Raw genomic sequence first — 60,948 nt, 5'->3', positions numbered from 1 at the left:
GGTGACTGGGGAGGCCTGGGAAATGTGGGCACATTACACTGTTCTCTACTTTTATCCTTGCTTGAAACTTTCCACAAAAAAAAGTAAACAAAGATGAATAAAATAGATTATTTTTCATGATGTCTCTTTAGTTAAAAAATCCATGCTATTTTTTAACCCATACATGCTTTAACCTTTGTTTTCTAATTCTTTTTGGGGTTTTCTCTGTTTTTTCAGTTTCTTTCAGTTAACTGCACTTAAATAATTTCCATTTTGTCTTCTATTATTCATATTTAAGCTGCAAATTTCCCTGAAAATGTCAATTTAACTTTATCCTACATCTTGTATTATGTAGTGCTCTTTTCTAATTAAAAAAATTTCCCAATACGATTTCCTAAGCCACAAACTTGTTAAAAAAATGTATTTATATATCAATTATTTGGATTTATACAGACTTGCTTTGTGTCTATTTTTTTTTAAGATTTTTATTTATTATTTTTAGAGAGGGAAGGGAGGGAGATAGAGAGAGAGAGAGAAACATCAATGTGCGGTTGCTGGGGGTCATGGCCTGCAACCCAGGCATGTACCCTGACTGGGAATCGAACCTGCAACACTTTGGTTCGCAGCCCGCGCTCAATCCACTGAGCTATGCCAGCCAGGCACTTTGTGTCTATTATTAAGTCACATTTTGCTAACTTTTTTTTTCCAATAGTGTATATAATTTCTAATTGTTTTGTCTTTTTGATTAGTTTTTGAGAGACACATGTTAGTCTCATTAGTTGTGAATTAATTTTCTGTAATTCTTTCAGTTTTATTTTTGTATCTCCAATTTATGCTAATCCATGCCTACTCATTCATGATTATAATATCATCTTGCACTTTTTATCTTGCTACCTTTATAAATATGTAATAGCCCTACTGTTAGCCCTAAATTCTGTTTTTGATATCAATATTGCTATTCCAGCTTTATGTTTACTATCAATTCAAAGTATCTCTTTTCCTATTGTTTTATTTTAAAACTTTTTATGTTGTTTCATGTCAGCTGTGCCTTTTAGGCAATCTCTCGGTCTTCAGTAATAAGTGAAATAATTTTTTTCTTTAATTGATTATATTTTTAGTATATTTGTCCCATCTGGTTTGGTGTTTCCAGTTACCATGTTCTTTTCTCTGTAGCCTCCTCTTCCCTTGTCTTCAATTGAATTGATGGTAACTTTTATCCTGTTTTCTTTCTTTCTACTAATCCAGAATAATGATGGACTTTTTATGATTTTTTAGAAAATACCCAGATTCATTTAACTTTATCTTTCTCGTGACAATGTCAAGTTAATACCTCTAACCTCCTTCCTAATGAGATTAGGGCTTGAGCACACTTTGCTGCCTCTGAATGCTCTCTCTCGCTGTGTCACTGTTTCATATGGGAGAAGTTGTCAGCAGCTCAAAGTTGCTGCATAGCCTTTCAGAATCTCCATCTTACCCCCTCAAATAAAAAGCAAAAGCAAACCTCCTCCATAAAACAGCAAACAATAGATTAGTTATATCTAGAGAAAACATTAAGCTTTCCTAAAGCAGGATTATGGAAGATTCAGAACCTGGCACAGTGCCTAGTGTTGTATATGCACCCATGAGTATTTGTTGACTAAAATATGGCATTTGAGACTTCTGGCCAAGATGGAGGCATAGGTAGATAACACTGTGCCTCCTTGTGTAATTAAAAGAAGGACAACAACAAATTTAAAAACAACCAGAACTGACAGAAATCAACCATATGGAAGTTCTGACACTAAGGAGTTAAGAAGAAACATTCATTCAGACCAGTAGGAGGGGCAGAGATAGGCAGCCAGGGCAGAGAGGGACTCCTGGCAAGGTGGCAGTTGGAGGACTGGGACAGGTGGATGTGGTTTCTGGAAGACTGGGCAAGGCAGTGGCTGGCAGAGTGGGCAGTCCAACATTTGCGTGTGGATAAAGTGGGAGGAACAACTGGGGAGCAAAACAGATGATACAATCCAGGTTTCCAGTGCGGGGGAGATAGCCTCATAACCTCTGACTATAAAACCTGAGGGGGTTTGAAGTGTTGGGAGAAAGTCCCAACCTCACAGGAGAGTTTACTGGAGAAACCCACAGGGTCCTTGAACACATACAAGCCCACCCAACTCAGGAATCAGCACCAGAGGGCCCAATTTGATTGTGGGTAGCAGGGGAAGTTGACTGAAAGCTGCCAAGAGCTGAGCAAGCACATTGTTTACCCTCTCAGACCCCTCCCCCAACATACAGCACCACAATGCAGGCAATGTGGGTTGCCCTGTCCTGGTGATACCCAAGGCCTCTGCTCCATACATATGTAACAGGTGCTAGAGATTAAAAAAACATATGGCCCAATGAAAAGAACAGATCAAAACTCCAGAAAAAATACAACTAAGTGACGAACTAGCAACTTATCAGATGCAGAATTCAAAACACTGGTAATCAGGATGCTCACAGAAATGGTTTGAGTATGGTCGCAAAATAGAAGAAACAGTAAAGGCTATGCAAAGTGAAATAAAGGAACCAACACTGGAGGGAAGGAAACAGGACTCAAATCAATGGTCTGAGGCAGAAAGAGAATTAACCAAGCAGAACAGAAATGAAGAGAAACAAGAATTCAAACAAATAAGGAGAGGCTTAGGAACCTTTGGGACATCTTTAAATGTTCTAATATCTAAATCATAGGGGTGCCAGAAGGAGAAGAGGAAGAGCAAGGAAATTGAAAACTTATTTGAAAAAATAATGAAGGAGGTCTTCCCTAATTTGGCAAGGACTTCCAGGAAGTCCAGGAAGCTGACAGAGTCCCAAAGAAGTTGGACCCAAGGAAGCATATACCAAGATACATCATAATTACATTACCCAAGGTGAAAGATAAAGAGAGAATCTTAAAAGCAGAAAGAGAAAAGGAGACAGTTACCTTCAAAGGAGTCCCCATAAGACTATCAGCTAATTTCTCAAAAGAAACCTTGCAGGCAAGAAGGGGCTAGAATGAAGTATTTGAAGTAATGAAAGGCAGACACCTACATCCAAGATTACTCTATCCAGCAAAGCTTATCATTTAGAATGGAAGGGCAGATAGAGTGCTTCCCAGATAAGGTCAAGGTAAAGTTCATCATCATGTAGCCCTTATTATATGAAATGTTAAAGGGACTTATGTAAGAAAAAGAAGATTAAAAATATGAACAGTAAAACTGACAACAAACTCACAACAATCAACAAATGAACCTAAGAAAACCAAACCAAAACCAGAAATGAAGTAAATGAACAACTAGAACAGGAACAGATTCACAGAAATGGAGATCACCTGAAGGGTTATCAGCATGGAGGGGGAGTCAGGAGAATGGGGAAAAAGGTACAGGGAATGAGAAGCATAATTAGTAGGTACAAAATAGACAGGATGAGGTTAACAATAGCATAGGAAATGGAGAAGCCAAAGAACTTATATGTATCACCCACAGACACGAACTAAGGTGGGGGAATGCTGGTGGGAGGGGTGTGGTTACAGGGCAGAGCATAATAAAGAGGAGAAAAAAAACTGGGACAACTGTAATAGCATAATCAATAAAACATATTAAAAATAAAATAAATTATGGCATTTGATTCTTTTCCTTTTGTGAGGTGTAATAATATATCACTATTAAAGCCAGATAGTTTAGATTTGGTATTTCTAATCCTACAATAACCCTACTACGTGGACATAGTTAAGTGTCTTTACAGGTAAACTGGCTCAGAGAAGTTCAGTAACTGCCCAAGGTCATATACAGCTAGCTAGTAGGTGGTTTTTCTGAGATTCAAATCCAGTCCTGCCCTAGACCAGTAGTCCTCAACTCTGGCTAACCTTCAGAATCACCTAGCTTCATTTTAGAATTAGGTCATTATTCCTGGAGGTGGACATAGCATCTGGTGTATTTTTTTTAAGCTTTTAAATGTCCATTACAACCCCTTCTCATACAACAGATTGGGTAACTGAGTTCCAAAGACAGAATCCCACAGCTGAACCGGAGCTGAATGAAGAATTTCCTAATCCCACGTTGCCCTTGGGAGCTTAATTGACAGGGACTCTTCTGCCACTAGCTGCTGCAACACACCTGTGGAGGGGAAGGGCTCTGCTGGCAGACAGTCCTCGTCTGCCCCCTGGTGGACTAAAATGGCAAGGGAGTACTATCTTGGGCAAAACTTAATGAGGGGTAAAAGCTCTCTAGACTACTGTATTGATCAATCCAAACGCTGGGTGTAGATTTATTTAAGCCAGCTCTTAAGTGGTGGCGCTTTTACAGCATCCTCGTACTTGGAAGGAGAAAACCACCTCGTCACACAGGAACACAACCACTATGGACTGGTGCAGCGCCTTGCCTCCACTTGCCAGCTTTAAACTGTATGAGGCACTCCCTTGCCTAAGAACCCAGGGAGAAAAATTTTAAATCTTACCATACCTTTTATGAAGGCAGTAGAGTCTTGTGGTTCATCTCACAGGTTTTAGAGTCAAACACACCCAAGGAAAAATTTCTAACTCCACAATGTACTAATTTTATAAACTTTGGTGAGCTACATAGCATCTTTAATCCTCAGTTTTATCTGTAAAATGGTCATTCTAGCCCTAATTCATACACTTGTTCTGAAGATTAAATGTGAATGGAAAGGGCTCGGCACTCTGCCTGGAACGTTTTAACCCCCCCCCCGCGCCCCCCCCCCCACCCACACCCCCCGGCCCCCCCCCCCCCCCCCCCCCCCCCCCCCCCCCCCCCCCCCCCCCCCAACGAATGGTTATCACTATTATTACTGAAGTGGACCATGTTACCAGGCCTGGAAAAAACTCTCATATGAGACAAGAATATTTTCAGTGTCACCTTATATTATTTCTGTATTGGGGTCTGCTTCTCCTCACCCCTCAGAGAGAACCTTCGGCTTCCCACACTCCCCTTCACTGTAGCCTTCCATGTAATCTCTCCCTGTGAAGAGAATCTAGAACTCTGATTTCCTTCATCAAAATAGATTTTGCATGTAGCCATATTCTCATTCCTGAGGAATCTCATGTGAAAAGGATGAGGGGGTGAGGTGGAACCAGCAAAGGAGACTGAGAATGTACGATGAATGCAGCGGGAGAGAACCGGAGGAACCGGGAGTGCGTTACCCTCAGTGCAGAGTGTCTCCAGATGAAGGCAACGGTCAGTTGGGCCAAATGCTGTGAGAGGCTGAGCAAGATCAAATTCCACAAAGCTGGGGTCATTGGTGACCTAGTGGTCACCAGTGTGGTGGCTGGGCTCGATGTGGTGGTTGTGAAACTCTGACTGGAGTAAGGCATTTCATACATCAGGCATAGACTACTCTTTTGAGAAGTTCTATAAAGAGAAGCGAAGAACTGGAGGGAGAAATAGTTTATTCATTAAATGGAAAAAAGAGCAGCACACTATCATGCTAGTGGGAATGATCAAGCATGAGGGGGAGGCTGATGATGCAGAGAGGGAGGGAAGAAGTGCTAGCTAGACTGGGATCCCTGGGGGCGGTGGTTGCGGGGGTGGGGACGGGGAGTGGGGGCACAAGTGGAGAGCTCACGGAGCAGAGGCAGGGCTTACTAGGAGAACAAAGGGCAGGGCAGCGTCTGCGCACACAGACGACCTCTGGTGGGTGGATGGAAGGGAGCCCACCGGTGCAAGTCCTGCCCAGACAGGGTGTTTTCTCAGGGCAGCAGGCAGCAAGGTCATCAATCAACAAGAATAGCTGTATGAAGTGAAGTAACGTACCATCAAGTGAGCAAGTGATGTATTCAGTTTCAGAAATATAGAAAAAGGATGGTGATGAGGTCTAGTGGGTAAGAATCTTTTCTGAAAACACTTATAAATAATGAGGTTCACATGTAACTTCAGCTAAAATTCAAATAAAAATAAACACAATATGTGATGCTCTAAATTTTCTTTATTTTCTAATAACTAAACTCTGCAAAATGCTCTATAACACTATTAAAAAAAAAAACTTAAACATTTAGGATGGAAATTAGACCTCATGTATCTATCCATCAAAACACTTCTGCACACACCATGCAAACACTTTTTAGAAGGTATTTAGCTTTGTGGAATTACTAACAGGTGATGGTACATTTTAATTCCATATAGCACAGTGAGAATTTACTCCAAGCATATAACTTTAAAATAAAACAACACACATTTCTTTTGAACCGTTTTCAGATTAAATTGTTTTGTTTTTCCTAGAAGTTTAAAACTAAGTGCAATCTCCTTTCCCCAGTCACAGCTGCGAGCTCACAGAAGATCTGTATACCCACTGCTCCTGGGATTCCTCATCTGGCAAGGCTGAGTGAGAGTGAGGGTTTGCGTCATCAAAGGTAGAAGAGAGAATTGGCTAATTCCAAACTTGGTTCTTTGTGAATGCTTTGTGCCACGAGGAAGGTCAGTTTGTGTGCATATTGACACGGTGCGGGGACACTGATTAAGCCCTGAGAAGAAAACATATGGGTGGTAATTAAGAGGATAACTTGTTCTCCGAAGTGATTTTTTCCCCTCCGATTCTTTCCTCTGCTAGTTATATATGAGATAGAATATGTTTGTGAAGAAACAATAACTAGACTCCAACAACAGAGGGCACCCTGCTCACCGGGAACTTGTGCTCACTGGGCAGAATGGGGTGGACGCCCAGCTGGCTTCATAGTGCTGGGAGCTGGGGGCTACCACACTTAGGGCTAATCTATGATTCCTTCTGTTTTATGTTCCAAGGGGCTCTGAATGAATCTTGGCCTTGGATTCTGAGAGCAGCCCTTGGCCTCATGCACAGGCACACAGAAGAGGGCCAGGTCCACTACTTTCCCACCAGACCTCTGAGCTTGCTTCAACTTCCTCATCTGAAACATGGAAATAACAACACCCTCATTTCCTCAGAGGTTTGCATAAGATAATGAAAGTATATAATAAAGTCCTCTGGAAATTATAAATACTAATATATTAATAGTTATTTCTATTTCATTTCTATGGCAGACTGGGTTTCCTCCACTATGGACTCAGGAGTCATTCATTCATTCATTCATTCCTCATTTGTGAAAGTCTGGCATTGTGCCAGGTGTAGGGATACAAAGATAAACTGGGTAATAATTCCTGAGTGGGAAGCTTGAGTATTGGTACTCAAGTATTAGTAACAGCTGTCACTCACCGGCCAGTTGAAGTACAAGTGGCATAGCTTGAATGTAAGTCTCTGCATGTGGTCAGGCTTCAAGCCATTGTCATCGTAGATGACATTATAGTAAGTAGGATTCACAGTTCCCCAACGGGCAGCCTGGCTGACCAAGTAAAAGTCATACCTGAGGGGAAAATGAAATGAAAGTGAGAAAGAAGGCAAACAAAATAAGGCCAAACTTGAGCAAAACACAGCAAATGTTTTGTTAAAAATGGGTTTTCTAAGAGCACTTGCCATTCAGGACGCGTGGCTTCAGAATCCACCACGGTGCCAAGTGGCGGGTTCTGTAAGGTGTGGTTCCTTTCCACAAAGAATCGTGGCATGCACTTCTTCCTGACCACGATTACCGACAGTTTGGAGCTTAGAACCAGAAAGACAGAACAATAAGACAAAGAGAACTAAAACCAAGCCACACAGCCCTCTGTTTCTCTTATTTGGTAATTTTGAAGAGATACATGAATTAATAAATTCATTAGAAGAGCACTGCAAAAAGAAACAAACAAAAAAAGCCCCACCCCAATCTCTCCTCTCCCAGAGACACATATTATACAATTTTTAAGTTAGGGATTGTCCTTATTTGCTGCAAAAATGTGGTCACTGGCTAGTTTATATCATTTAAAGGGGACAGGGAGGAATGGCTGATAGGGCAATCAACTTCAATTAGCACTTCTAAAAAGGATTTTCCAGAATTACCTTTAGAGACAAGATTTTTTTTTCCATTAGCAATTGTCCCCCTAATTTTCACCTCCAGTCTTCCCCTCAGTGTCTGAATAGCAAAGGGACAGCCACAAGTCCCTCTGGCTCCCCGAACCCTCACTCCCGAACGCACTCCTGAAAAGATGGATGGGCGGGCCAAGGACACACTTGGGCCAAATGCTGAATGACGAGTGTTACAGTCAGCGTCTGGTAAAGTCAAGGCCAAATCCAAATATTGGTCATCACAGAAGGCACTTCTGGGATGCAGGGACCACTGTGAAATTTCATGGTGATCTCTGGATTAAATTTCAATGAAATTGGTCATGTTTCCGATACTGAGACTCACAAGTTGATGTCACAGTGCAAGAAAACGAACTCTTTGGCACTGTCAGCTATCCCCAAATGGCATCTTGTGATTCTGAATTCACCTGAGGTCAGTGAGGAACGAGAGATTTTGGCTCTGACAGTTTGGATGCAGCTGAAGGTCATGCTGTCCCCGAGCTACTATGTTCTCCCTCCTAAGAGTCACTGATGAGGTCCGGACTTTGATCCTTTGTGGCTCTTGGCTGCGACACTTGGCCAATGGGGGTGACGGTGGTGTGACCCTACAGGTGGAGCGCTATGCATGGCTTGGAAGAAGATGCTTTCTGAATATTTTAAGATTACCATCCTCCTCCATTTTCCAGTTCTAATAATTTTCTCGCACTTGCCACTTGACATAAGCAATATTGTTCTGAAAATGCTGTATGAAACAGGGAGTCTAGAAATGTGACAGCGGAGCCGGGTGTCCGGTGTTTAGGACGGGCTGATTTCCAGATGCACCTCAGCGCTCACAGCACTCACAGGCCTCTCAGCACCGGCTATAAGCCTTAGCTGCGCAGCAGTGCCTGCACTGCAGAAGCTCAGCCCTATGTGTGGATTTGGGCCTTGAATTTGAAACCATAGCTTATCTTTTCCCCATGGCATTTTTGTGCGTAGGAAGTGTCTTCACCAGCCAGTGGCCCTGCAGGCTTTCGGCTGAATCTCAGTGACAGCTGCTCTGTCTGGAGGAGGTCACCTGCCTTCTTCCAGGTGCCACCACCCCAGGGCCCCGAAGCTCACACCACCCAGGCCATTCACATCAAACCATACTGAATACCCTCCAGCCTAGGGGAAATCAATTCATCCAGATGCAGAGACAGATAAATTTAACTGCATAAAAAAAGACATGCTGCCATATAGTAATTCTAATAGAGAATGATGAATGTGCTATAACTGTGAGTGTGGAGGAAAAACAGCAATTTAATACCTTGTACTTGACCTTGCTTCTGTCACACTGCTCAGCAGCTGTGGTACTTCATATTCGATAAGTGTTTTTAGCTGACCATTCCCCACACCATCACGGTACACAACAATCCGGGCTGGCAAATCCTGATTGTATTTGTACCATTTGTTGAGTGCTCCTGCAGAATTTGGTGAGAAGAAAATGACTTGTCTGATGCCAGCAAAGCATAAAATCCCCATTAAATATTAATGTTTAAATAAGCTTGCTATTTCAGACACTGTGAAATAGGGTGATACCTAATTTGGGTTGTATTTGCAATAACATAAAAACAGGTAAATTTAGGGAACATTCCTGCATCTTTGCTATTTGAGGAATCATAATGGTTTCTATGCCATAACAGATTTTTAAATGTAGCACATCACTTCAGTATAATTCTAATAGTTAAGCAATAAATTAAATTTTAATTCATACAATAGACATACAGATTCCCAAAAGCAAAGTGATACTAATGCAGTTTCTTCAAGTCTTTAAATCCTCTCAATAAAAAGAGACTGAGTAATCTTAGGTTATTTCCTTCTCTAATGAGCACAAACATGAACACATAGGAAAGAACGTGGAGGTCCCTCTGAAGGCATCTCTTCACACGGACTCACCCAAGTAGATTCCACATCTCACTGACAACATGGCTTTAAAAACCTTTCCACCCACTCTACTAGAAATCACCAAAAGAGCAGGGACTGGACAGTGACTCCTACCCAACAAAAACTTTACATGACCACTAAAAAAAAAAATTACCAGGTTTTGAAGTGAGGAGAAAGTAATAAAATAATGTAACAAAGATATAATGATTTTGTGTATATATACTATATATATAATTGCATTAGTTTATTGTCCAGGAAATTCATTTTAGTTTGATAGAAGATCATGTATGTAACCAAAACATATCACCAAATCTGCTTTTTAAGGAAAAAAAAGTCTTTACAACCCCTTACCCACCCACCCTGCCCCCCAAAATTTAAAGACCGGAAAACACAGCTCAGGGGAGGGGTTGGGAATCTTGAGCAGGCTGCGAAGGAGTCACAAAGCCAGATGTGGGCCAGGTGCCTCTTTCGGCTGCATCACGCCCTTCCTCGCTACTGCCTTCCCCATTTTCTCGGGCTGTGCCATACTTTACCCGCAGACATCCCCAAAGGCTTCTCTGCTATTTCTAGACCTAACACTGCTCTGTTGCAATCCTTGTTCCTCTAGGGTAGGTTTCTTCTGGCCTTGCAACTATTTGGCAGAGCCACTGGTATTTACAAACTCTCCCTCCTCCTGGCTTTCTGTTTATACAGGCAGGTGACAATGTAAATTCTGCAGTCTGACTGTTAGCCTAAGACAGGACACAGCCCTGGGGATCTCCAACAGGCTGCCAGCTGACTCAGGCAGGTTTGGGGAGGCTGCTTCCTCCTATCTGGTCTCCTATAGACATGTGGACCTCGGATCTGAAGGAATCGTCCTTGCAGCCCACCACTTCTGCTATGGTTTTATTACCAGTCATGAAAACTTTTAAGCAATCTGCAATGTCAGTGCTTGTTCTCTGAAGGATACAGCGGGAAAACCACCTAAGGGAAGCAAAGAACGTAAGTAAAGTTCAACTTCAAAATATCTACTATACACATGCATCAGGGTTAAACTAAGAAACATATTATGAGTAAAAATCAATGTTGCTCATAATTTTGTATATGCTATAGGATCACAATTATATTAAAAACTCACCCTCCTCCAAAATGAAATTTATCAAAAAGAGAAACTAAAGTGATGTGCTGACATCAGACACATGTGGGTTCAAATCCTGGCTGGTACACTCATCAACCACCTGACTTTACTATGTAAACCTAAACTTGTTTCCTACTGGTAACAAGGAAATTCACAAGATGGTATGACAGTTTCCACCTCATGCTATTGTTGTAAAAATTAAATTGTATTTATATTGCTTAGCATAGTACTTGACACATAATAAGAAATAGAGGCCTCTATGCTATGATTATAAAGGAATTTATTAGTTTAGCAGGTCTTCTACTTTCAAAATAGTCAAAGATTTCTCAAGCACAAACTCCCACTTCTATTAGAAAGCCCATCAGGCTTTCAATCTTAACATGATTACCTTATTTAGATTTCAGACATAAGCCTTCTTGCTAAAGTCATTAATTAATTTAAAGCACTCAGAAAATGAAGATCATGACAGAAATAAGCATGCTATTGACACTGCTGTGGTTCTCCGCATACATGCAACAATAACGATGCAGTCAGCATGCTGCTAACTAGCTGGATGGTCTTCATCTGCCTGGTTAGGGAAGCGACACACACAACAGGGAACTCTTTCAGCCTGGAATGAAGTCAGAGGCACTCCGCTGTTTTTCCTGTTTCCCACATTCCCAAATACATACCCAACCACAAATTTAATGAAGCAAATCCAACAGCTTAAGTCTAAGAAGAAGAAATTTTGCCAACAGCTCCTTCAGCCTCAAAACATGGAATAGTGACAAATATTGAAACAATTCTAAGAACTATAATTTAATAAGAACTATGAGTTCATATTTAACATTGGCCCTAATCTTGCCTATGTTTCTAATAGCTGTGTGAACAACCACCGTATCAAATGTCTGTGAGCATTAAGAATGATAAAATAGTCACTAGCATGTACTGAACATTTAAATGGAATAAGGGGCAGATTAGGATACAAGTCCAGGCAATCTGATTCTTAACTGCTGGACATAATCCATGTAAAGTTTCTAGTACAATGCCTAAGAGAGTGCAGAAGTTAGAAAATAAATGTGCAAGAATTTCTACGAAGCCATCATTTTAGGAATATGACTGGTATATGAGCAATAGCTTGTTCTAATGTATGTATAAAATTTTTTTAATGAGGCTATGTATCGCCCCAATATTATCAATTACATTTATATATGTAAGTATAATTTATGACTATAACTGTTCCTATTTCTTAAATGAGTAAAGAATACAAACTATTCCTTGCTGTATAGTCTTTAATTAAACCACAATTAACAGTCTAGATAGTAGAAGAATATGTTAGGCTAATTTTAAAACTACCTGGTGATTCTGAGGTTAACACTGGCCACGAATCCAACCACCATGGTCCCCTTGTTGAATGCATCTTTACAGACATCAATGCCAACTACCATCAGGGACTTTAACTGTAAAATTAAATTTTTCATGATTTAATGGGGTGAGGTATTATTTCCCCCAAACAATGAGTTAATATGAAATTGAAAAAATAATTATTGCCCCGGCCATTATAGCTCAGTAAGTTTAGTGTTGGCCTGTGAACCAAAGGGTCACTGGTTCAGATCCCCATTGGGGCACATGCCTGGACTGCAGGCTATGTTCCCGGTATAAGGCACACCAGAGGCAACCGCACACTGATGTTTCTCTCCCTCTCTTTCTCTTTGCCTTCCCCTCTCACTAAACATAAACAAATAAAATCTTTAAAAAATATATTTCTACTTATTTAATCATTCGTGTAAAGCAGGTGCCAGGGAGGTGAAGGTCCAGGTAAGGCAGATTATTAAACCGGAAGCCAAAGAGATTGAAAGGTGAGGGGAAGAATATGGTGTACACTTTGCTTAAAAGACTCACTAGAGTCCAAAATAGCAACCATCCTGTGTGGAGAAGGCCAGGGGCCATCGGTGGTTCAAAAGATTCTAGGGAAGTGGTCAGTCCATTTACCCCCTGCCTCCAGGATGAAGGAATCTGAAGAGGAATTCCATTCCTCTTTCTTCAGAGCTCTAAGGAACCCTCATCCTCACCTGGCTCTGCACCTCCAGGGGAGCTGCTGGGGGTCCCCCCATACACTCTGCTCATGGAAACATAAAGCGATAGACAATAGTCCCTTATTTCTCACCCCCTCACTTCCTCCCACATTGGCAATGGTTCAAGAAAGAGAGAGAATTTTCTCAGTTTCTGACAGAACTTGGAGGCTGAGCTCACAGACTCTGCCAGTTCTCTGAGGTCTGGGAGGCCCATCCAGGGTGCAAGGCTATTCCGACAGTTAGTGCCTTGTGAAATCAGGTAAAGGCAGAACCCATGGGAGAGATTTTAAATGGCTGCCAGAAGGCTCCAAATCAAGTTTCTCCAAGTCTATGCCAAACTAGACTCTCTTTCATGAAATACCTGTTACCAGCTTAACCGAAGCTCCCTGAGAGGGGGCCATGCCTCGCCTTTGCACACCTTCGCGGTAGCTTGTGCCCTGCCGAAACTCAGAGGAGAGGCTCAACAAGCAAAACAAATGTTTCTGGGGTCACGCAAAAATATCTCTTACTTTGGTTTAACTTTTAAAATGAATTAATCAGTTGGTGGATTACTAAAAGGAAAAGAGTGACAGGCTCCTCACAGGAATCTCGACAGCCCACAGCTCGCCTCCGAGCTTACAGGTCATCTGCATGGCGATCTTGGAGGCGATGCTCATCATCATTCCCTGTTTACTCAAGGTGTGAACCCGCACACACTGGCTTGGGACGGGGCAGTCGCAGCTCAAGTATTTTTTAATGGGCTCGTAATAGCTCTGCTGATTGGAAGGCAGAATACACATTACCTAAAAACAAAACAAACAAAAAGTCAATTTACTTATGCTTAGAAATAGCTTCATAAAGAAAAATTGAATACATCCATTCTCCAAACATCTTTTGCCCTTAAGTCCTCAAAAGCAAAAAGGAACATGCCTACAGGTCTTTAAACTTTGACAATTAAGGCCATTTGAAAGGCCTTCTCATCAGCCATCCACTCCACCAAGCCCCATTCCAGTCTCACCTTACCCACCACCCTTGGCTTTCCCTTCCCCTCTCTGATTTGATTCTGTTAGTGCCCTAAAGTTCCCTTCTAACCTAGCTCGCCCTCCAGCTCCCTCCCCTTTTGGCCATGCCCTTCTCCTGTGGCTCTCCAGCTCTCATCCCCTCTGCCCCCCAGCTTCACCCGCAGAGAGGAACTGGCTTACAATGTAGTATGTTTCCCATTAGGAACTGAATGACCATAATTAAGGAAAACATTTTTTTTTGTTCACTGGTACTTGAAGATGGGGATATGGGAAATGGGAAAATAAAGAGAAAGAAACTTAAGATCCGCTGGTATTTTTTTAGTTTCACCCATTTCTGTCACTGCCCCTGTTTCTTATCAGGTTTCCCTCACAGAAGGATCTCCCCTGGACTACCTTCATCTCCTTTCTATCTCCTGTCCTCTACCTTCAAAAACCCCTAAATTATAGAAAAGATAGGCACTCTCGTGATTAGCAAAAGAAAACAAATGAAGTGATTTTTTTTCACCTACATTTCTGTTCAAAATCATAATCCCAAGGGCTAAAATTATCTACAATTAATTATATAAAGTGGGGAAAAGTGTTTTTAAGTTGTCAGCAAAATTCTCTTAGGAGCCTTCCTTCCTTTCATCCTGTGAGTTTGGGGCCAAGCAAGCTAGGTGGCAGAACAAGGCAGGAGCCCGATGGGACCAGGGCTGAAAGAAGAGGGAGCCAAGTGAGACTGGTCACACATCAAGGTCGGAGAAGCAAGGAAACGTTTGGTGAATAACGGCAGCCGAGTTTCTATCAGAGGAGGGGGGTACACGTTTAGAAAGGGAGAATGCCTGCCTGTGATATTGAGTTGGAACTGGAGGTGTGAACATGTGTTTAATATACACATAGATGCACAGAGTAATAAAATAGGTGTAGTTGTGCATGACGTGTATGTGTGTATGTACACATACACACATACATACAAGTATTTGCCCTCATCTGCCCACTGGGACAGCCTGCAACAGTGACACTCCAGGAGCAAATGAGTGCATCTAATGCCCAGACCTTGGTTTCCAAATACTCTTCTCCACCTGGAGGAATCAGGGCTCATGAGAGAAACTTCTGATTCCAGAGCTGGGCAGCAAAACTTCAGGGTTAACCTAAATATCTTATTGTGCCAGACCATAAGGGCATGTTCTGAGAAAATTGGGGAAATATCAAAAGGCTTGAATGGGGCTCTCACAGGAAAACTCAGGGACAATCTTGGCATCAAAATAAATAATAGCAGTTATGGACTTTAAGTTAGTAAATAGGAATGCATAATGATATAAATAGATGAACAAAGAAACGAAGAGTAAAGGAAGCTTTTCTTTATAATCTAATGCCACCTGATAAGTGTAGAAGGAAGTATGGAATTACAATGCCAACACTGGCAACCATCAGAGTATTAACGGATTCGGACAAGAACGACCAACAGAGTGCTCGCTTCAGCAGCACGTGTACTGAAACTGGGACGATTCAGAGATCAGCATGGCCTCTGTGCAAGGACGACACACAAATCAGTGAAGTGTTTCATATGTTTAAACACATGTACTTATAACAGCAACAAAACAGAACTACCAATGGATTCTAAAATGAGTATATGAAAATTTGATGAGGAACAGATATGCACATAGTCCCAAAGTACCTCCCTATGAAAACAAACCAACCCTAATTAATTACAAAGAGAAAAAGAATAACTTGACAGTGGAAACTTGACCAATACCACCTTAATCAGTGGGGTACCTGGTAGGATGCAGTAAAAACAAAGAATCATACTCCTGCCAAAAGTGCATAACCTGAATTTAATCAAAAGGAAACATCAGACAAACCCAAATTGAGGGACATTATATACATAACTGGTCCACAGTCTTCAAAATTAGGTGGTCATGAAAGGCGAGGAAAAAAGATGGAACTGTTCCAGATTGCACATGAGACTGAAGAGACGGGACCACTAAGTACAACACGTTAGATCCTCTCACTAGAGAGGACATGTTTGAGATAAAGGGAGGAATGTTCAGAGTCTGTGGATCAGCTGGTCATACTGTTTCTTGGTGTTCATGGTTGTCTTATGGTTCTCAGAAGAGCAACCTCATTTGCAGGGAATATGTGCTAAAGTATTCAAGGGTAATAGAACATCACGTCTGTAACTTAATCTCAAATAGTTTTGGAAAAAAATAGCTATAAATATATAGAACAATAAATGATTGATAGAAAGAAACATAGAAAATGATAAAGCGAATATGATAAAATGTCAACAATTTGGGATTCTGAGTGAAGAGTATATGGGAGTTTTTGTACCAGCAACTTTTCTATAAGTTTGATTTTATTTTTTAATGCTTTTTTTAAAAAGATTTTATTTATTTATTTTTTAGGGAGGGAAGGGAGGGAGAGGGAGAGGGAGAGAGAGAGAGAGAGAGAGAGAGAGAGAGGGAGGGAGAGAGGGAAATATCAATGTGCTGGGGGTTATGGCCTGCAACCCAGGAATGTACCCTGGCTGGGAATCGAACCTGGGACACTTTGGTTCCCAGCCCGCGCTCAATCCACTGAGCTATGATTTTATTTTTTAAATAAAAAAAATAAATGCTCAGAGTGTGAGAATTTCCTTTGTCCAATATCACATCCTCATGGGCCATATTTTTGTGTATTTGACTAAAAGAGCAACAGTGCTTTGCATGAGATATGAGTGGGAATGCTGGGAGCTGGGATGAATGAGCTAGGGAGGTAAGATGAGGAGACAGGACAGGAAAAGCGCTGCAATACAGTGAGAGGCTGAGACCATGGAGAAGAGCACACCCTCCCAAGAAACAGGAACGGGTGAGATATTTTTAAGAACAAGGAAGTCCATTTTAACTTGTCTGCAATGTTGAAATGTGATGTCATTATTCCTTGGCCCCAAACCCTATGCAAAGTCAGCTTTACACCACACACACACACACACACACACACACTCCTACCTACTCTGGCAAATGAGGTAATTGTGGAAATCCCACAGGGTGATACAACACAGGAGGAAATGGCACTCACAAAAGATGAAACATACCCAGGAGGGCAAGAATTCAGAGGAAGCAGAACTATGGGGTCATAGGTGACATGGAAAAACCAAGGTGACATGGAACACAGGTGACACAACATTTAAGGGATACAATAGGAGTTAATTTATCTTAAATCTTAAGTGAAAGGTGACTCCCCCAATAAGTGAAAAAATACATAGACATCCCAGAGGCTAATATGGGGGTAACCACAAGAATTTTAAAATACATATTAGAAATATGAAAGAGAAATAAAATATTGATTAAAATACAAAGATTAATACTTTCTTGGGTACTTGGGGAAATACACAGCAATTTATAAACACATCATGGGAGACTGTGTTTAGATTCTTTCAATACTGTCATATATATTGAAAAATAAAAATTATATATCAAAACACAAAATGACCCTGTACTCACCAACTGAACATCAGGATCAACATGTTTCTGTATGGCACCAAGAAATGCAGCTGGATTTTCTTGTACTTTCATGCTACATAAAAAGAGTAATTTTGAACATATAAAATTCTTCTCTAAGTAGCACATAATCATATGGAGTTAAAATAATACAAATGGATCTTTATAACAGATTAGCAATTTGAGAAAAAATTATTAGAGAAAAGTGACTAACTTTTGAGTCTAAAATTGTATCTCCCACTACAAGACATGCCAGAAATATTTAATAATCATTTATATTATCTTTAAAATAGTTTGGTGGCAAGTAAAAATTTTGGAATTGTACAGAATCCCTACAATTAATAATTCTGCTGCTCAAAATGAGGTTAAAAATGAACTTTTAAAATCACAAGTCACAATATCAAGTGTCTGAAATGAGATTTAAATTAAACTAAGATTAAGATTTCTCTAATACCAAATCTCCACAAGAACTTTAAAATGAATGTTTCAAATATCATCAGGTTAATGAGACCAAGATGTTCAGCTATTCTTGAATCTGTATGATTCAGACTAAAAGATTTTCTTTTCTTCCATGATAGCTTGTTTGGAGCCTGGAATATTTAGCCTTCGTCAATCAAACAGTGAGCAAGTTCTCATCAATTATCTGTTCTGTGCTTACACCAATTTATGGGGCAGAGGCTACAGAAATGATTCCCACACAGAGGAATTTATAAATCCACTTTCTTCATGTAGAATCTACCTCTCTCAAGTGTGTATGATTGCCTGGCCCGATTCCCAGTGGCCTTTTAAAACTTGCCCACCAGGGGGCAGGACCACTGTCTCCTACTTGCTGATTCCAACCAGCTGTAGGAATGGCTTAACAGCTCTTAAAACAACTCAATGTTTCTGACTTTTCCAATTCAATCTCTTGAATCAGATGTAACCACTATCTTGCTGTCCATTCCTTCTAAAGTCATCACTATGCATATAAATACAACAGGTAAATGGATACTTCATGGGGGGTGGAGGGTGGGAGGGAAGAATGGGATCAAATACAGACTTTCAAATAAAACAGCAGGAACAGAAGATGGACACAAGATTGCTCATGGAACTGGTGTGCGAAAGATGCCAGCCCAGAATCTGCTGACCGTGGCTTCTTACATTAATCTTTTCCTGCTTTATTAACTAGTTTATAGTTTAAGAGAAATTAGAGCAAGTGAAACTTGAACCAGGCAATCTGTTAACATATTTGCTAAGATGAGAATTCTAAACTATGGTATAAAATGAGACTGGGGCTATCTGTGGTTTTCAACAATGCATGCACTGCTGATATATAATTAGCAGCCCTGTGTTCAAAGAATAATTTCCCACCCTGCCAATGAGGACATCTGCATCTCCACCATAACAAAGGAAAAAAGTGTCTATTGATCCTTACTAAGTATATCAAGCTCAGTAAATGAGGCATGACCAACTTCATGACTTTCCTAAAGCAAAGCAATATTCAGTTTGGAGCGTGCTTGTGTGTGTGTGGACCCTTGACTGGACTGAAAGCAACTTCTGTGTCTTTCTCATCCCTCCAAACTGGCACAGTGTCTAACCCACAGCAGATACTCAATAAGTGTTCAAAAACTAAATGAAGGGCCTTGGTTTAATCAGGAAACTGTCTAAATGACTAATTTTATTAACAATAAAAAAAGCTTATTTCAGATCTATGTTTACATTTAATTTTAAAGCCTAAAATGTATGAAATGAGCAAGGAAATGCAACTTTATTTTTTTAAATACCCTGTTTGCTGTTAAGTCTTATAGGTAACTAACATGAGAGAATTAAAGAAAAAAAAAGTTGAGTAGGTAATATATGGATTTATACCTGAACTAGCACTGAAAAAACTTCAAGGTAATGAGACTATTGCCTAAAAACTGGAAAAAAAAAACATTTTACAAAGACCAACATAAAATATATTTTAACTGTATAAAATTTAATCATAGCAAAAATGTATTTACTTACAACTGTTTTCTTGGCACTTCAAATTAGGAAACTTTACTGAGATAAAGAAGCTTTTATAGGTACCTCAGCCCTTATTTCCTAGCTTCTAACCAAACCGAATTAATATATTAAAGGGGTTGGGATGATTTTCAGTGTATTCTCACATTTTGGGGTAGTTCACATTAAATCCCATAGAAATTCCAACTCTTCTTAAGCAGCTCAGAAAGGTCTCAGTCACATTTTCAGCTCTGTTGCTACATATAATCAACCATTTATTCAGAGATTTTGCACTTAAAATCTTGCAAGTTCGAATATCCTTGGACCAATCAGCAGCAGACATGGGTTGACACTGAGAAAAATAATGATCATGACAGAGTTGAACACATTTATTCAGAAAGCAATTCAATAAAGACAGTGAAGATGGCCCACATTTATCCTAAGAGAAGTATTTGTTATTCAGACTCAAAACATCTATACAAGCACTGCATTATCTAAACAGAATGCATGTGCTGCCCGGGAGTGGAGGCACCTGAGCACCATCCCAGGTCAGCCACTGCATGGCTGCAGAGTCTTAGACAAGTCCCTTTACTTCACAGGCCTCCACTGTGTGAAAAAAAATTGCCTGGTTCAAAGACCTCTAGGTTCCTTTCCAGCTCTAAGAATCTCTGACCTTTATTATGAATGGCAGCTCAGGCAAGTAGGCTGTCCAGTTCGATCTCTTTAGGCATCTAGATCGCTCAAATAGAAAGTGCTGATTACTGATACTCCAGGTCCTCATACTAAAACTAACAACCCTACAGGGCAGTTCAGAATATATTTATGCAAGGAGCAGCTACACCTAGGAGCAAAGATGAGGCCAGGACACAAGCTCTTTGCCCACTCTTGGAAGGTTCCTCAGGTGACTAGAAAGACAAGCTCAAGCTCCCTGCACTGAAGAGGGGACTTTAGACTGGGCACACTGGTCCCTAGCCTTCTATGTACATCCATGGACTAGAAGTGAATGGAAATGTCCTTGGTATCGTGAGCTGGAAGAGCCACTGTTAGAATTTAAAAGAAACACACTATAATCTAATTCCTTGTTGCCCAAAGTGTTGTCTTGGAGCAGCATGGCTCTCTCCTGAGAGCTCCTTAGAAATACGGAGTCCTGGGCCCCATCCCAGACCCTCTGAGTCAGAATCTGCATTTTGATAAGTTCCCAGGTGATTCATCTGCAAATGAATGTTTAAGAAGCCTTGTAATCCCCTTGTTTTACAGACCCCAAAGCTGTGGTAGAGAAAGGTTATGGAGTCAGCTGGTGGCAGTGACAGGTTTAGAATGCTGGTCTTTGTGACATTGCAACCAGAGTACTTTTCACCAAGCATTCTGACTTCCAACCACCCGCCATCCTTGCTAGGCAGGGACTCCACTCCAGGAAGAGACCTTAGGCTGAGTATGGAGGGGAAGGGTTAGCCCCTCCATTGAGGGTTCTATCTAGAGCCAAGGTTTATTCCCTCCCTTTATAGCCCGCATGAGGAGAGTCACGCCCTCTCACCTACACTCCTACCTGTTATGGGCTGACGAAAGACCCAGGACAAATGCCCACTGCCCACCCTGAGGTCTGTGAACCTTTAGTTTACTCATTTCCTAGAACCCAATCTCAGAAAAGCAGAATTGGCCAAGAAGTCGATGACCCAGTCACATCTAGCCATCTACCACCACCTTGAGGAAGTTTCTTATTGGGTTCTCCCATGTTATGTTCCTTCTATAGAGCCCTGTTTCCATGTGAAAAAAATGCAAAAAAAATAAATAAATAAATAAAGAAGATGACAAATAGAAGACTTTACTTATAGAGATAATGAGACAGGTCATTTTAATGTTTAAATTTAAATCCTGCTTCATATGTAGAGCTAAAATTGAGCTTCTTTTTACTGATTCCTGACCAAGATCCTAATGGGGGACTACATTTTCGTACTTTAGATAATTATGTGTGGTTTTGTTTTGTACTGTTTTTATAAGTTTTTTTTTCAGCTTCTCCAGTAAGTTTCTGGTAATTTAGAATAGATTATCAAAAAGAAATGATGAAAAACTCTCCATGCTGCCAACACAAACCAACTGCTGCTTAGTTTAAACTAATGTTTAAACATGTCAGTTCATTATATCAAATAGGGCAAGAAGAGAGCCTTTAAAATGAATAAAATATAATTGAACTTTAAAATGGGAAAAGTAGAAATGCGATGCCCAATTCTGTATGAAATAGATGCACTTCTTCCACTGAAGCCCTAAAGAACCAATGATTGGCCTCTTCAAGTTTCAGAACATTGTTCCCCCTAAATGCTATGGCTGGGGATGAGATCTGTGTGAATTTCTTCATGTTTATGCCAACTGAGCAGCATTTTATTTTGGGATAAAAACAACTCTGGTATCAAGAAACATAATTTACTGAAATAACCTTCACCAGCCAGCAGAATTTTCCCAGGTACTATGATTTTTCTTTCTTTTGTTTTTTTAGTGACATAAGAATACTACAATACTCAATAGTAAGTGGGCATGTTTTAATTACAATGGCTTGAAATGCCATTTTTAATGTGTCTTTAAATGTGACATGTTGCACTGACTGATGTAAATCATGTGCTCTGGGGGCCGCTAAGCCCACACAAGTACACTGAAATTGAAGAGGAAAAGAGAGGGGACTTCGAGGTTTAGGACAAAGGAAGCACAAGAACATACTCACGGAGAAACCAAATGAACATTACAAGCCCACTCAGTCACTCTGGCATGTGATCGAACTTACACATAGTCAAGCAGTTACTGTTAAATAAAAATAAAATTACAGCACTTACTATGTGGCCTTGCACTAATATTTTTTCTGAAGGCACAACCCGGCCAGTCAGTGACATCTGGCATCCAAAATGCAGCCCCCAGGTCTCCAGCTCAAAACGAGCATCCTTGTTTCTGTTGAGAGAGTTGAGTGTTAAGTTACTAAAGTGCTTCTTTTCTAAAGAATTCTAATCATTAGAGACAATTGTAACTTACTGAATTATTCAGAGGCTGATTTTTTTTTAGGATTCTTGACTTCTATTTCTACTAATTCTTTTTCCTGCTGCTCTAAAGAATTATGGGCATGAGATCTGGGACTTGCAGGAATGGAAAAGGCTCCCAGGGTGCACACTGGCTGGAGAAATGGGCCTTGGAGCCAGACAGACCAGGGCTTACCTTCTACTGCTGACATTTAAGAATACATGACCCTGATCAGACTTTTAATTTTACATTATTGATCTGTGGTTTTCTTATTGGCAAAATGTATGGATTATAAAGCTAGCTACTTCATAAGGCTGATGTGAAGACTAAATATGATGATACACGGCAAATACCACAGTGCCTGGCAGATGCTGTGTGCTCAACAACATACTATTCCAGATAATAAACTTAGTAAAGAGATATTGTGGAGTCTCTGGATGTGGAAATGTCTTCTGGGAATAACTGAATTTGTGGCTTGAGAGTAGACAGAGGATGATACAGAAAAGGAACACTAGAACCTTATGCTTCAGAAGAGTCACAGGATAGACTGGACAGTGGGAAGACTAAGAGGAAAATATTAGTATTAGCAATAATAACTACTTTATTTATTTTCATAGTACGTTGAGGTTATAACTTAATGGGCTTTAATCATAGTTCATGTATCATCTCACTGGATTATCATATATATCATAGATTATGATATATATGGTCACCGCTACCAGCTGTGACCTCCTTAAGGAGAGCAGTCATGCTGACTTTGGGCTCTGGCATGTGTTGTGCCATAGCCAGTACATGGTGAACCAGATGCTCACAGAAGAGACTGATGTAATTCATGCTTTTATTCACCTATCAAAGCTTCCCCTCTCTTTAGGGAAGCCCAAACCTCTCTACCACTGCCTCTCCACAACTCAAGCTCATTATTTCCATCAGCTCATGTTACGTTTAGTCTAATCCTAATGACTACTTTGAGTTAATTATTTTGCTTCTGGTACTATCTGTCAGAGATATGGTACTATCTGTCAGAGATAAGATGGGTGAGGTGACTCCTGGTCAGGACACTGGGCTGAAATAAACGGGATTACTGGAAGGTGGCAGGGACATGTGAGGAAGACTAACCCATAAAGGGAGAGAACAAGGAATAAACAGGAATAAGTTATTCTCAAGTAGGAATGAGTCTGGGGGACATCCAGGATAAGTGACATAAAGAGTAATCATAAAATATAAAATTATGAAACCACAAGCATTATAACAGAAATGCACATTTATCATATAGAAACATTAAAAAAAAAGGGCAAGTTACAAAACATGATGCATAGGACCTGGCCAGATACCTCAGTTGCTTAGAGCATCACCCTGATACACTAAGGTTGTGGGTTTGATCCCAGGTCAGGGCACATATAAATAGCAACCAATGAATGTGTAAGTAAGTGGAACAACAAATTGATGTTCCTCTCTCCCTCCCTTCCTCTCTCTCTCTCAAATCAATAAAAGTTATTTTAAAAAAACATGATGTACAATGTTATGACATTTCCCTAAAAATAACATGACTATACATTTGAAAATATCTGAAAAAATACACATCATTCATTCAATTATAATTTATTCATTTAATACATTTTAGAGCACACACACGCACACCTTTGTTTTGTATATAAATTTCTAAATTCTTCCTTCAAATTTTTTCATCTTTAAAGAAAAAAAGATCATTCTACAACAATGTTGCCCAGTAGAAATACACAGCAAGCCACTATTTAATTTTAAATTTTCTAGTAGCTGCATTAAAAAGTAAAAATTAACAAGTACAATTATTTTTTAGATATATATTATCTAACCCAATGTATCTAAAATGCAACCATTTCAAGATGTGGCATTAACCACATTTTAAGTGTCCAATAGTTACACAAGGCTACCATGCTAGACAGTGAAGTTTTAGGAGGTCAGAAGGGAAACAGGAGGAGAGGTTTTCTGTCACGGAGTACAGATAACTGTCATAAATGAGGGCAGGAATGCCACTGAGAATCAGGTGGGCTGAACCAAAGGGCACAAAGGAATCCTTAAGTTTAAACAATATATGGTGGGGTTTTCCCAATGACCAGTGTGCTGAGTCCCTGAACATTCCTGACCCTGACTGTTGGGGGCCTGGAGTGGTTTTAGAGCATTTTGTTTTTAAAGTTACAGGCCTCTTTCCTCTTCTTCTTTCAAACTTCTATCCAGAAGCTAAACGCATTAAGTGGATGAAAGCAGAGCCATCTAGCTGATGCAGGGTGGTAGTTCTGCCGGAGCAGCTTCTACCTGCCTCCCTGCAACCTGCAAACCTGCGGTATCCTGGGTGACCCTCAGGCCCTGGACAACACATTTCAAAAGTGTCTTGATTTGAATCAATAGGAATGAGACATTTTTATCAGGGAATGCAACATTTTATAGATCATCCAATTCTACAAACTAGGCCAGAGGCAGGGTGTACCCTGGTCCCAGTGAGATATCTGGTACCTCTGGATGTCGTCGGCAAGCCTGGCCAAGTGCTGCTGCCTTCCTACAGGACTGAGACGTGTTTCTTCAGCCACAGCTTTCATCACCTGGAAATCAGAGGCTGCCTGGCTAGTCAGTCCTATTAAGCATAAGCAAAGATAAAGCAAGAAAAATGAACACTATAGAACATAACCCCAGCCCATCTCAGGCAGAATAAGCTTTTCACTGAAGCTGAATCAGGTAACACTCTCCAATAAAAATGCAAGCTGTGTATGTCACTTTACTTTTCTAGTAGCCACGTTTTTAAAAAAAAAAAAAAAAAAAAAAAAAAAAAACCACACACCCAAAAAAGAAACAGCCCTGGCCAGTGTGGCTTAGTTGGTTGAGCGTTGTCCTGCAAACCAAAAAGTTTCCAGTTCGATTTTGGGTCAGGGCACATGCCTGAGTTGCACGTTCAGTCCCCAGTTAGGGCACGTATGAGAAACAACCAATTAATGTTTCTCTCTCACATCGATGTTTCTCTCCCTCTCCTTCTCCCCTACTTTCCCTCTCTCTAAACCAAAAAAAAAAAAATAAAATTATAAAAAAAGAAACAGGTAAAATTATGTTAAATAGTATATATCATTTAATTCAATATATCCAAAATATTATCATTTCAACATGTAATCGATATAAAAAACTCATTCAGTTATTTTCCTTTTTTTATACTGTCTTTGAAACCTAGTCTGAACTTTACACTCACAGCGCCTCCCCATTTCCTCAGTCACCCTAGTCACATCTCGGGTGCTCCGCAAACACACGTGGCTACTGACTACCACAGGGGACTGTGCAGATCTAGAATATCAGAATACCACTAACAATGAGCATCCCTCCCTTCAAGGAATATATCCTTATGAGTGTTTCTAATCACAAAACAAACATACACATGCCATACTGATATAGGCAATACAAATATGTAAAAAGTAGAAAGTCCCCCCTTCTTTAGTCCCACCCTGCTAATCAAAGAAACATGACGAAAAGGACTCAAGACTGTTAGTCAGTATACAGTGCAGATTACCTTCTGGAAGCACATACAAAAAGAAAATAAGGATGATTTTGTCACAAACAGTAAACTAGAAGAAAAAAACTCGCATCACTTCCTAAACTAGTGAAGTTCAAAAAATGGTGAAGCACAACAGCTTGGTTTCAGGAAAATATCTGGCACCTATTTTACATCGAAATAACAAATGGAATACATGAGGTAACAGCAATTTCCAAAGGACACTTTATCCTCCCACTTCTCTACTATCAAATAAATTACTTAAGGCTCCATCCTCCAGGGGTTCAATCAATGCTCTGGCACGCAGCTAACTGAAGGAGGTTCTGCCCACTGCTAAGTATCAGAAGCCTGTGGTCAAGAACCTGCTAGAGTGTAAAACATAAACATTACCTGTTAGAAAGCAGAGCTCGGGTATCAGGTGGACCATCCGAGCCTCAGCGTTATTTCTCTGGTTTTTCAACAGACTAACAAGCATTGGCTGATGTAGGTCAGAAAGAGTAATACCATACTGCTATAGAATGCAAGATTAATGAGGGAAAAGTTAATATGGAAACACCGTAAAATGAGCATCTTTGCTTATAAGCAACAAGGTAATTGCAAAATGAATACATAAGCAAATGTTTTCAATGAAGAAAAAAAAATCCCATGGTTACCTACTCATTTCTGCTTCCTTCCTCTCAAGTTCTATCTTTTGTATCTGAGGACCAGTTTTTAATTATCTTTCACAGGGTAACATTGTTTTATTTTGTTTGTAATCATGTCCCTGCTCTCTTCTGGGTTCCGTCCAGAGTCAGAACAGCCTCCAGCTGGCTCCATACTCAGGTCAGCGACCTGCTGGAGCTGGGTGCAAGCCAGCATTCCCACCACTGACGACGGAGGCAGGCTGCCCCGTGCGTAACTGACTGACTCTACGCAACTATATTCATCTTGAAAATGTCTATACACAAGCTGGAGGCCAGGGTTCCATTAAGTCAACCTCAGACGTCCCCAAAGAGCATGACTGTCCTTAACTTCCAGGATTGCAAGATGTTGTAGGGAAGCGGCTTTGAAGTCTGACAAATGTGAATCTGATCCCCAAACCAACTTAATTGTCCTGGGACATGGGGGAAGCACCTCCCTTTCCTCTTGTATCAGATGAAGAGAACAGTAGCTCAGTAGTACCCATGTAAACCACTAGCATCATGTCTGGTTTTTAATGAACTCCTCCTGCCTTACCCCCTTTTCCTCTCCTAGGCCTAAATTTCAACATTTCACTTTGCCTGAAGTTCATTTCTCTTCCAAAGGCAAGAGTTCCAGTTAACATTCATATCCAGTATAATTTACTCAGCACTAATGACAGAACAACTGGAGTTATAAATTATAAAATGCCTGGGTGCCATGTGATGCTGATATCAATAATTATAATTAAGCAAGAAGTGAGAGTTTCTCCATTTCAATAAGAACTTGTAGTCATTAAAATAAAAAACAATTCAGAAAAATTGCAACTTACAGTGGTGACTGCAACTCAAGTTACAGCTAAAAAGCTTAGAAAAGCCTCTGTAGAAGGAAGAGTTTTTATACATGACTTCATTAATTCAGTACACATCTTGTGCCTACGATGTTCCAGGAGCTGCAGCAGGTAATTGTCCATAAAGCAAGGTAGATGGGAAGCACAAACAACAATATGCTAAGTGCTTATATTTTTCCTTCTCTAACCTTAACAAACCTATGAGGCAGATATTATCATCATCCCCTTCATAGATGAGGAAACACCATCAGCAGCTAAGCAACTTCCCCAAGGCCCCACAACTGGACATTAGCACAGCCAGGACTTATCCCCAAAGACTTGGGAACCTCTGCCTGTTCCAACACTCAATACTGCATCCCGGGGGCAGGAAGGGGCTGGGGAGGGAGAAATGCTGGTGGTAGTAAAACAGTTTATGGCTCTTAAATCAGGGAAGGGCTTTATGAAGGAGGCAGAGTCCAAAGAGATTGGACTTGAAGAAACTGTGGGGGCATAAGGACTCCAGGGTAACAACTTGAGCGAAACACGTTCCGGGAAGAGAGTATTCTGTTTACCTGGGGCATGGCCAGGAATTCTCCCTGCTACGCTATATTAATTTTACCCTCTCCCTTGCCCCAGTTTTCTTAGCATTTGAAAATATGGTTCATGATAAGATTAAAAAGAGAAACACAAAGGTCAATATCAACATGTCTTCCACATTGAAAGTGGGCTACGTAGTAATTTAGTGATCCTTTTCTGGACAGAGAGAAAGACATTTAAGAAAAAGGCACTTTTGTTTCTTTTTCTCTTCAGTTACAACATAAATGTAGTGAATATGACTCACTTCAAAGAAAGTGAGTGGGATTTTACAATCATTCCTTTTCAGGATGTCACAGGCCCTAAAATCCATCTGCTCAAAGGAGAACGAATTTAACCACACAGAAGAGAAACCCAAACATTGAACAGATTTTGTGTTTACAAATAAATGCTATGGAGCACATTTCATGCACAAGATTCATTGCGAGGCACTGGGCATCAAGGGTTAGCCAAATGCCACCTCTGTCCTAGAAGGAAGACGTGCTCTGGAAGCAGTGTGACAAGTGCTGAGAGCACAGCTAGGCTCTTCTGTGACTGTGATGGGAAGTAGAGTCAAGAAAGAACTTTGCTAATGAGGTGACCTTTGACCACAAGGCTAGGATTTTCCTGCTGGTGAAGAACAAAGGTACAGTGTGGCTTTATGCAGATGTCTAGTGAACCTGAGCAAGCTGGGGAGCATTTAGTGACAGGCGTCAAGTGGACTGGGTGACGGCAGCATGGGGTGCCTGGTGAGAATGCTGTGGGAGATGATGCTCAAGTGGAGAGGGGGCCAAACTGCGATGCTAGAGATGAAGAGGGGAGGCTGGGAAAAGGGGGGCAGGGTCTCTGCCATTCACAATGTGCAGGTGCTGGGCTAGGTGCCCTGTGTGCACTATTATCTCGCGCACTGTTTTCTCTGCACCGTGAAGACAGGCAAATGACTCCCTGTCACAGACAACACTTCATGCTTAGCGATTTGCTCAAGGTTACACAGCTAGTACCAGCACCATCTCATCCAGAGCTTATGCTCTTAACCACATCTCTGGGCAGTGTTTGAGAGAGCTCTTCCTGGTGGCAGTGAGATGACAGGTCACAGTGAGGAGAGGGCTGGAGTTGGGAGACCATACAGGGGTGACCAAAATGCCCTAGGTGGAAATCCATGAGAGGTTCTGTATTTAGGCAGTGAGTAGGGTGAGGAAGGGCATGGGCTCCAGGGATAATTCAAGGATAAAAAAGGCAGCACCCATCTTGGTGACAACCAAGGGATGAGGTGAGGGCGAAGCAGGGCAAGGAAGCAAATCCCAAGGAGAAACATGTGAGAAAGACAATGAATTCAGTATGAATTACGTTAGTCTGAGATGTCTGTGGGATAGTCACGCCAAGATAGTCTGAAAATAGAGATGAGTATGCCATTTAGAAATGAGGGAAAGACAAAAATACTATATTTCAGAGGTCGCAAAACACAAAGAAAAGATCCTACACACAGGAACCATGGTGAATAATAGCATTTAAGGTTTGGGGGAAATTAGCAGGGAAAAACATTTAAAAAATAAAGGCTGAGAAAAAACAATCTGAAACCTAGCAAAGAACCATCAGGGATATGCCCCTGGTATTCAGGTGAAGGTGGTCACTAGTGTCAAATGCCATTAAAAGCCCATTAGGATGAGAAGAGTAAGTGAATTTGACCCGTAAAGATGAATTTCTGTAGCAGCCAAACCAGACACCAGACTTCAGGAAGAACTGAATTGGTGCTTGGAGCTGATGTAGGTGATGACCTAAAGAAATTAGCTAAGGAGAAAAGGAGACAGCTTTTATTGAAGGTGTAGAAAGGTGACAGAAAGGTTTTTGCTTTGTGTTTTTTAAAAACAGCTGTGAGAGTGTTTTCAGACTCTCTGGAATATGACTGCACATTAAAAGAAGGAGCCTCTGAAGGTGGAGGTGGGGGCAGGGGTAACTGTGATAATTGTGAATCAAACTTCCAGAGACAGCAGGAGATTCCACTAGTAAATGTTTGCATGTCTACTACTTGCAAGGCATTGTGCCAGCCCCAGGTGAAGTCCAGAAGGGGAATCAGACCATTCACATCCTGCCCACAATAATTTGATGCAGGGAAGGGGGCTCTGGGGAGAGCATCATGGGATTCCCCTAAGAGTTGACATCTGAGCTGAGTATTGAGGGTGTTCGGTGACTGGCTGGCTGTGAAGGGGTATTCAGGAAGAGGAAGCAACATGTGTGAAAATGCAAAGGGCAGTAACCGCAGAACATACAGAGGAAACAGCAGTGGTAGGAGAAGAGACTCAAGAGGCAGAGAGGGGTCATATCATAAATGGCCTTGGGAACTCTGCCCAAGAGCTTAGTTACATCTGGCTCCTAAGGAAATAGGGAACCATGGAAATATTTTAAGCAGGGAAGCGATGTTACCATACATGCTTTTAAGGGAGATGACTCAGCCTACAGGAAGAAGGACAACAGGAGGCTGAGGATACTCCCCAGGATCTGGGCCAAGGCAAGGATGGTAGGGGTGGAGCAGAAGGGACAAGTCAGAGGATGATGGTGGAGGCACACTCAGCCTGACAATTTAAAGAACCTGTTGGACTTGGAGAGGAATAGGGAGACTTCTCTGAGCTAAGAGGAAGGGAGATGAGGAAGGAGGGGACGAAGTCCTACCTGCTTGTAGTAATCCACATAGGTGATCTCTGTGCCATCCCGCTTCCGAAAGATGTCTGTGGGCTTCACTGACCAGTCAATGTCATCAATGCGATAGGTTTTGTTATTGTATCTGGTGCATGCAAGAAACTTTTAATTTTTTTTCAAATCATACAAGATATACAGCAATTTTACTACAATTTTAATTCAAAGTATCAGACTCCAGATTTCAGAAATTATGAAAGAGAATAACACAAAATAGTCACTTAAAAAAAAGATCAGTTCTTCTCTGGGAAGAAAAATAATTAACCCTTCAGTCTGCACTGGAGAGGGTGTCCGACGCCAGAAGTTCTGGGCCGCACTGGAAGAAGAAGAGCTGTCTTAGGCCACACATGACATACACAAACACTAACAAAAACTGATAAGCAAAAAGAAAGTTTTAAGTAAATTTACGATTTTTTGTTGGGTCGAATTCACAGCCATCCTGGGCCACGTGTGGCCCGCAGGCAGCAGGTGGTGCACCCCACGGGAAGACTACTGTATTCCAACAACACTGGGAGAGAAGTTGTCAGACCACAAACTCTTTTTCTCACTGATAGACATTCTGACTTCAGGTAGCTCATTCTTTAAAGCTGGGAGGTTCAAAACTCCCATCAGCTTCTGGTGCCACACTGATTTTTTTCTGAGCCCCTAGACAGTTTTTCCAATAAAATACACATAAAGAGGGCTGATTCGGGGTGCTGCTCTACCTTCCATCTAGGGCTGGCCCTCAGCAAAATGCAAATAAGGTCAGCTAAGATCACTCTGAGCTCTTTGTCCTCTTCAGAGCTGCGTAGCTGAAAAGTCTCCTATGCCACCACCCCCCCAAACCCCCGCCTCAGGACAGAAACTTCCTTGTCAGGTTTCTTTCTTCAGGGCTCTCGGTTGCTGGCGAGGTGACTACACAATGGCGGGATAAACCAACACGAAGGCAAGATGGGATTAGAAGGCAGCTTTCTCACCCCAGCTAGTGTGGAATTTAAACAGTGCCACCGCTGTGCTCTGTAAGCCAGAAAAACAATTTTCCGTGGAAATTCTCAGGCAGACTAGAAGGGCAGCAGATCCTCTAGGAGAAGTGTTGTGAGGTAGTAACAGTATATGGTAAACTTTTCAGTACTCAGGAAGCCACCTCATCTGCTCAGGTGTAATTCAGTTCAATGTGCATAAGGGGCAAATCATATATACACATACCTAGAGGCTTGAAAGGTCTCAGCCTTAAAGACCTCATATGCATAGAGAAGATGAGACATGGGCCTAACAGTCTATCCCATACTGTAATAATAAAATAGCTATAAAGTGGTGGCTCCTGGCAACACACTATGGGAGTAGCACAGGGGAGGGAACTGAGTCATTCCAATTGAGTGGACAAGTGGAGGCTTCAGAAAAGCAGTAATGTTTGAGCTGGGCTTTGTGGAAGCAGACATTTAAAAGGCAGAATTAGGGCAGGGAATCTGCTAAGGTAGGATAGATAGCAAACAAAGGCAGGGAGGAGGAGAGATACTTGTCCCACCCACTGACTCAGCAGGCCTTGAAATTCTGTGTACCTTTTCTACTATCTAGGAAAGGAGGCCTTTGAAACTGCTTTTATCCCAAGTCCAGAAAGGCTCCAAGGGCCCCTAGTGCCTAAAGGAAGAAGCCCATTAATACCTTTGGGTATTCAAACCCTGTCCTGGAAAGCTAGCACCACATTTATCTGTCAGTAAATATGTAACTTCTTCACCCAGCCCCACGTGCCACCACCTTTGTAAGTCACCAGGACAAAGGGCTAGGGTGGGGGTGGAGCTTGGCACTCCTCTCTCTGGCAGCTGGACCGGGCCTGAGGGCACTCTGTGCTTGCAACCCCCGCCCTCACCACCCCTATGCTTGCCACCTGGCCTTTGGCCTCCCTGACCTTCACCACCCTTACCCCGCTTCAGCCCCCCACCCCCACCTCAGCTAGGCCTGTTCTGTTCTAGGAGAACGGATCACCAATAAATCCTGCTTGCACGCTAATAGACTCACTGAGTTTTAATTCTCTACTGCATTGGTGGGAAGAACTGAGTCTCTAGGAGTTTCTCCTGTAACAAATCCAGGTAGAGACACTACAGCAGCAAAGTGCAGACTACTGGGGGTGGGGAGAGGGGTAAAACAAGAGATAAGGCAGGACCAAGTCAGACTGTGGGCAGTCCAGAATGCCAATTGAGAAGATCTGAACTCTAGACAACCGAGAACAGCCAGGCCCTATAAACGGGACAGTGAACTGATCAGATCTGTGGTCAGGCCAATACCCTTGAGACAGGCCAGTAAGCCAGGACAAATGAAATAGAGAAATGAGACAGTTGAACAGCCAAGCAGTTTACAGCCAGCTACCCAGTCAATCGCAAAGTTCTATCTGCCATAACCAAAGACACTTAAGAGTGAATGGTTTATACTTTTTCTCACCAACCAGAGGGTAAATAGCTTAAATCAGCCTACTCAGGGACATAGATAGCAGCAATCCAATTAGTGCCATTTGCACCCAAGGACAGATGAAGTTAAGGGACTAAATCTCATTTTGGTACATCAGCATAAAGTTGGTGAATATTCTATTGAGATCATCCCCTAAGACCTTCCCTAAACTCCTAGCCCTTAAAAACCCTCAAAACAAAGGACCCAGGGCGTCCTCTCCCTCCAGGGAGCAAGCCAGCATCTTTCCTTTCCGCCTGTCCCCGCCTTTCTCCCCCACAGGCGTGCATCTCCGAAACCCTAAGGGTCCCAGGGGAGCAGTGGGCAGCAGCAGCTCATCCTGAGCTAACCCCCTGATCCTGTCTCCAAGGCCCCATTTTCTCTGACTTAGTGAGTCAAAGCAGCCCTGCTGAGGCTCATTTCTTACCTACATTTTTAGGGAACCAAAGCAGTCCTACCTGGGCTCTCCTGTTGCTTCTCCTACACTAAGCCCTTCCTTGTTTCACTGTCCCCAGCTTTGGTACTATCAATCAATCACATGGACTCTTGGCGTGAAATCTTTCCTACATGAAGTCAAGAACCCACACATGACCAACCGGCTTGCGAGTCCCTGTCCATGACACCCTGACGCTATTCCTGTTCCCAAATACCATAAACAACTCATTCTCTAGGGGAAAGTTTGTTTAAAAGCAGACTTTTACCTTGTAAGGACAATGAGCCCCAGCAGACGTTTTTCACACATGTGGGTGAAGCCAGACATGCCAGTTTGGTCGCACAGACCAGCCATGAATTCCAGAACAGTCTCATTCCGGAGGATTTTATAACTTACATCAGCACTAAACAAGAGCTGGCTTTCAAACTGGGACACAGAAATGGCGAACCCAGGCCAAAGGGACAACCTTAAAAAAATAAATAGAAATGTGAAAGCCATATCAGAAAAACAATAAACAGTTTTATTTTTTAATTTTTATTGTGTCTTTTCTGTTACCAATATCCCCCTTGTAACCTTTCCCACTTCCACCTACTCCCTACCCTCTGTAATCACTACACTAAACATTTTTAAACGGTGGTTTTTACATTCCAATTTCTAGATTTTAGTGAAATAAGTTTTTCCTTAGTCTACTTTCTTCCAGGTGCTGACTAAAAACTTTAGCTATCTCCAGCTGGAATGTCTTTAAACATATCTAATATAAAATATACTCCTGTAGGAAAGGTGTCTCAGTCCTGACACTACTGACAGTTTGGCCTGGATAATTTGTTGTTAGGGACTGCCCTGCACGTTGCAGGATGTTAAGCGCATCCTGGCCTCTACCCGCTGGCTGCCACTAGCAGCCCCCCAGCTGGAACAACCCAAAATGTCTACAGACATTGCCAAATGTGCCCTGGGGGACAAAAGTGTCCCAGCAAAGATTAATATGTTTATGGAGAACCACAGCCTGAAAACAAAGCACACTGACTGAGTGGTGAAGACAGTGTAGAGACTTAACAACAAGATAAAGAAATAACTGAAGCGGCCCTGGCTGGTGTGGCTCATTGGATTGAGTGTCAGCTTGCAAACGAAATGGTGTCTGGTTTGATTCCCAGTCAGAACACATGCCTAGGTTGTGGGCCAGGTCCCCAGTAGGGGGTGCATGAGAGGCGGCTGCACTTCTCCCTCCTTTCCTCTCTAAAAATAAATAACTAAAAATCTTAAAAAAAAAAAAAAAAGAACAGAAATGGTATCATGTGCAGACATACAAAACTGTAGCCAGGCTACACCTCCTTTCCACACTGATGAGTACTATAGACTGGAGCCTCAAATAAGAAAAAGTGGCAAAAATCACATGAAAGAATAGATAAATATTTTTAAAATCATTTCAGTTTATATTTTGTGTACTTCATTCACTGTGATACTATGCCAGCCTTCACCCACTCCAGCTCAGTACACACTGGCCTTGTGAGAATTTCTAATCCAGGTGGAAAGATAAGTTAACAGCATGCTTTACACAGACTACTCAGACAGACTGAACTAACACTTGGAAAACCCCAATTTTTCCTCCACTTGGCTGAAGGCCAAACACCCTGCCCTCAGCTTCAACAGATAGAGAGAGATCTGGTTAAGATAACTCAGATCACAGGGGAGGAGGAGGGAGGGGCTGTGGGAGGAGTTTGCCGAGACAATTGTGGGCGGTCCAGGACGGGCGGGATTGGCTGAGAAGTTGAATGCCTCCAGAGCCATCAGAAATACAAAGGAGAGAGCTTCCAGGCTCACTCTAGGCCTGGGTGATGGTGCTGCAGCTACCTGTATTTCCCAACGGGCAGTATTTTATATGGGAAGGAACTCTGGGCACAGCCTAGGGTTGGGCTGACCTGGCAGAGGGTGGCAGGTTCATTTTTTGAGTGTTCTAGAGGAGATGAGCTGAGGCAGAAGCCTGCCATTCTTCCAAAATTGTGCAGTTTTTGTATCTTACATTGTTTTTAGTTCATACACTGACCCTATAGAAACAAAATAACTAGTAACAGAGGAAAAGGTAGGAGAACTCAGGTGTTAGAGTTTAGCCTTAATTGATAGGCTTAAGTGATGGAAGCGGTGACTTGATAGGCTTAAGTAACCGCTTTTGAATAAAGACTCCTTTATCACCAAACCTTTGCCTCTGGAGTTTTTGCCTAGAGGACAGCAGCAGGCAGCAGGACCCCAACTGCTGTTCCAGAACACTGTCCTTATGGATTTCTCCCTCTGCTAACACATCTCTCCCTGGGCTGCTGGCTGCCTCCCTCCCTGTCTTTAGCTTGGCCACATACTTGGAGAGCTGAGTAACAACCAGTTCAAGACTTAGCTCAGCACTTTCTCAGCAGCATCTGCTTCCGAGTTTGGGGTTAAAATTCTGCACGTGTTCCGGACAGTTCTATCCTTCCCCCTAGGAGTTTACTTGGCTTGTTTGTCTGACTGCTGCTTACCCATAACACCCGACCTGGCTGTGACAACTTCCTGTCAGCAAGAAAACAGAGCACCCACTATGTAGTATGACATAATATAGCTTACTCTGCTTTCATTATTACTATCGCACATGGAAAATTCAGTTTCTGAATTCCTTCTAGGATTTATGATAATCTAACACACTAAGAAACCTGGCTTCTAGCTTCATGCCGACACTCATCATTCTATAAAAAACTTGAAAATTAAAAAAAATCCATTACTTTTCATAGCATGTGCCCTCATAGGAGGCCTAACAGTTTAATACTGTATCATACATTATGATGCTCACATTATAAGTATTTCAGAGTAACAGAAAATATAAACAAACCTACTTGTGCTGAGGAATTTCCACTGGCTCAGAAGGCTTATAGAAGTTCTGTCCAATTTGGTACATGGACAATTTCTTTAAGATCCTGCAAGTATACATTTTTTTACTTTTTGGTAAGCATAAGTGAATAAGAGTGTAATTTTAAGTTTGTACCCATCCTGAACATAATGATAAACACGTGTAGAAAGTACAAAATTCTCGTTCTTATAGCACACGGAAGTTCAGATACCAAATATACACGTGAGTGTATGTATCAGAATGATCACTTTTTCATATCTGAGAATGACACCACCAAAATTATTTTTATCTGCCTGGGTTTAACTGCAATGACAAGTACGCAGCCACTTGAACGGTTATGACTGCGGCTGTAACACTTAGGTCAGCGCGAATGGAGCCAAGCCACGTCTGAAGGCTCTTCTGGCCTCTTCCCTCTTTTGAGATGAGGAAGGATGCTCCCAAGGGGGCTGCTCAAGCTGTCTGGGTGCTGCCAAAAAGCACGAGTGCCTCTTCGGCAGCTGGTCCTAGCTAGCTTTGTAATGGGGCACATCACTGATCTGAGGCTGCCCAGTCCACGCAGGAAACATTGCGTGGGAGCTCCAACTGCGTGACTTTGGCTCCAGGTATCCCTGAGCCTCAGCCTACTTATCTGTGAAAAGTGAATTTTCATAGTACCTGCTTCAGGGCACTAAAGTGAGGACCAAGTAAGATCAGATACAAGTGAAAGGGCTTTCCAACTGAAAAGCACCTTTGCAATGTTAGCTGACTTAAAACAGTCCCCTCTCAGGAGGGCACGTGCAAGACTGGCCTCTGAAGAGTGTGATGCAGCATTGAACTGCAGCCCAGGTAAGATGTAAAGGGAATGGCAAGAAATATGACCAGGATGAGGAAAATGTATAGGGGAAGTTCCTTCATGAGTGCTACTCAGCAAAACCCAAAATTCCCATCCACATCCATCCAGAGGTCAGTGTGAAGCAAAGGACTCGAATCTTAGATGAACAGCTCATCTTACTGATCTGTACCAATAGCATAGGAAACCGTGGTTTGCATGCTCTGTGTATCCATGTGTCGCTAAGTAAGCTTGCTAAAAACATGGATTTCCAGATCTCGCTCATGAAATTCTGTTCACTGGGTTCATTGCGGGGTAGGGGACCTGCATTTTATCAACCCCACCCAGCCCCCGAGATGACTTTGAAGTAAAAGATCCACATCAGTTTGAAGAACAATGAAAAGTTTAGTCACCACCTTCCTTCTGCACCGGCCCCTCCCGCCGCGCCCCCCCAGCGCCCCCCCCCCCTCCCCTGACCCAAGTGAAAGCAGGCTGCAGATGGCGGTGGCCTTTTACACTAAAATAAATCACTAGAAGAAAAACAAATGCTTCAGTACTAATTCAGACATTCTCAACTTTTAAGAGGAAGGGGTTACAGGGTACAGAAAAGGAAGAGAAGGAAAAAGGCACCCTCCCTGCTACCACAGAGACAGCACAAGCCCTGAGTTCTTTGTCTGCAGACAGTGCTGGATAATGATGATGAATGCTGGCTGGAGGCTGTGATGCGCTGCGGTGCACATTACTGCACAAGTACATGGAAAACTGCCCTAAGGATGACATTGTTGCTGGCATATTGCCTAAAAAATGGTTGATTATCTTGCTACCCAGGCTCTATGCTGAAAGGCATCGTTAACCTAATTTAAATTCACATTTAAGACACCTTACTTCTTAAAGATGATGCTGAAGACCTGGATGCACACAGGGGAGGTTGCCGGCAGCTGCTGCGTCAGAGTGATAGTCATCTTTACAGTCTCGCCTCTTCGAGTTTCACTTGACAATTCTGTGACCTGGGAAAAGAAGTATTTAATATGCACTCTACAGATTATCCCCAAGTGTGCAGAATGCAGATGTGACAAAGCCATCACAATTTAATACACATTAACAAAAATAAAACTGCAGGTGTTACCATGCGAGTAATACTGTAGTCAACACATGACATTTGGAAGAGTTACCATCTCTGTATCTTCCCAATTCTACAAAAGCAACACATCTCTCTATTCTGTAAGAATCGAAAGGAGACTCAGGGTTCAAAGACTCAATCCAAAGAGAATTCCAGAGCAGTGGTTCTTGACTTTTTAAAGGGGCAAAGGCGGGGAATGGTGAGAGAGGTCACAAACTACTTTGAGTATGAGGTAAGTTACAGGCATTATTCCAAGAAAATGTCCCATTGTACATACCACAAGGATGTACATAACATACCCACTTTTAGGGGGTTCGTGGGTGGCCAGAAGTCTGTCTTGTCCACCCTGAGTTCATTGATTTCAGAGTACAGTCTCTTAAAATTTTATTCATAAAAGAGAAGAGCAGGAATGAAGAGAGGAAGAAAACAAAGGGATAAGGGAGAACGGATAGAAAAGAGGGTGAGTAAACAGGAAAGAGAAGAAAGTGGTGAAATTTTAAATACATAGGAAATCTGATTTTATTGATTTTTGAAAAGTCTAGAGAAATTCCTAGGGTTCTTATAATCTGGAACAACATTCTAACAATGAAATGAATGCATGAATAAGTTTCTACACCAGCTTTAAATTTAAAGCTCATTCAACCAAAGAAATCTCCACACAGATTTTAGGAATAAAAGACTAAACAAAGAAGTCAATAAAACTCAGTGATCAAGGATTTTTCAGAAGGATAGAAAATTAGAAGAGATTAGTCCATTAGCAAGCATTTATGTATTTTACCCTTATTTTCTATAAAGTGTAGTTTAAACCACTTTTAGGTTGAACCAAGAATGTTGTCAAGGGCTCTGGCTCATGTGGTGAGGTTGGTTGAAGCATCATTCCATAAACCTGAGGGTCGTGGGTTCAACTCCTGGTCAGGGCACATGCCTGAGTTTCAGGTTTGGCTTCAGTATAGGCGCTTGCGCCAGACAATGGACCAATGACCAACTGATGTTTCTCTCCCTCTCCTTCCCTGGGTGGGGATTTAAAAAAAATGTAGGGTAGGAATGGCTCATTGCATGGCAACAAAGAGAAACAGGCACTTTCCTAGGAGCTGAAATATTTCATTGAGATGATCTCTTGCTTCAAATAAAACTATAGAGAAATCAAAGGCGGAAAGCTACAGAAAGAACTCATCAACATCTGGGAGGGATCTAGCAGCCAGGAGGGATGAGGGGTTCTCACCCCACCATGGAGATTTCAGGACAAAGAATTAAGACAACAAAGGATGTTGTGGTGAATGGTTGGTTGGGGTGGGGGGTGGGCAGCAGATGGTCTCCATTAAGACCTCTATCCAGGAACAGCATTTCCAGCAGCTATCTAAGAGCAAACTCATTGGCACTCCCTGCACCTCTCCCACCAAACACCAACTCCTCCTTGCTTTCTGGGTCTGTTTTGAGACCCCACACCCTCCAATCCTGGGCTGCCAGCCTCAGAGTGAGCTTTTACTTCCTCTCTTCCATCCACTATGTGATCAGTTGGCAAGTCTTAGCACTGCTACACTAGCAATGTCTCTAATCTATTTCAGCTGTTCCAATACCATTATTTTCCACAGAGCTTAGCTTTAATTTGGAATCGGACAGACCCTGGTCCTCTGCCCCTTGTGGCCCATGAGATATGGAGCAAGTTACTTCAGTTCTTTAAGACTTTTTCCCATCTTTAAAGTGGGAGTGAGTCCAGGGCTGTGAAACTCAAGTGAGGTAATTCACGGACCTTATCCTTATCTGTAGCAGTGCTTTGGACCATTCTTCAAGCCCTATGCACATTCTACCCAGATCATTCCAGTAACACTTAGTTAATAATTTTCCCACTTTTCTCATGTTAAGAATTCAAAAGGATGTGATCAGAGTAACTATTCTTTAATTTAGCTCCCATGGAAACTAACTCCCAATGGCTTCAGAGGCCCTTGGAGGAAAGTCCCTATTGCTCAACAGGGCACTTAAAGTTCTCCTTGCTTTCTGAGTAACAATTTCCATTACTTCCTGGCTTACCCTGAACTATCAGAAGTTTCTAAAACCTGTCTCTTTTGCTGGCTGGTGTGGCTCAGTGGATTAAGTGCCTGCCTGTGGACCAGAGAATGTCTGGTCCAATTTCCAGTCAGGGCACACACCTAGGTTGCAAGCCAGGTACCCAGCAGGGGACTTGTTTGAGTGGCACCACACATTGATATTTCTCTCCCTCTCTTTCTCCTTCCCTTCCCCTCTCTCTAAAAATAAATAAATAAAAATCTTTTTTAAAAAGTAAAAAATACATAAAATAAAACATGTCCCCCACTTCCCAAAATTGTGCCCTTGCTCCTTTTTCTTGTCCTTCTGTCCAGGAATACACCACCACCACCACCCTCCCTTGCTGATCCAAATCCTACCCTAAAAACAAATTATCACTCCCTCTGAAGTGTCCTGCTGGAATGAGCTTTCCTTCCCCAAGCTCTATGTGAAGACCTTAACCTCAAGATACTTAACCTCTCTAACGCTCCAGGGGTGACGAGAGGATTAAATGCGATCATGCATATACAGAGCCTGGCAGAATAAGAAGATCTGTAGCCTGGTGGGTGTAACACAAAGTATAGATCTGCTCAGCCCAAGAGGTGTGCTGGGGCTAATTTCAACAACAACCAAGCATAGCATCTGATACCTAGTACGTGCTCAGTAAATGTTAGCATAATAAAACTAGTAGTTATTATGCCACTCATTTCATTCTACCTCACGCTGCACTTCTCTGTAAATAACTTCAATACTAAATGGAAAGATCTTTAGACAACAAGAGCCTTTGGTTATTGATCCTGTTTCCTCCATGGTGGCAGCACCCTGCCAGGCACACAGTAGGCTCTTTCTAAGTGTAGAATGAATGCATGAGAGTGGCAATTCGATGTCACCAGTGATAGGAACCTAGATTGTGGCTACAGATGCACAGATCAGATCTGGATGACAATGGAAGACCGGGAGACAACAGAACAGGACTTCTAGAACTGCACTGTTTGGGAGCACAATGAATGAATTACTGGAGGAGCTTTTCCAACTAATACAAGCATCTGACAAAGTTTGTAGTGTGTGGATGAGAGCACAGGATTTAGCTAGCCCGAGTCAATGGTAAGACCAGAATAAGGTGAGGTAGTACTATCTTCATTAGGATTTCTTTTTACTACTTCATTTCCACTGTCACTGGGTGGCAGGTCATGTGTGGATGAGGAATAAGACAACACACTTTTGTCTAAACATACTATCACCTGTGTCTGAGAAGTGACATCAACACACCTGATTTGTCAGACTTTGTTTTTACTGTCTATTTACTCACCTGCCCCCCCATTAAATCCCATTTCCAACAATAAGGTGTGAGGCACTTACTACCACTTATTTTGAATGAGAAGTGAATAATGTTAATTTATTCCTGGCATCTATAAAATTTCTCCACTTTGGTTAGGTACATTAAGTAAACTAGATCATTCAAGATGGCGGGGGTGGTATATAATAATTTTAATATATCTAAATTTGCAAATTGTTACTACAAATTATCTATAAACAAGGTGGTCTTAAATGATTACAATATACTTGAGATATATCTTTTCAGTATGAGAGACAATATTAGCATGCTATCAACATCTGGTCATATGACAAAATACTGAGAATCAGTAAGAACTTAAGATAAATAAAAATATTTCTAAATTTATAGGTCCAGATTTTTCAAGCCCTTAAATTTAATTATCTGGTATAATTTTAAAGTTCCATATTCAGATGAAATAAACACTCAAGTAGCTCCCATAAATTTCAGGATTTCATAAAATGATAAAGGCCCCAAGAGTGCTCAGAAATGCATTTCTTAAGGAAATTCACAAAGATTTTACACAGAGTCTAGAAATGTACACTATTGATCCCACTCTGTTCAAAACGCTGGCCTAAAGGATTAAGTTTTCCAAGGAATACAAGTATACAATTTTAATCCAATGTTCTGTTTTAATTTTTCATACAGAAATTGGTTCTTTTTCCTTGTAGAAATTTTAATATTACTTTAGAACAAAGCATAGGATAAAAACTTCAATGTCAATATCTTTGTTTTAGGACTGAAACTGCAAAAGGACTATGAATCATGCAGTGGTCACGTGATTAAAATATGTCTTTAAGATTAACATCAATAACTCGTATTTCATATAGTAAGACAAGTCATAAAATAAATGACAGTTTTAGAATCAGAGATTAATGTAAAGTTATTAGGACACATGGGCACCACTGTGTAGGAACAAAAAAAAAGTAAATTTAAAGGCCTGAAGCCATATGCCGAATGGTGTTTCAGTCTTGCCTATATTGGGAAAAGTTTAAAAAGGATGCCTATTTCAAGGACACTTTACAAAAAAACAAAGTTCAAAAGCAGTGTTTATATTATAGCTCTTATTTTTAAAATGCCAGACCATCGGCTTCTTAATTAAGAAATCAATTATGAATGAGGCCTTAAGTAGGAAGTTATTTTACTCTCAAACATGGGAATAGGAAAGAGGAAAGGAGTAAGTGAAACACTCATTCCAACGCACGAAAATCATCAGGAACTACTATAAAGGACACATGGACAAAACCAAGGGGGAGGGTGGAAGCAAGGAAGGGAGGTAGGTCTGGCTGGGGTGTGGGGGAGAGGTGGGGAGAAAATGCAGACAACTGTACAATTGAACAATAAAGTAATTTAAAAAAAAAGAAAAGAAAAATCTGCTAACCTCTTAAATATATCCAGATGAGCATAAACATATGCATATGTGTGTATGTGGGTATTCAAAAGTAACTATACTGTACCTTTTTTTCTAGCTTTTGTGAGAGAAAAAGGATGGTCCCATCAAACGCTTTTGCTCTGTTGGAAAGTTCCCTGTGACTGTAAAGCAAAGCAATTCTCAAGCTTCTAGATTCCAAATCTGGCATATACGTCACTTGATACTGGTACAGCTGCCAGTCCTGTGGCAGACCCAAACTAAAGAGATTTGTGACCAGTTTCACAGGTATTCCACTGGAACCTGGGGGGAAACAAATTAAAAAAACTTTTTAACAACAACAAGTCACACCACGTTAGTATTAACCACATCATTTAAAAATGTATTTGCATGTGCATAGTTGTTGCTGTAAAGCCAGCACTCACATTCAGTGACACAGGCAAGCGCTAACAACCTGTAGCCTGAGAACCTCATGGAGTCCCATAAACACAGATTTGGGAATTAAAAAGGGGTGTGTGTAAAGCATGCCCATGAGAACATAAGAGCAGACACTGATACTCTTGTCCCTGGGAGGAAGGAAGCATCTGAATTCAGCTACCCTAGGACTCCTTCCAAAGCTCAGATTCTCTGTGGGATTCACATTAGGTGGATTAACATTTTAGGATGATGCTCTCAGATTATATAGACACTAGCCTGTTCTCAGCATAAATACGACCTGACCTCTTGGAAATACAGATAATGAAGTTAACTATACTTCTGAAAATCCTGAAACAGTTCTATCAGTGGCTATACTGCTCTCTCAATCCCAGAGAAGGCCCCCAGAGATTGAGGGGAGGGTGGAGAAGAAAGGCAGAATGGACACACCTCTCCTATGTGAGCACAGGGCCTCTAGGCTTCTGTTTTCTATGGGCGCCAGTGGGGAGGCCCATGTGTGCTTCTGGGAATTCCATCCCTTACAAATTGTTTATTCACCTCTTCAAAGTTTACAAGACAAATTCAGAGATGGCCATGATACAGCTGGTCAGCACTCAAGGTGGCCTAAATTCTCACCAAGACAGAATCCAAAAGGGCACTAATGAGGGACTTCGCCTCTCCTCAAAGGGAATCATCTGATGTTTGTCTTATAGAAAAGAATTGTATCAAATAGGCATTATTTTGTTTTTCTCATGGAGGAAGTGGAAATATGAACCTTCAAGGTGGTAAGAAAGAAAAAGTACAATATCATGTGTGCCTCGGTATTCCCTCAGCTTCCACCGGTGGTATAAATCTGTTAGGAGCAAGGAATTATTGTGCTATTTTAATTAAACAAAAGTTTCTTTTGTTCTCCTAGATCCTGAGGCAGTGACAACATATTTTAGCTGCTCCTATTAATGGACAAAGAGAAGTCACCTAGAATGTCAGAGCAGCAAGATCCTTCGAGATCATCGACACCACTATTTACAAACTAATCATGACCCATTAATGCTGCAGTTATGAGAATACATGAGGAAACTACTATGTATCATGAGAGGACTAAACCACAACAAAAGTGGATCAGAGTCCCTTGCACGTAGTAGGGCAAGTACTCTTACGTGAAAACTTGTTTCAATCGTGTGTGTGTACTGCTGGATAATACTCATGCAGCTATTTCTTATTTTGCTGCATGGTTTTAAAAGTTTGAAAAAGACTGATCTGCATTAGGGAGTCTTAACTTCTGGAAGGGAGTCACAAAGCCTTTGGAGAATCTAGTAAAAATAAGAGACCTACTTCCCTGAAAATTGAGGGCATATGCCCACAATTCTGGGTGTAATTTCAGGGCTGAGCCTGGAATCTGGGTTAAGAATTCCAAAATAGTCAACATCTTTCTTTGTCAGCTAACGTAAAGAAACATTATTATCCCCTTATGGGAAAAGGGTTGGGAAAGAGTCAAAACATCTTTTTTAAGTCCCATTCCAAACGTAAGGAAAAAATATTTTCAACAAGTGAGATGTTGTTTGGGGAGAAATATTACTATTTCTATTAATAAAAGGGAGTGAAGTTGAAAACAACTAGTATCTAGATCATGCCTTGAATAGAGCAGATAGTCAATAAATATCTTTTAAGTGAATTCATTTATTTTACATCTAGAAATTAAAAATTTCTTAAGCAAGATTTGGTGACATTAAAAAAGAAGTAATATAAAGACTGGTTACCTGCTTTGCAATCTCTCACATGGGCCAATTTCTCTCTGATACAGGCACTTGAATCCATGAAATTCTGTCTGATTTTCCCACCTTTTTCTGTTAGGGTATATTCAGCATTACCAGAAGAAATGCCACTTTTATCTAAAATATTAAAAAAATACCATAATAGCTCATATTTTATTCTAGTGATATTATTTACAACTACTATATCCAAAATGTATCTACAACCAAAACTCAGATTTTTGTGGTGTTAATAAAACTGGCCCACATTGCCAAAAACAACCATGACCATACAAAAGTTTTCAGAGTAAAAATTAAAAATTGTGAATACATGGCATGTTTTGTTAGAAATAATGGACCCTGAGTTAGTCCTTCCTCATAATATTTTGGTCTTGTCTGATTCTCCTCTTGGCTCAGGGGAAGCTCTATCTCCTTCTGTCCCACTCTGCAGCCACTCAGGGAGAGTAGCTCTCCCTTCTCCAGCTTCTGTGTAACACCCAGAAGACGGAGGGTGCCCAGACCAATCACAAGCAGGGAAGCGCCCAGAACACTGCCATCAGTTTTTATGCTAGATCATTCCTTTGAGAATGAAAGTCAACAGTTCACCTTGGGGCATCTCTCTCACAGGTAGGTTCTAGAAAACATGAAATTACAATGCAATGACTATTTTCTGTTAAAATGAGTACAAAGAGATGTTGATTTTAATTTTTAATTGTATTTTTCCCATTATCACCATACTATTGTTCGTGTCATGAGTCCTTTTTCCTTTTTGCTCAAACCCTCCACCTGCTACCCTCTCCCCACCTTAGCTGTCAGCCTGCTCTCTATCTATGAGTCTGAGAGATGTTGATTTTTAGATATAACTTTGGCTCTCTGAAGACAACATGAAAATACAAAATACAGAATATTATGACAGAGTGATATGACTCATAGTATGATGAATCACTAGAACTCTGACAGAGTTGCTGAATGCAACTACTCTGAATGGCACCATTGCTTTTGCTCAAAACTGCTGTCCATGCCCTTCTCAGTGAAGTCTGCGTCTCCTGGAAACCACAAAATTTACTTAATTTTTAAAAAGCTATCCTCACTAGATTATCCATATCATTCACTATTCATGGTTTCAAAAGATGTTGAATGGTTTTTAAAAATTCAATCTTCCATAAAATATTAGTTGCCAGAGAGAAGGGAAGGGGAATGGGGAGTTTTTGTTTAGTGAGTACAGAGTTTCAGTTTCAAAAGATGAAAAAAGTCCTAGAGATGGACAGTGGCGATGGTTGCCACTGGCCTGTATAACAAAAAATGGTTAAAATAGTAAATTTTGTGTTATATATATTTTACCACAGTTTTTAAAAATAAATACAAATTCAATCTACCCTCAATAGATGAAAGGTTTCCATCACTTGCTAGTGACAAGAATGTACAACAGACATGGAAATAAAGTCCCAAGGAGAAGCTGGGATAAGGTTTGAATGGTGGCAGTTGTGCTGTCTGAGAGCAGATCTTCTGGGGGTACAGCTCACAGGGGTACTGGAGTGGGGTTGGAAAAACACTGCAGAGTGAAAGAGAACCAGGCATAGGATGGGTGGAAGGACTGGTGAAACTAAGAGTCTAGAAGAACCTAAATACTTAGAGATTACATGGTTATTAATAATTAATCACTTAACTTCATGGTCAAAGCAAGGAGATGGTTAATAGATTTTAGCAGTGGTTCTGGGCTGAACTGTCGATCCCCCAAATTCCTCTGCTGGAGTCCTAACCCCTAATATCTCAGAATGCAACTGTATTTGGAGACAGGGTCTTTAAAGACATAATTAAGTTAAAATGATATCATTAGGATGGGCCCTAATCCAGCATGACTAGTGTCTTTATAAAAAAAGATTAAGGCACAGACAAATACAGAGAAAAGATGATGTGAAAACACAGGAAGAAGGCAGCCAGCCATCTAGGCCATCTAAAAGGAGGGAGGACTCAGAAGAAATGAACCCTGCAGAAATGGTGATCTTGGGCTTCTGGCCTCCAGAATCATGAGACAGTATTATTTCTATTGTTGTATCCACCCAGTTTGTGGTACTTTGTCATGGAACTCTAGCAAACTAGTGCTTTGAGCATGCCAACTCACACAGTATGACAGGGACAACTTGGAGCAGCATGTTGACAAGTATCCTGGCGGTAAATCTGAATTTACAGGGAAGAGAGCTACCATGAAGTGGTGATGTCTGCCATGGGTAGGGAAGGAAGAGGAGGCAGTGGCAGGCAGCACTCCAGATTTCTACTATGCCTGCAAGCTGATGGCACTGACATTTACATGTCAAAGAATTTTTAAATAATTTTTCAAAGTTATTCAGTGGACAGAAAGAATCTGAAAACTAGCTTCCTAATATCTGTAGATTCCCAAATGCCAACCACTGTCAGCAAATTCAGCAGCAGACTCTATGTTTGGGATTCCCAAAGAGACACAACAAACACAGGGGATCCTTCAAGAAAAGGTAAGAATAATGTGATGCTCAAGAGGGGACCTGGCTGTTGGAAGACACAGTGGAGTCACTCCTGGTTCACTCTGAAGGAACAGAACTGAATGGCACAGAGTACTGCACTTACAAGGCTGTGAAGACTTGCTTGTTCCCACGAAGCTATTGCTGGACGATGCTTCATTGTCACTGAGATCAGCAGATATAAGCTAAAATAGGCAAAAAAAATTATTGGTCTGATTTCAGACATTAATACATAAATCAAAAAGTTATTACAAAATAAAAACCACATCATGTCCTAAGTCATTAGACTGACATGAGCTAACAATATTAACAGGTAATGCTTGAGAGCTGATAAGAAATTGCCCATTCTAGAAAAAAAGAATATGGATGAGCTATAGTATTCCCCATTCATCAAACTTTAATTTTTGTGTTGTGACTCAGCAATAGTCGTTAAGCTCTGGAGGTATGAACAGGCTGAGATGAGACCCTGGAGTCAGGGCAATCACCAGGGAGGTGGTCCAGATGGGCACCACCTCATGCTTCCATGGCCCACAGACATAGCCTCCAAAGCAAATAAACTGAGCCCAGAACATCCAGGTCACCAGTCACATGACGACTGTCCTGAATAAAGTTTTCCAAATTAGTTCATAAAATAGGTGAAGGGAACTATTAGTACTCTTTTTTCTTTTTTAGTGAATTTGATTGGGGTGACATTGGTTGATATGTGATAGGGGTTTCAGGTACACAGCCCCATAATATGTCACCTATACATGGTACCATGTGCCTTCATCACCACCCATCCCTTCACACCCAATTCTACCTCTCCACCTCTGCTCCCAACTACTAAAATTTTCTATTTTAAAAAATATTTTCTTTTTTCATCATAACTACTTTCTTTGTTCAAGAAGAAATGTATCTTGGCCTGCTAAAAAATGTGTGAAGAGAGGACCTTTTCATGACAGTAAAAGCATAATGACCAAACTACTCACTTGAATACAATCTAAGAGATTGCTCCAAATACTAAGAGTGTGTTGGTAATATCACTCAACTGTCGCTGATTTGCTGATCAATTGGTTCCAGTTGCTTAAGTCTATCTAGCAAGGAGCAGTACTCACAGCAGCTGATCAAGAAACACTGGTTGAATCACAACCACATCTCTATCTGAGATTACTTAATTTTATATATGAATTAACAAAAGGAATCATATTAGATTATATGTGAAATAATGCTACTACTGAAGGCACAGCAATTTTTACCAAGAGACTTAAATGAAAGTCAATTAAAACACAGGAAGTAGCCCTGGCTGGCGTAGCTCAGCGGATTGAGCACAGGCTGGGAGCCAAAGTGTCCCAGGTTCGATTCCCAGCCAGGGTACATTCCTGGGTTGCAGGCCATAACCCCCAGCAACCGCACATTGATGTTTCTCTCTTTCTCTCTTTCTCTTTCTCTCCCTCTCTTTCTCTCTCTCTCTCTCTCTCTCTCTCTCCCTCTCCCTCCCTTCCCTCTCTAAAAATAAATAAATAAAATATTTAAATAAATAAATAAAAAATAAATAAAACATTTTAAAACGCAGGAAGTAGAAAAGGACAGCATATTTGCCTCTAATTTTATTTCTCTTCCCTGACCAAAATATCTACATTAATGCCTTACTCAGATAAAATCCCAAAGGAAAAAATATGGGAAGCCCTGGGAAGATTCAAAACTGAGAGAAAAGATAAGCCACTGCTTCCTAGGAGGGAGGAAAAGAGGGATACAGAGGAAGGCCGATTCCATGAAGGAGACATATAAGAGAGCAAGACAATGCCAGCTAAGCATCGCACGCACCTTGGGGTAGGCCTGGGAACTTCCCACCTCCGTGACCCTGGGGATATGGTCGATGCCTCGAGCCCTAACGCGGGCGCGTCCAATCATGTTTCCGAAGAGCCCAGAGTGACTTCTAACGCGGCAAACTCTCAGGGTAGTTTCTCATTGGCACCCAAAGGGCGCAGCTGCTACCACACGTAGCGGAGGTGGCGGGTCTCGGGCTCCTGGGCTGGAAACGCCCGGAGTATTGTGCGTGGGTGGAGGGAGCACGCACAGCCCGCAGGGTTTTAACGTGGAGGGTAGGGAGGAGCGCGCAGTGGGGTGGGGCAGAACGGGGCGGGGTATAGTGCGGGGAGGGGAGGGGTAGTGCAAGGGGGGCAGCAGTGGGGCCCAGAGTTCCCTTCTCTTCCATCCCTTTCCCTTTTTTCTTTGCCCACCCCCCAATTTGGCATTATCCAAGTTACTAGTCTTTGTCCTTCTTGTGTGTATGGTTGCGTAACTGTTCCCTTTTCCATTTTGTATTTTCTGCTTGGTAGTATGGGTAAGCAACTTTTTTTCATCTATATGATAGCTAGGAGTTTTCTATCCTGTGAATTGTTTTACATGCATTGCTGTTTTTAAAATTGGGCTTGTCATGTATTCAGTTTTGATTTGGAAGAAATTTTATCCTTTTTTTAACATTGCAAATAGCTACTCCCAGTCTACCAGTTGTTAATTTTGACTATGAAGTCCTTTATCTAACCAAAATCCTTAATTTTGATGTAGTCAAATATACCAATTTTTAATTTTATGTTTTGTGCATTTTGGGTCTTTTTGTAAGAAAATTTTTTCCTGCCCTAAGTTTACAAGGACGTATATGATATTAAATGTATCCTTCAGGAATACACAGACACACACACAATCATATACACATGATGCGAGGAAGAATGGAACTTTATCTCAATATAGTGAGCCATTTTCCCCTAACATCTTCAATTAAACAGTGTATGCTTTTTGTTTGGTGGACCTACCTCTAGCAAATGGCAAAATCCTGTGTATATACCTAGATCTGGTCTGTGCCTTCCATTTCTATTCTGCTTGTATATATCTGCTCTGCACCAGTACTTTTATCACTTTTTATGATCATTTCTTTATAGTATTCATAAAATCTGGTGGAGCAAGTCTTTACTCTTTGATTTTTTCAATTATTTATTCACAAAATGTATTCTTCCATATTAATTTTAAAATAATTTTGTCAAACTTCTCTAAAAATGCTGCTCAATTTTTCATCAGCTTTGTATAGAATATATAAATTAATTTGGAAAGAACTGTCATCCTTATAATGCTATATTTCTTCATTTATTCAAGTTCTCTCTATGTCTTCCAATAGCATTTAAAGTTTTTTTATGAAAGTCTTGTGTGTTGTTTAATTTCTGGAAATTGTATAGTTTTTGTTACTACTGTGCACTGTACCTTGTTTTGATTATATATTCTTGTTAGACATTTGTATAGACATATTATATTAAGTTTTGAAAGCTGATATTGTTTTTCAAGTTTGCTGAACTCCTTAGTTCTTATAGTTTATTTTTTGATTTCATTGAGTTTGAATGTAGGTGTTCAGATCATCTATAAATAATAACAATTTTATCTAATCCCTTCTTATTTCTTTCTTTTTTTTTCATGTTGGCCAAATTTTCTGGTACAATGTTGAAAGTTATTGTGATAGATGGCATTCTCGTCTTCTTTCTGATTTCAAGGGAACTGTCTCTGTTTTGTTTCATACTTGCTATAAATACCTGGTTGATAGTATTTATCATTTTAAGGAAGCTCCCCTCTATTCCTAGTTTTCAAAGATGATTTTAGTCGTAAGTATTGTGCAGAATTTTATCAAATACTTACTGTGGGTCTATCAAAAAGTTTGTGCTGAAGTTATAAAAGCACAGTGCAGACAGTTCCTGAGAGCTATTTGAGGCTCATAGAAGGTGCGGTAAGTGGGTAAAATGTGGGAGACGCATAGAGTGGAATACTAAGCCAACAGTCAGACAACAACCTGGAGATAGATTCAGCAATGTGAATAGATCTTCAACACATTGTGTTGAATGAAGAAAAAACAAGAAAAGGTTGAGAGGTATAATGCATGTACCTGGGAATGGAATAATTCTTTTCAAGTAAATATATATATCAAGGATATACAAGGACAATAGACTGAACAGGAGTGGCAATGGGGGAAGTGGAAGAGAAAGAAAAATACAGTACAGGGCGGAACTTGCACAGACCCATGAGAATAGTGTACAATGAAATGAAGAATATATTCATTCAACTTCCTGTATTTAGGCCCTAAAAGTGAATACATATAATAGCTAATGTTTGTTGAATACCTATAGTATGCTTGGCTCTAGGACAAACATTCTTGTCCCCAGTTCATAGATGAGGAAATTGAAGTTTAAGAAACATAAGTGACTTACCTGAGGTTTTACAGCTTGTGTGGCAGAGCTGGGATCCCAACTCAGGTCTGTCTACCTCTAAAGCCCACACTATATTCACTCATCTCCCTCCAAGAAGATGATCTACCTTACTTTAGATACTGCTCAAATCCTGTGTAGTATGCCATGCTCTGCCTTCTGTTTATTCCCCATCAGAATATTCTTTCAGCCATAATGATGGGAAACCATTAACCATAATGGGAAACCATTAACCAAAATGATGGCCTTGGGCAGAGATGGCCAGTCTCAGACTTGGCTGAATAAAACCACTCAAATAAATAATACATTTTTTAAAAATGAATGAATTGGAAAGTTGGGGTGATCATAAACTGCTACATTAAAAAGAACGGGGAATGGAAAACAGAATGTAGACAAGAAAGCTGCTTTTGAAAATCTGTGCTTTGTTCCTGAGTAGGAGAATAATCTTTATCCCTGTGCTTCCCAAATTTACACCTCCTGGTAAATTTGACTTGCTTTGATGAGACAGCACTGCGGAGTGACAGAAAGGTTGAAAATGTATGTAAGTCACTTTAAACAGTTAAAGCCTTTCAATTTTCCAAATACTGGCTCATTATAAAATCAGTAGTATTAATTATTTTCAAAATTCTCTATTATGATTACTATAATGGCATACAAATTAATCACACTGTGCTGTCCACATATGATTTTTAAAGGCTCTTATATATTCCCTGTATTAGGGAGGCAGTACAGCATGCTTACAGGTATACGCAGGCTTTAGTCAGACAGGCTAGAGTGGACCGAACTCCATCACTTACTAGCTTTCTGAATCAAGAAAATGTGCTTAATCTCCCTTGGCCTCAGTGTTTTCAACTGTAAGATGAGGATAAGATATGCCAGGATTTCTCAGCCATGGCACTACCCACGTTTTGGGCTGGATAATTCACAGTGTGAGGAGCTGTCCAGTGTATTACTGTTCACCAGAACCCCTGCCCTGAACATACTCCATGCCCGCAGCACCTCCTCTAACTGTGAGAACCAAAAATGTCTCTAGACCATGGCAAATGCTTTCTGGAGGCAAATTGCCCCAGATTGAGAACTATTGAGATATGGTACCTCCCAAGGTTGTTGTGAGAAGTAAATGAAGTAATAATAATGATGCTTTGTACAGAGTTTGGCATGTAATAAAAACTGGATAATTATAAGAATGTATGATGGACAAATTTTACAAATATAAATTTAATATAACTGTTGCCATATTTTATATTTTCAATCTTGTGTCAAATCACTTCATGTGCATATACAGGCTTGTGGTGTTGCTAATCCTAGATCACTCTTGTCTTGTGACACCCTTCACCTTTTCCTTTGCCCACATTTTATCTCCAGCCATTGCTGTGGTGATCAGTTGCACACAGTGTAACCAACCTCAGCTGTACAGTGCACCCCTGACTTCTGTCCCAGGGCTTCATTCACCTCAAGGGGGCAACCCTCAGCCAACGTGGGGTGGAAAAGTGTAGATAAACACTCCTCTAACATTCATCAGGCAGACAACTTTGTGGTGCATTTTGTGGCTTCACAGAGGGTCCTCGTGTGACCAAGCATCAGATGCCACAGTGGTGATCAACTTAATAATGCACTGTTGGGTTGGCTTCATTCTTCCCTGTTACTGTTGTCCCAGTCCTTCTCTGCTATTCCTTACAACACTTCCCAAAATAATCTACCTGCGTCCAAGCCCTTACCTCACGTTCTATTTTGTAAGGAACCTAGGCTAGCATTGTCCAATAAAAATACAGTATTCACTCACTGAAAACATATTTCATGTCTACTGTGATTCCAAGCATTGATATCTGAATTTTATCAATGAGGAAAAATACAACTTAAAAATTAAACTCATTCTGCAATCAACTATAAAATCAGTTTTTTCATTATTCAGTCCAGTAGCTGTAGCTCAAATGTTTTAATGATTTTTATTAGGGATACCTGGCAAATAATGACAATCTACAAGTACAGACATGTTCAGATCAGCTAATTTGTTCAGTATCCATGGTTCCTACTTGTACATAATTAATTCCCCAGGCACAGGTGTAGATGGTGGAACATGGGTGAAATGAGTGCATCAATGGCGTTGTCTTCTTTGGACCTTATTTCAACAATACTTGCTGAATTAATTTTGAACAGTCTCACTTTTTAACTTTTTATTTTGAAATATATTACATTTACAGAAAGTTGCAAGACTAGAGCAAAGGATCTTTCACCAAGATTCAGCAGTTATCATTTTGACATATTTTCTTCACTATTTTCTCTCTTTATATGTATATATTTTTCTGACCCAATTACAAAGAAGTTGTAGACATCATGGCTTTTGACCCCCTAATATGTTAGTATGCATTTGTTAAGAACAAAAAGATCTTCCCATTCTCTTATAAAACCACAATACAATCACAAAATTTAACATGGATTAAACACTATTGTCTGATCTACATTCCATAGTTGAATTTTGACAGTTGTCTGTAAATGCCCCTTAAAATAATTTGTTTTGTTATCTAGTGTACAGGTAGGTCAGAATAATTCATTGCATTTGGTTGTCATTCCTCTCTACTCTTCTTTAATCTGTAACATGAATAGTCTTGTTCTCCCATTTTTTAAAGCACAAATTGTGAGAAATACATTTTTAAAATGTCCAGAGAAAGAAAATCCCTGTCGTGCACTGGATGTTAACTGCTTAACCACTGCGATGGCACTCTTTCAAACATATTGCCCACCTTCTGGTCTGCACTGAATGCTCTAGAGGTCAAGTAACTCCTTCTGGAGAACTGACCTTGCAAACACTGAATATTTTGTGCTGTCCAGGTATTTCTGTTTATCTACATGGACCACCTTTGTTCTCCAGGATGGACTGAAGGTTCCTTACGGATGTACAAAATAAAACAAGAGGAAAATGGTTACAATGGAGAGATTCTCTATTTTCTAGTTCTTCCCTAGTTCTAGCCATTAGGTTTGTACTTTCCTCCCCCAGGCACTCTCTTTCCCTGGGGAAGTCCAGCCCTCTCAAGCAGGAAGCCCCACCCCAATGACCACAGAGTGGCTTTTGACTTTCTCTAGCTCTAAGTACTTTTACCTTGGGGCACCTTCTCCAATATTTTTTTTTTAAACATTAAAAATTTACTCTCACAACTTAGATGGTATAAAAATGAATATGTTTTTGATCTTTGACATAATACCTTCACTTAGCATAATACCTTCTAGGTCCATCCATGTTGTCACAAATGACAAGACTTCATTCTTTTTTATTGCTGCTAAATTCCATTGTGTATCTATACCACATGTTCTTTATCCATTCATAGAAACAGAGACCAAAGGGATGGTTACCAGAGGGAAGGGTACAGGGGATGGGTGAAAAGATGAAGGGAATTATAGTCAATAATATTGTGATAAGTTTGCACAGTGACAGATAATTACTAGAATTAGTGGAGTAATAACATTGTAAGGCATAAAAGTGTCCAATCACTATATTGTACATCTGAAACTAATATAACTAATATAATATTGTGTACTAATTATGTTTAAATTAAAAAATAATTTACTAACCTCAAGAAAATTTTACATGAATACATTAATATTATATATTTTCTGTAAAATTTTTATCTTCTGCTTTTAAAAGAAATTAAAACATTTTCAAGCACCCCAAAAAGTATTGTGAGCCTTAGGCGTTGTGCCTACTGTGTCTTATGCATAAGGCAGCCCTGCTCTCACCCCATACCCATTTCCCACATTGAGCGATGTGACATGGAAGCGTATCAGGGGCTACAGCAGGAAGGTCAGGGATGGCCCCGGATTCCCAGTCCCCACGGATGTGTGCAGAAGGTATGTGAGGATGGGCCCCAGGCCCAAATCAATAGCTAAGGGTACATGTGGGTCTGCAGGTCAGATTTCCTTTAAGGTACTGCCTTCTGTGTTAGTTACAGGTATGTCCACTTGTTTAATCACAGAACCTGTTAGAATAGTACATGCACTTCTCCTAGGGACAGCTATAATATGGGTGGGGGCAGTACTGCCTAAACTCATATTGGGAGAAGAAATATTTCCTTAATTATCAAGCTTCCTCCTCCTTCCCTGCATGTTAGTATGTCTCCCATTGCTGTGTAAAGTTGTCTTTGGATTCCAGCTCTGCCTTGGAGTCTACCAGAATAACAAATGAAGTCACATTCTCTGAGCATTGTCTACTCACTTTGTTACTCCACAGAAGGGCTCCAAATTTGTAACTTTAGTAAGTTTTCAATTTAAGCTTTTAATTTTCTCTGGAGGTTGAGATGGAAGGATATGGTTCATTAACAGCTATAATGTGAAAGAGCATTACCAGGAGTCCATAACATTGTGGCCTAAGATTTACAAACATTAGACCTTATTTACATAAATATGAGGAAGCGAGAATGTAAGCCTCTAAGTGTCCCTTGGACTCGGCTCCCACTAACTCCCTTACTGAACTCATGTCTCAGACCACTCTGCCCCAATATGCCCTATTGTCGTATTTGATGGTCAACCAGATCTTCCCAAACAGTTACAGTAGCTGAGATTTTTTTTACCATGATAAAATTAAATATGATAAGATTCCATGTAACCGAGTCTAATCTTGTTTTAGCCTGACATTATGGTAACATTCACTAGGCAAAGAGCAAGTCCGTAGACACAGTGGAGCTTGGTCACTGAGGGGGATTTCCCTGGGGTGAGTGAGGGGAGCAGGGAGTGCGGCTCTGACAGTGGGCCCCAGCTCCAGCAGGGCTGCTCTGCTCTAAGCTGTTTCCTATATTGCGATTCTACATGCACTTATGTTTGAAAATTAGATTTTTCCTCCTGAAAAAAAAAAAGGTTTGAAAACCACCACATAGGCTTTTCTCTTACTTTAGGAAAAGAAACTACCTAAAAACCCTATACAAAGTTTAAAGATTTAGAATGGCAGTATTCCATCCACCCGAACTCAGGTAGTGCACTCCAAGAGAATCAATGCTAGCTCTGCAGTGACGAGCTGTGTGAACATTAGCAAGTAACACAGCCTCTTAGTTTTTCTATAAAATGGGGATCGTAAAACTTTTACACACAAGGAGTGTTGTGATTGGGAAATGGGATAATGTATGTGGCAAAGCAGCCTATTTAGAGAGCAGATTCAGTGCAGTTGACCATTTCTCTGTGCTCCCTGTCCCGCTGAGGGAAGCCTCCATGTTCTCTCCCTGTAAAAGGAATTTCTTTCCTACCCTATGGTTCAAAACCCATGTTCTCTTATTTGAGCTCCAGCAAAGATAAAAGATGTTGGATATCATTCTGAACAGTGAGTCCTTGTATATTAGAGAAAATTATTTTATTTGGTTACTTGTTTATTTTCTGTTTCTTCCATATAGTTCCACCATGAGGACTTGAAATTTATGTGTTTGCTACTTTATCCGCAGAATGAATCAGGGTCCAGCACTTGTTAAGGTACTTATTTGATGATTGAAGATGCTTGAAGACCATGAGAAAATTCCCCCTTGTTTCTCATTCTCTGCTTTATATTGTCCTATCATTTCATGCTTTTACATAAAGAAATGTCATTCCAAATCTTTAATCATCTTTTCCAAATGACTCACAATTTGTGAAAGCAGAATACAAAATCGCTATTCTGATACTTTGTAATACACAGAAATAAACTTGAATCTTACTTACTAAGTGCAACTTGCTCGCTGCTTAGAGTCTAGGCCCTAGACAAATACACTTAATAAATACAGCAGTATATTATAACCATAATCCCAAGAGAATGCAAATGGAATTTCAAGCAGAATGGCAGGTTGCTAAAGGTAATGTCTAAATAATTGTGGCTTGTTGTGTATGCTACATGCTTACAGAATTTCTAGGCAATAAAGGGCCTTGATAAATCTTTCAAGAAGGAACAGAGTATGAATAATGTCCAAGAGTACTGTATAATACTTTTGATTTTATTATAAAACAATGAAAAAAGTTTAGAGTTATATTAGTCATTCCAGAGTACTCCTGGCAAACAAACTGTTTTCAAATAGAATGAGGCAGAGATAATGAGTAAAGACATTCCTTTTTTTGGATGTGGGGGCACTTCAAGGGGACTTTATCTGTTAAGACTGGTGGAAAGAATAAATATAATACAGAAAAGGGATTTTTTGAAAATGGCATCTAAATTACCGAGGACTTTCTGTTCAATTATATATGGAGCATGGTAAATAGATGCTCATTTAAAAGTGTACTAAGAAAGCTCTGGCCAGTGTGGCTTAGTTGATTGGAGTGTCATCCCATAGACCAAAAGTTAGTGGGTTTGATTCCCTGTCAGGGCACATACCCAGGTTGTGGGTTCAATCCTGATGTTTCCCTCTCTCTCTCTTTCTCTCTCCAAAAAGCAATGAAAATGTTCTCATGTAAGAATTAGTGAAAATAATCAGGTAAATAAGTGTTGAGATCAGAGAGTATTACACTTATATTTTTCAGAAAGAATAAGAAGAAGACTTAGTTTGTGATAAAGGAATTTCAGCCCTGACATGTAATCCTCTGACTCCTCAGATGCTCTACTGAGAGCTTGCTTTGTTTTCCTTTTAAATTCTGTGATTCTGCACATGATCTAATACATCTATGATATATAACTTTATTACAGCAACACTAATGTTAGGATTATCTGTCAACAGGTCTGTATCTTCCACTAGAACATACATTTTTTGAGTGCAGAGTCCTTGCTTGAGTGTTACCTATACCCCCAAGTCCTGGGCATTCCTGGTCCTGGCCACAGAAGGCAGTGAAGCAGTGTTTGTGTTTGTTGTTGAATAGTCCCTTTCTCCTCCTTTTAAAAATAATTCAGATTAAATTTTTAGCACTCCTGTTCAAATAGAGCATGACATTTTAATATATTTAGGTAAGACTCGATTATTTCTAAAAAACATTAATTCAAAGATCTCAAAAATCCAACCCTTTACCACTTAACTGGAAATAGTTTTATAATAGGGTTTCACATGAAACTATTAAGTGCATTAAATGTACTGAGTCCTTTAACTATTCTTCAAAGAGTCATCTGGTGATTATGGCTATCTAAAACAAACACATTTCTCTAAGAGTGGATATTTAGTATAGTTGAAGTATGCTGACTGGGAATTTTTAAAAAACTGCAATGAATGTATGAATGTAATTTTTCCAAGGTGAAAAAGAAGCATTCATAAGAGTTCAAGAAGCTGTTGTAATGAATCAAGGGAGTTTTATATTTCTGCTGAAATGTTAGTTTATTCCTTGGGAAGTCCCTGACTTTCCCTGTCAGTGAGTTCAGACTTCTTGATTTCATTCTCCATTTACCAACAGTTGTGGCGTTTCAAGCTGGAACAAAGGTTTCTTTTTGGAAAAGTGGCATTGAACCGTGGCTTTTACACCACTCCCTCCTTCTCTGTGCATATGTTCCTCCTTCATCCCACCTCCTTCGTGGTCGCTGAACCCGTATCTTCCATCTCCATTTCTTCTAACCTTGTTTTCTCTTCAAACACTTCTTACTCACTTACCCTGATGTCTTTCCTTTTTCCATTTTTCTCTTCACTCCCCAGCTATAGTCACCACCTGTTCTACTTTGTAGTCTGCTTTTGTGTTTACTCCTTTGCTACTGAATCCTCTTTATTTATCGTCCCTCTTCTACCCTCAGCTGGCCATCATCATTTTTCAAAATCTGTAGTGAAATGAGCATGTCAGCATGCGTGTGTTGAACGGAAAGCAGAGAAAATATTCAGTGCTTTTTTCCAATTTCTTATCTTCCCCTTTCAATAATTTGAGCACCAGCTGTTAGGAAAGATGCTTCTGCCAACAAAAACGTCCCCAGGCTTTATTCCACCTCTTTAAAAAATGGCATTTTTTTCAGTTAGTGGAAAGGAGCTAGAGACGGTTCAGGGAGGACATCAGGGCACTTTGTAAATGAGAAATAGAATGAGTATATAATTTATGCCCTTGGAGATGAGTCAGCAGCAAGAAAGACAAGAGGGCGAGCTGAGGAGGACCTGGTGCAACTCAGAGGAGGCGAAGCCATCACATTTCTGTTACAAACCTGGAACCAATGAGTTTACAAAACCCTATGACCAAGAAAATCCCATGTGTCATGGTGAAACACATGAATGCCTGGGCATACACATGATAAACAAAGAGTCATTTTCCATCTCATTACTTTATTTTGTCAAAATAACCTGAACATGTATATATAAGTTATTGATTTGTTATAAGAATGTGTCACATAAAAGCCCCTGAGACATAATCAAGAATGACTTGAAATGTATTCAATGCAATTATTCACTGCACTAATTACCAAGGATTCATTTCCCTTCCCTGATATCTAAAGTATGTGACACTAAATCAGAATCTCCCTCTCTGGTGCCTGCTTTTCTGGCAATTTACTGCTGTGCAGTAAGTCATTTACAGGCTGTAAGGAAGGCACAGTAGAAGGTGAATTAGTTCTCAAAGCTCTAGGGTGCCAGTTAGTAGAATGATAGCAAGTGGAGCTGAAGGTCCCAAGAGAAGACCTTGTATAACCCCCTCATTTTGCAGTTCAAGTGACTGAGGCTCAAAGCAGTTGTGACTTTGCCACTACTGCTATAACCTTAGGCAAGTCCCACAATGAGTGTGGACCTCAGCTCCTCCTTCTGTAAAATGGGACTGGTGATACCACAGCTACCACCTTCCAGGTGCTTCCTACATGCCAGACACTGTACAGAGTACTTTAAGTGTGTCTTATCTAATTCTCCAAATACCTCCATAAATTTTATATGATTACCTGCAATTAGCAATGAATATCAAAACACCAAAAGCTTAAATAATTTTCCCAATATAAGACAATTAAGAAATCTTGCAGGGCTGGTCTAGGAACCCAGGGATATCTGCCTCTAAAATTTTTAAATTACAATCTTTAAATTCCTTCTAAGAAACCCCTGTCATATAAGTTCTCAAATTCCTTATACCTCTAAAAGTCTAGAACTGAGTTAACAAACTATGACTCGGGTCAAATCCAGACACCAAATTTGTTTATGTATTGTCAGTACAGATTATGTATATGGCTGATGCTGTACCACAACAGCT

The 60,948-nt window shown here is 40.7% G+C and overlaps 1 protein-coding gene and 1 non-coding gene across 2 annotated transcripts; one reads left to right on the top strand and one right to left on the bottom strand.

Moving 5' to 3' along the window:
* Window positions 1-5,937: 5,937 nt before the first annotated feature.
* Window positions 5,938-49,579, bottom strand: PIWIL4 (piwi like RNA-mediated gene silencing 4). The gene is made up of 20 exons (XM_028516772.2): window positions 49,463-49,579; window positions 47,766-47,844; window positions 45,174-45,305; window positions 43,091-43,305; window positions 38,044-38,165; window positions 36,337-36,417; window positions 33,750-33,947; window positions 30,607-30,718; window positions 26,271-26,391; window positions 24,863-24,980; window positions 22,195-22,306; window positions 19,540-19,724; window positions 17,414-17,486; window positions 13,533-13,733; window positions 12,233-12,336; window positions 10,673-10,743; window positions 9,164-9,317; window positions 7,414-7,539; window positions 7,156-7,303; window positions 5,938-6,448 (listed from the first exon to the last, which is right to left on the bottom strand). The coding sequence occupies exons 1-20, from the start codon at window positions 49,547-49,549 to the stop codon at window positions 6,332-6,334; spliced, it is 2,556 nt and encodes an 851-aa protein (XP_028372573.1). The 5' UTR covers window positions 49,550-49,579; the 3' UTR covers window positions 5,938-6,331.
* On the top strand, window positions 15,401-15,504 carry LOC114501102. Its single transcript, XR_003684875.1, has one exon. It is a non-coding gene; the product is annotated as a U6 spliceosomal RNA (small nuclear RNA).
* Window positions 49,580-60,948: the final 11,369 nt, after the last annotated feature.

The sequence above is a fragment of the Phyllostomus discolor genome, chromosome 6, assembly GCF_004126475.2.
Source record: "Phyllostomus discolor isolate MPI-MPIP mPhyDis1 chromosome 6, mPhyDis1.pri.v3, whole genome shotgun sequence".
Classification (NCBI taxonomy): Eukaryota; Metazoa; Chordata; class Mammalia; order Chiroptera; family Phyllostomidae; genus Phyllostomus; species Phyllostomus discolor.
Note: the sequence above shows the minus strand (reverse complement) of the source record. Positions and strands in the feature narration are given on the sequence as shown.

Excerpts from the sequence above, each read along its gene's own strand:
- PIWIL4 (XM_028516772.2), bottom strand. The coding sequence starts at position 49,549 with ATGATTGGACGCGCCCGCGTTAGGGCTCGAGGCATCGACCATATCCCC. Across the intron at positions 38,166-43,090 it reads CACAAAAGCTAGAAAAAAAG|GTCACAGAATTGTCAAGTGA; the intron begins GTACAGTATAGT and ends TTCTTTTCCCAG. Across the intron at positions 26,392-30,606 it reads ATGTGGATTACTACAAGCAG|CAGTATGGTATTACTCTTTC; the intron begins GTAGGACTTCGT and ends TGCATTCTATAG.